At 53.0% G+C, this 70744-nt stretch overlaps 3 protein-coding genes and 1 pseudogene across 4 annotated transcripts; 3 read left to right on the top strand and 1 right to left on the bottom strand.

Moving 5' to 3' along the window:
* Nucleotides 1-129: 129 nt before the first annotated feature.
* LOC309603278 (olfactory receptor 14C36-like) lies at nucleotides 130-1095 on the top strand (the record flags this gene model as incomplete). Its single annotated transcript, XM_082338162.1, has 1 exon — nucleotides 130-1095. The coding sequence occupies one exon, from the start codon at nucleotides 130-132 to the stop codon at nucleotides 1093-1095; it is 966 nt and encodes a 321-aa protein (XP_082194288.1).
* A 15966-nt stretch (nucleotides 1096-17061) lies between these two features.
* Nucleotides 17062-17997, bottom strand: LOC309603277 (olfactory receptor 14J1-like; the record flags this gene model as incomplete). The annotated part of the gene is made up of 1 exon (XM_082338161.1): nucleotides 17062-17997. One exon carries the CDS (start codon nucleotides 17995-17997, stop codon nucleotides 17062-17064), a length of 936 nt encoding a protein of 311 aa, XP_082194287.1.
* Nucleotides 17998-28111: 10114 nt separating this feature from the next.
* LOC309603276 (olfactory receptor 14C36-like) lies at nucleotides 28112-29517 on the top strand (annotated as a pseudogene). The gene is made up of 2 exons: nucleotides 28112-28769; nucleotides 29193-29517. The product of its transcript is annotated as an olfactory receptor 14C36-like (transcript).
* A 6742-nt stretch (nucleotides 29518-36259) lies between these two features.
* Nucleotides 36260-64741, top strand: LOC309603297 (olfactory receptor 14J1-like; the record flags this gene model as incomplete). The annotated part of the gene is given in 3 exon segments (XM_082338179.1): nucleotides 36260-36739; nucleotides 36742-37095; nucleotides 64640-64741. Coding segments are annotated over 3 exon segments (936 nt in total).
* Nucleotides 64742-70744: the final 6003 nt, after the last annotated feature.

The following is a 70744-nucleotide window of genomic DNA, read 5'->3' as shown; positions in this document are numbered from 1 at the left end:
GCAAAGGGTGTCTGTGTGTGATAGGGGGAGGGTCTATGCGAGATGGCTTTGATTTTGCTCAGGGATGTCTGCCCTAACTCGTCGCTGTCTTTTTCTCTTATGCCAGGGCCCAATGCCCAGAGGCAGCAAATGTCCAATGGCAGCTCCATCACTGAGTTCCTCCTCCTGGCGTTCACAGACACACGGGAGCTGCAGCTCTTGCACTTCTGGCTCTTCCTGGCCATCTACCTGGCTGCCCTCCTGGGCAACGGCCTCATCATCACTGCTGTAGCCTGTGACCGCCGCCTCCACACCCCCATGTACTTCTTCCTCCTCAACCTCTCCCTCATAGACCTGGCCTCCATCTCCACCACTCTCCCCAACGCCATGGCCAATTCCCTGTGGGACACCAGGGCCATCTCCTACTCGGGATGTGCTGCCCAAGTCTTTGGATTTGTCTTTTTCATTTCAGCAGAGTTTTTTCTTCTCACTGTCATGGCCTATGACCGCTATGTGGCCATCTGCAAACCCCTGCACTACGGGACCCTCCTGGGCAGCAGAGCTTGTGTCCACATGGCAGCAGCTGCCTGGGGCAGTGGTTTCCTTTGTGCTGTGTTACAAACTGCCAATACATTTTCCCTACCCCTCTGCCAAGGCAATGTCCTGGACCAGTTCTTCTGTGAAATCTCCCAGATCCTCAAGCTCTCCTGCTCAGATGCCTACCTCAGGGAAATTGGGCTTCTTGTGGGTAGTGCCTGTGTAGTCTTTGGGTGTTTTGTTTTCCTTGTGGTGTCCTATGTGCAGATCTTCAGGGCCGTGCTGAGGATCCCCTCTGAGCAGGGACGGCACAAAGCTTTTTCCACGTGCCTCCCTCACCTGGTCGTGGTCTCCCTGTTTGTCATCACTGCCATATTTGCCTACCTGAAGCCCTCCTCAATGTCCTCCCCATCCCTGGATCTGATGCTGGCAATTCTTTACTCGGTGGTGCCTCCAGCAGTGAACCCCCTCATCTACAGCATAAGGAACCAGGATCTCAAGGATGCAATGTGGAAACTGATGACCTGGAGTTTTTCTGAAGAAATAAACTGTCCATTTTGTTATGCACGTCTCTCATAATGTAACTCATCATAGGCCCAGCCTGCCTTCTGTAGTTTGTGGTGGTGGAGCGTTTTTTGCTGTCTTTTCCTTGTGATAATATTTTACACAAACAAATGTCATTCTTTATGCCACTTCTGACTTGGTATCTACCTGTGTAGTGTTGCCCAGAGACTGTGTAAGTGAGAGTCATGTTCTCTCTGCTTTAAAAAATAATACAGGATCCTGCGGCCATTTGTTTGTCCAAGATCCTTCCTCTGAGAGCTCTCTGGAGCCGCAGTGGCAGTGCCTGTGCGCCGAAGCGGAGGGGAAAACAGTCCCATTACAGCAGCCCTGCCAGGGAACACCAGCTCTTGGTCTTTCCAGAGCTGCTCTCTTTTTACTTCCAGGCTCTCTTTCTGAGCCCCTCTGTTGGTGAAGGAAGGGTTGCTCTGGCAGCTTGGTCACAGTAATGCTGTGTGGCAGTCCTGAGATGGCAGGCAGGGACACACAATGGGCGCCTCTGTGACAGAGCTGGCCTCCATAGCAGCATTTCCATCATACAAGGGGACCTCCTGAGGGCAGTGCCTGAAGCTTAGGTCTTCTTTCAGAGTTGCTCTCAGGAACATGCCCAAGAAAGTGCCAGGAGAGGAAAACACCAGTGAACAGCTAAAGTGTGTGAGTGTGCAGGGTGGGGGCATGTGGCAGTGTCCTTGCACAGAGAGGCCTTCTGGAATAGATACAAAGGACCAGGAGAGCATGGTCTGCTCTGTGCCCGTGTTCTCTGGACACCCTGGGGAAGCTGCTCCAAGACAGCCATCACAGACCAACCAATAATAACCACCATTTCTAGCACTGGCCTCTCACCCCAGCTCAGACAGGTAGTTTGTCCCTCCACCGAGGGACACCACAGGACTGAGTCAGAAGTCTATGTTTGCACTGTACAGAGGTAAGATCGTGGAGCAGAACCTCCTGGGAACCATGTCGAAACATATGGAAGGCAGAGAGATGATTGGAGAACCAACATGGTTTCACCAAGGGCAAATCGTGCCTGACTAAACTAGTGTCCTTCTATGATGGAGCAACTGCATCAGTGGGCAAGCGGAGAGCTACAGATGTCATCTGCTAAGAATTCTGTAAGGCCTTTCATACAGTCTCCCCTACCATTCTTGCCACTAAACTGGAGAGGTATGGGTTTTAGGGATGGAGGGTTAGATGGATGAGGAATTGGCTGGATGGCCCCGTCCAAAGAGTTGCAGTGAATGCCTCAATGTCCAAGTGGAAACCAGTAACGAGTCGTGTCCCTCAAGGGTCCGTACTGGGACCAATGCTATTTAACATCTTCATCAATGACATAGTGGGATCGAGTGCACCCTCAGCAAGTTTGCAGAGGACACCAACCTGAGAGGTGCAGTTGATTCTCTAGAGGGAAGGGATGTAATTCAGAGAGGGACCTTGACAGGCTTGAGGAGTGGGCCCACGCAAACTTCATGAAGTTCAACAAGGTCAAGTGCATGGTTGTGTTGCATGCAGCTCTGCAGTCCTCAGCACAAGAGAGACATGGGCCTGTTAGAGTGGTTCCAGAGGAGGGCCTTGAAAATGATCTGCGGGCTGGAACATCTCTGCTACAAAGAAACGCTGCAAGAGCTGGGGTTGTTCAGCCTGGAGAAGAGAAGGCTCTGGGGAGGCCTTATTGCAGCCTTTCAATATATAAAGGGGGCTTATAAAAAAGATGGAGAGAGAATTTTGCCAGGGCCTGTAGTGACAAGACAAGAGGCAGTGGTTTTAAACGGAGTGTAGATTTAGGTTGGACATAATGAAGGGGTGTTTTACACTGAGGGTGCTGAGAGACTGGAACAGGTTTCCCCAAGAAGTTGTGGATGCCCCATCACTGGAAGTGTTCAAGGTCAGGTTAGGTGGGGCTTTAAGCTATCGGGCCTAGGGAAAGATGTCCATGCCTACAGCACAAGAGTTAGACTAGATGATCTCTAAGGGCCCCTTCCACCTTAAACTGTTTCATAATTCTGTGAGATGAGACAGAAGCATGCACATTATGTGCATGTGGTGAGATGAACCCGAGTGAGAACAAACGCCATTTCTAGGGGTGCCGCCAAGGCTTGCAGGATAGACTGTGTCTCAAGGTCACTTCACATTGAGAGTAACATTCCCTGGGAAACCACCTGAATGCCGCACTGGGATGTGTGCTTCCTTGAACTGAGGTCCCCGTGTCCATTCCTCATGCCTTGGGGCATCTCAGACAGGTACAGAATAGGGTGATAACACCGCAGGGCTGAGGTGCCTCCCAGACTCCAGGAGTGGCAACAGGAGGCCACAGAGACACTATGGCAGCCGGCTGAATATGAGCCAGCAAGGTGCCCAGGTGGCCAAGAAGGCCAGTAGCATCCTGGCGTGTATCAGAAATGGCGTGGCTCACCAAGCCACTTTCAGTCATTTATCAGCAGTCCTGGCTAACCAGGGAGGTCCCAGTTGACTGGAGGTTGGCAAATGTGACACCCATCGAGAAGAAGGGCCGGAAGCAGGACTCGGGAAACTACAGGCCTGTCAGCCTGACCTCGGTGCTGGGGAAGGTTATGGAGCAGATCATCTTGAGTGCCATCACATGGCACGTACAGGACAACCAGGCGATCGGGCCCGGTCAGCATGGGTTTGTGCAAGGCAGGTCCTGCTTGACTAACCTGATCTCCTTCTATGACAAGGTGATCCATTTAGTGGATGAGGGAAAGGCTGTGGATGTTGTCTGCCTGGGCTTTAGTAAGGCCTTTGACACCATTTCCCACAGCATTCTCCTGGAGAAACTGGCTGCTCATGGCTTGGGTGGGCGTAGTAATTGCTAAGTGAAAAACTGGCTGGATGGCCAGACCCAACGGGTTGTGGTGAATGGAGTTCAATGCAGTTGGCGCCCGGTCACAAGTGGTGTTCCCCAGGGCTCAGTACTGGGGCCGGTCCTGTTTAGTATCTTTATCAATGATGTGGAGGAGGGGATTGAGTGCACCATCAGTAAGTTTGGCGACGACACCAAGTTGGGTGGGAGTGTTGATCTGCTGGAGGATAGGAAGGCCCTACAGAGGGACCTGGACAGGCTGGATCGATGGGCCAAAGCCAGCTGTATGAGGTTCAACAAGGCTGGGTCCCGCACTTGGGTCACAACAACCCCAGGCAACACTGCAGGCTTGGGAAAGACTTACTGGAGAGCTGCCTGGGGGAAAAGGACCTAGGGGTGTTGGTCGACAATTGACTGAACATGAGCCGGCAGGGTGCCCAGGTGGCCAAGAAGCATCCTGGCTTGTATCAGAAATAGTGTGGCCTGCAGGACCAGGGAGGTGATAGTGCCCCTGTACTGGGCACTGGTGAGGCCACACCTTGAGTACTGTGTTCAGTTTTGGGCCCCTCACTACAAGAAGGACATTGAGATGCTGGAGTGTGTCCAAAGAAGGGCACCAGGGGAGGTTTAGGCTGGATATTAGGAACAATTTCTTCACTGAATGGGTTATCAAGCATTGGAACAGGCTGCCCAGGGAAGTGGTCGAGTTCCCATCCCTGGAGGTATTTAAAAGATGTGTAGATGTGGTGCCTGGGGACATGGTTTAGTGGTGGACTTGGTAGTGTTAGGTTTACAGTTGGACTCGATGATCTTAAAGGTCTTTTCCAACCTAAATGATTCTATGATAAAAGAGAGAGGCAGAAGTCGAGAGGTAAAATGTGCCCGTATAAATACAGTAGTTCTTCTGAGCAATGTTTCTCCATTTGAAATATTGGAAAGAAAATTTACTGTGCTAAGTGGCTGCATAAAAATATTAACATAGTAAAGAAAGCATAATCAGCTTGCTAGTACATACCCTCTGAGCTGTTAATAAAAAACCATGACAAAAAAATGGAAATTCATAGAAAAACTAGCAATGCTGGAAAGGAAGACTTTTTCAGCTATTGCATGGAGTTCTTTCCTGTGGAGGTTTCAAATTTGTCCTAAAATCTACGTTGAGGGCTTGCTGCAGTTATCCACACAGAGGTGGTCACTGCCTCCAGGATGCCCTGGGGAAGCTGAAGCACCCGTGTGGGAAATGCGCCCCAGGAGATATGGGAGCCCTTCTGGAGCATGAGCTGGGATGCAGGCAGAGTACCTCGGGGTGGGGGAGGGCATCACCTGCCGCCAGCACTGCTGGGGTGGCTGAGCAGGGACCTCTCCAGCACAGCAGCACATTGTGTCCCCTTGGCTGCTGGCTCTGAGGGCACTTCTGGCTGGCCAGCAGTGGGCAGACAGACACCTGGAGGTCTTGAAAGCCCTTACATTACTGTCCCCAACAAGATGAAAGATTTGGGGAGTTCAGGGCTAGCTGGGACTGGAAGATGGTAGGTTTGGGGGAGGGAAGAGGGGCTTGGCCAAAAGAAATGAAAGATTTTGGAGAGCTAAGATCCATTCAGGTAATTTTGATGCCTCTGCAACACTGACCGTGAAAACATTCATGGCAGGCCTTTACCCTATTTCTAACCAGCAACCTTAAGTCCTAAGCCTGCCCCTAAATGCTACCCCTCACCCTGCAAGGAATCCACTACTCCAATCCCTCACCTCAAAGTTTACCTCGAAACCAAAGTCCAAACACAGAACCCCTTACCCGTATTCTTACCCTATTGATCACCCCAATCCCTTGCCCATACCTCTAGCTTTAAAATGTTGGCTTTAACCCTAGCCCTCACCCCAGGCCTAAACAAAACCCTCATCCACAAGGGTAGCTCGTACCCTCAACACTAACCAGACACCCTCAGCAGAACACCAAACCTACCCTATAAACCTTTGCCTAATCCCCAGCCATGAAAGGTGAGCTGTAGTCCCTGAACCCTAACCTCAACACCTAAGCTCCAAAGCCGTTATTTCCCATGCTCTAATCCCCTCACCTTCAAGCCTTTCCTAACCCTAACTTAAGCTGTTTGGTCCCTTGGGGCAGGAGGGGGATCGTGAGGTCCCAGAACAGTCGCATGGCACTGGAAGAGGAATGTGAAGTGACCTGTATCTGATCAGCTCATAGGCCACAAGGAGGAGGTGGGTGGGAATGCTATGGTGAGGTCAGCTGTGCCTTAGGATCTGCTGGGCCAGCAGGAGGCACAAGGCCTTGAAGGTGGCTGTGAGGTCACTTCTGTCTCTGGAGTTGGTAGGGCAGCAGCAGGAACATGGCTGGGAACGGGACTGTGAGGTCACCTCTTTCTGCAGTAGCTGATAGGTCAGCCCTTGACTCATGGCTGGGATACGTGCTTTGAGGCTCACATCTGCCAGGGTCTCTGCCAGACCAGCAGAAGGCACGTGGTTGGCAAGTTGACTGTGGGAATCCCTAAGTACCTGGTAGGCCCATGCAGGAAGAGGGCTTGGATAGGGGTTGTCATGTCCTTTCCACCTGAGTACCCGATGGGACAGCAGTGCCCACATGATTTGGTTGTGCCTACTGGAGAAGCTGAAAGGCCAGCAGCAGGCACGTGGCTTGGAAGATCCCGGTGAGGTTCCTTCTGTCCAGTCAGCTGGTGCAGCAAGTCTTGCAGATCCCGTCTGTAGAAGGGTTATCCCATTTTGCTTCTGTGATCACTTTCAGTGTTTTCTTATAAAGGAAAAATTCAAGTAATCATTTCTAATGCCCCCAAAAGAGGGGGTTCACATGTGAATTTGTTGTTGCAGTTTTAGATAAAAGGAAGGACAAGCAGCTGGCCTAATCACCGGCACCAGGTGGGAGCTTCCTGCAGACTTCTCATTACAATCAAGTTTATCCTGCAACCCAGCAATATGCTCAGCACAACATGGCCTGAAGGCCAAGCTGAACGTGGAGCACAGCACAGGCCTGGGTCTCCTCAGATTTACCATTACATGGATTGCTAACGCCTTGATGTACAATGGTCTTCTGGTCAGGATCCCTGAACTGCCTGAGGAAGGCTGGGAAGAGGATGAGGTGTCCTCTAGGCAGCTGGAGAAAGGGACACAAATTTAGGCTCTAGTAATCACTGGGGACTTTGAAGACCATGGACCTCTGCTGGAAGGCCTTGCTTAGAAGGAAGGTGGAAGGTGATCCCTGACCCAACATGGGGGGATGCTCTCCTGGACTTGTTTTTCACAAGAAGACAAGGCAGGACTCGTGGAAGATGTGGAGGGTGTGAGTGAGTGGTAGGGTAGAAAACCCTGACGGAAGTCAGCAAGACAAATTGTAGCAGTGCTGAGCAGAGAGGAAGGATCACCTCCACCAACCCTTTGGCAGTGCTCTTCCCAACGCAGCCCAGGATGCCAGTGTCTGCCTTTGCTGCAAAGGTGCAAAGCCAGGAGAAGAGAAGAGAAAGCTTTGGGGAGACCTAATAACAGCCTTCCCACATCTTCTTGGGTACCAGCAAGAAAATGGAGCCAGGCTCTTCACTGTTGTGCATGATGGGAGGATGAGGGCCACTGGGCATCAGCTGAAACAAGGGAGGAAAATCCTTCTCCCCATCAAGACAATTCAAGCACTGAAGCAGATTTCCCAGAGAGCTTGTGTCATCTCCATCCTTGCAGCTTTTCAAGCCCAAAATGAATAAGCTCCTGAGCAACCTGCTCTGAGCCCGTCGCTGACCCTGCTGAGAGCAGGAGGTTGGCCTAGAGATCTCTTGAGGTCCCTTCCAGCAGGAATGATTCTGTGCTTCCATCCACAACAGCTCTTTCCTTTATGATGGGAGGGAAAGCACTCAGGTTCCCAGTAAGCATTGAAGTCAGACAGAAAGAGGCTTGGTCAGATGATCTGTGGCTTTCTTGTCCCACTCCAGGCATTGTTGCCCAGATGCGGGGCTGCTTGGCACGTACCCCTCAAAGACCCTGATTATTTCCTTTGCTTCAATTTTTCTTTCCTTTTCCCCTCTTTTCCCACTCACAATTTCGTCCCAGTACCCTCCCATGCAAGCAGCACATCTCTCTTTACCCTTTCCTCCCTGGCCCTACTTTGGCTTCCTGTGGACCCTCATTTGGTGATTCTGAGCTTGTCATCATGGGAACTCCTGCCTTGGTCAGCAATGCCATTAAACCAGTACCTCCTTCTATTAGCTGTAGTGTCCTGCAATTCCTCATGCTGTTATCTTGTCAGAGGCACCACTAAGCTGGTGGGCCATCTGTCCGTACACAGTAACAGCTGTGCCAACAGAGCTTCACTCCAGAGGCACCTTGAGAAACTCTGGGATATGGCAACACAAACCTCAGGAAGTTTTACAAGGAGAAGTTGCAAGTGCTTTTTTTGGGGCAGAATAAGCCCCAACATGAGGGCAGGCTGGGACCTGAACAGCTCCGGAGTGCCCCTGAGAAGAAGGGCCTGGGCACTAAGAGGAATGCCATAGGAGGCAGTGGTACCTGCTCACCATGAAGAAAGCCAGCCGCATAGAGGGCTGCATTAGTTGGAGCATGGGCACCCAGAGAAGGGAGTTATCATCATCCCCCTTGTCTCAGCACTGGTGTGGCCACATCTGGAGTAGTGTGTCTGGGTGTGGGGCTCCCTGGTCTGGAGGAATGGGGAGGACCTGGAGGGGTTCTAGAGGAGATCTGGCAGGATGGGGTTTGGGGCCTGTGTGGAGAGGCTGAGGGACTGGGGCTCTTTAGCCTGGTGAAGTGGAGGCTCAGGGCACTCTAGTAGTAGCCTGTAACTGCTTGAAGGGTGTTTTCAGAGATGATGGAGCTTTTGCTTGGTAGTGGCAAGAGAAGGAAGCCTCCACAAAGAGCAGCCTGGAAGGTTCAGACTGGATGTGAGAAAAAAAAAATGTCACTGAAAGGGTAGCCTTGTGGTACAAGAGGATACCTAGAGGGAGTCTGGATCAGCCCATGGCTTTGTGTTTCAAGGAATGGCCTGTGAAAGAGCCATCAGTGAAGGTATAGAAATGCCAGGGTGAGAGGTAGGTGGGAAAGCAAGAAGGATGTCAAGGGCCTGAAGGGAAAGAGGTGCAGGCATGGGACAGTGTAGGACAGCCTGCAGGAGATGTGGCCAAGGGCTCTAGCAAGGCTGAAAGGCCCAACAGGACTGCGGTCTTTGTCATCTTGCCTATAGCAGTTGCCTCTGCCACCAAGGCTGGTGAGATGGAACTTTAATTTGAGGGTCTTGGGATCTGTCTTCCCAGGGCCTGGGGGTCAGGGTTTGCCCTTTCTGCTTCATAAAACAAGCCAAAGGGTTTGCTCAGCATTACAGGCACCTGCACAGTGCCTTTGCCTATCTGCAATCATGGCCTCCAATTATCTGCTGTAACGAGTCCCTGGGGAGGCTTTGTCAGTAATGGTCCTCAGTGGGGCCCATTAATACTGCAAGGTACTTTGGGGTTTGCTTCTGACTTTGACTTCTTGAGCAGTTTGTTCAGTCTTCTCTCAGTATCTGAGGTTCATGGAATGAGCCCCAAATGCCCTAACGAGCTCTTTATCTTCCTGTGATTTTCTTCAAGTCTTCAAGACTTGTATCGCTAATTGGAGCTGTTTCATAGTGTAGTTAAGGAGGAAGATTTCAAAGTGCACCTAATAAGAATTATTTTTTCTTTTAAAAGGAATACTGTATTACCTTTTAGTTTAGAGAGGAGGTTATAGCAGCATTCTCCAGGAGTTGATGATCCAGAGTGTCCACTCAGGAGGTCTGGACAGGTAGGAAAAGCAGCCCCTTGAGGTCTGACACTGTATGGACAACCTTGCTCCTTCCCTCCCAAACCTCACCATTTCTGACATTGGCCCCCTGGGACTTGCATCACTGTTCCTTACATCAGACTTCTGCCCTGAAGTCTGCAGCTGGATGCTACAGGTCCTTTGCAGCATCTCCCACCTGCTCTCCTTCGAGAACTGGCTGCACACCGGCACAGAAGAATTTTTCCTATTTGCAATTAAAGAAAAGCAAAGCAGGATAAAGTTCCACAAACAATAAAACACACTCTGTAACCATATGCTCAGTCCAAGCTGCCTCTAAGGAGGTTGCCTTTCTACAAGAGATAATATGAGAAATGTTTTACATAGGTAGATACAAAAAGAGATATAACTAAAAAGTTGGCTGAAGAGACAATTAGACTACTGAAAGACAGGCCAAATTTACTCCCTGAAGCTCAAAGCAGCAGCATAGGGTAGGTAGGTAGATACAAAAAGATAGACATAAAGACAATTAAAGAGCTGGCTAGGGAGACAATTAAACTGTTGAAAGAGAAGTAAGCTTTTACTCCCTGGAGCTCAAAGCAACTGCAGAGGTGAGAGGTATCTGAATGAACAAAGAACAGGGGGAGGAGAAAACTGGAGAAAAATGGCAAGGGCCTTTGCCGAGGCAGTCGGCATCTGCAAAGATGACTTCAGAAATGGCCATTGTATCAGGACAGGTGCAAATATATGAAAGATTAGAGAAACTGAATAGACTGTGTCACAGGCAAAATGGTGGTAATGAAGTTGCAGGGGAAGATCGATGTTTCTTTTGAATATCCCTTTTGACTTGGGATGGGCAGAGGTCTCTTGTGAGTGAGGACAAGGCAATGTTGCACCCATCTTTGAAAGGGGCCCAAGGTGCGACCCTGGGAACCCCAGGCTGTACAAGCTCACTGTGGTGAGGAGTCTGCCATCAATTAGAGTCCTCTTGGGTGACTTCTCTGGGCACCTAAAAGAGATGAGGGTGCCCAAAAGCAGTCAGCATGGACTTACCAAGGGTAAATCCTACTTCAGCAAGGCAGTGGTGACGGTAAGGAAAGCTCTCAGGTTTCCTGTGACCCTGGAAGAAAGTCACATGTCGGTACAGTCAGAGCAGCTGCAGCTTGCTTGTCCTGCTCCAGGCTGTGTGGCTCAGATGCAGGGCTACTTGACAGGTATCCCCAAACAGCCCTGGTCACTTCCTTTGCTTCACCATTCATTTCCTTTTCATTAATTTCCCACCTCTCAAGTGCTACTCTTGAACCAGCCTTAGCCCCTCCCCTGCAAAAAGCCAACCCCTTTTCACCATTTCCCCACTGGCGCTGCCTTTCCTCACTTTGTACCCACCTTTGCTGTTTCTGAGATGGTTATCACAGTGCTTTCTACCTTGATTAGCAACTCCATTACACTAGTACTCTTTTCCTATCATCATTAGTGTCCTGCAGCTGCTTAAGTTATGGCCTTGTTAAAGGCACCATGACTCAGGATGGGCATCAGCACATGTACTTTCAGTGCTTGACTGCTGGAGGTTCAGTCCAGAGGGACCTCGACACCTCTGGGGATTTGGCCAACAGAAACCTGAAGGTTTGGAAGGAAAAGCTGCAGAACAACTGCATGCAGCAGCATGGGCAGTGACCATACCAGCTAGGGAGTGCCCTGAGGAGAAGGGCCTGCGAGTCATGATGGCTGCCATAGGAGCCCGTGGGCTTTGCATTTCAAAAGGAAAATGGAGAGACTGGAGGGGGTCCAGAGGAGGTCTGCCAAATGGAGTGAGGAGCCTAAAGCAGGAGGTGTGAGGAGAGTCTGAGGGAGCTGGGCCTCTCTAGCCTGCTGAAGTGGAGGCATGGGGCAACCTAATAAGAGCCTAAACCTACCTGGAGAGGTGACAGATCCAAGCTCTCTTTTTGCAGTGGCCACTGAAAGAGGCAACGGCCACAAACTGCCTCTTGGCAGGAAAATAGGGAAGATAAAATGGACTAGGATGAGTGTTTCTGTGATCTCCACCTTTGGAAGTCGTCTTTGCTCCACAAAGTGACAGCCAGCCTGGAGGCTGGACTAGAGTCCCCCTGTAGTCTCTTTCCCACCAACCATTTCAGGAGCCTGAGCCTTGACCATGTGCCCCAGGAGAAAAGCTTAAGGTGGAGGTGAGGGTCTCTACATCATGTGCTCACAGGACAATTTGGGTTGGAAGGGCGCTCAGGTGATCTGTAGTCCAATGCCCAGCTCCAAGCAGGGCCAGCTCTGAGGTCAGACCAGGTTCCTCAGTAAATGTCAGCATCCAGAGAGAGAGTTTAGACATGAAGCTGGCATCTAGGCCACCATTACAGAAATGGAGACGAGATCTTTGGCCAGCTCCCTGAACAGCTCCCATCAGTACGCCATGCCTTCTGAGATTCCTAGGAACATCCACCTTCTTGTCCAGAGGAGTGGCTTCCTTAGGCAAGTGTCCTGGCATATCTCCAGAGCATGGGGTGCTTTAGCTGGAAACAGAACTGAAAGCCTCTGACCTGGGTACTATCAACTTCATGGCTAAGGGAGAGGGAGATGGAGGGATCTCAGCATTTCCAGCTTCCTGCAGAAGATTTAAGGCCTCAGAGAAAGGAGGTGAAGACAACAGTTTTGGACTAGCATAGCCTCTAGATCATTTCACTTGTGAAGGCTCTGCTTCAATCGTTGGCACCCAGAAACCTCACCTGCTTTGCCTTTCTCTCCTCCCAAAACCTGACCAAACGACAGGAGGAAAGGCAGCAGAAAGGCCCTTAGGCCTCTGTGAATCAGCTGGGGTCTGGCACTTGGAGGGCTATGGTGCCATTCCATTGTACATCTCATAGAGAATCAAGCAGGGAAGTGAGTCTGCAATTCTGTATCAGTAAGGTCCATGGACAGGCAAGGCTGTGTCTATGGGTGTGTCTGGAGACCCGTACACCTCCAGCATAGATCCAGCTGGGGCTGAAACTCAGGCCTGGATTCGATGAGCTCCTGGGCCCATGGACAGAGATGCAGGTAGAGGCCCCAGGTGAGGCTGGTCATGGCCATGAAGGCCTATGGATGCTCTCAGGGCCCTGACATGGGATCCCATGGGATCCCACCTGCCCGTGCCCTCAACAGTTCTCACTCCCTGATGTGCAGGGTCTGCTCTCTGCACCTCTCCTTCCCCATTTCCCTGGGAATCTGGGAGACAACCATTTCTTGGTCACTACAGCCAAGGCTGACACTGCTCTTCACATTCCTGATGAGCCCTTCCTCTTTTGGAAGTATCAGGTCCAGGTTAGCAGAAGACTGGGTGGCTCAGAAGCTGAGCCACACACAGGCTGCTGTCTAACCTGTTGCCTGTCCCATAGAGAACCTCCATTTATCTTAGCTAACTTGAAATCCCACAGTGCATGTTCCACTTCTTATAATCCCTGTAGGTCTCTCCTCAAGACGCTCTATCTCCAGCAACCACAAAAGCCATGGGAGCTGTCCTTCCCCACCTCACCTCTTATTCCACTGATGTGGCAGCTCCGTGATGGCACACGGGGCTCCTGCTCTCTGTGCCCCAGGCTGTGGGCTTTGGTGCCCATTTGGGCTGCAGCACCTCAGATGTGGCACCAGGGCCAAGGGCAGACTTGTCACATGGAAACCTGGTCCCCAGAGGTGGGAGCCCGTGTGTGGCAAGGCTTGGCTTCCCAGCAGAGGCATGCTGGAGTGGGTGGCAGGTGGTGCCATAATGATGGATGAGGTTCCCCCACGGAGAGCAAAAGCTGCAGTCCCCAAGGGCAGAGAGCAAGAGGCCTGGGCCGTGCAGCCCTGGCAGGAGAGGGCTTTGCTGTGCCAGGTGACTCTGCAGCACCGTGGGGCCTGTGCCAGAGGTGGAGCTGAGCTGCAAGAAGGACAAGGTGCTACTGAGAAAGTCCCTGGGGGAGGGCAGCCTGTGACCCAGCCACACTGTGGACATCATGTTGGGGGCCAACTGGCCAGATGATAGCAGCTCTGCAGAGAAGGACCTTGGCGTCCCAAGAGAGAAGCAGCTGAGCAGGATGTGAATTGCACCCTTGCGGCAAAGGCCAACAGCGTCCTGGGCTGCATTAGGAAAAGCCTTGCTGGCAGATGGAGGGAGGTGACCCTTCGCCTCTTCTCAGTAACTGGGGAGGCCCCATCTGGAGTGCTGTGTCCAGTGCTGGGCTCCTCACTACAATAAAGTTGTTGACCTACAAACACAAGTCCAGCAAAGGGCCATAAAGCTGTTTTAAGGGACTGCAGCATCTTTCATAGGAGGAAATGCTGAGAGATGTGGGACTGTTCAGTCTTGAGAAGAAAACGCTCGGAGGGATCTTGTTAATGTGTATAAATACCTGATGAGAGGGCATGAAGACCAGGGAGCCAAACTCTTCTCAGTAGTTCCCAGTGACAAGACAAGGGGCGATGGACACAGCTAAAAACACATGAAATGCCATCTGACCCCAAGAAAGCACATTTTGACTGTGAGGGTGGTCCAACACTGTAATAGGTATCCCAGAGAGGTTGTGGAGTCTCCATCCATGGAGATATTCCCAACCCAGCTAGACAAGGTGCTCAGCAACCTGCTCTAGCTGACCCTGCCTCACTTGGAGGGTTGAACTACAGAATCTCCTGAGGTCCCTACCAAACTCAACATTTCCATGATTCTGTGATTACGAAGGAGAAAAGTAAGAGAGAAAGAAAGGAGCAACACCTAGCCTTGACCACAAATACAGTGGGATCCCATGGAGAGGACCTAAGCAGGAGCATGGGAGAAGTGTGAGAAGGAAGGAGCAGCAGAGATGTTCTGTAGTGACTGTTAGCGCCCTCCGCACCATCCGCCCTGCTCCTTGTGGTGTTGGGGAAGGTAGAAGAAGTGGGAACAATGGAGTAATTTGAGCCTGGGAGAAAGTGTGAGGGGAATGGTCTTTAATATTTTTGTCATTGCTTCTCACAATCTAAATATCTTCATAATTGGCAAAAGTGAATTTGATCTTCCCCAAGTCAATGGGTCTTTACCCATGATGGTATTCGGTAACTGATCTCCTTTACTTTATCTTGACCCATGAGTTATTCCATCTTATTTTCTCCCTTTGTCTTGTTGAGGCAGGGGAGTGAGTGAGCAGCTGGGTGGGTGTCTGGCTGCTGGCCAGGCTAACCCTCTACAGGACCACCACATCAGGACTGCTGCATCCAGCATGGGGCTTCCCAGCACAAGAAAGACCCTGACAGACTGGAGCAAGTCCTGCAGAGGCCAGAAGGGTGGCTGGGACCTGGAGCACATTCTGGACAAGGAGAAGCTGAGAGAGATGGGTTCTTTAGAAATCGTTCAGAACAAAACACAGGAGCAAGAACCCAGGCCAGTTGGTGGGATCTCACTCAGTGGAGATATTCAGTATTTGTTGAGACAAGACCATGAGCACCTGTTCAAGCTGCATCTGTCCGGGATCTGGCTTGGCTGAGAGACCAGCTGTGGCAAGAGCTATGGGGCTTGTGTGCAATAAATGTCAGTAGGAAACTGGCTCCCTTTTTCTTAATACTGGTGGTGGAGTTGGGTATCACTGAGCCCCGGAGGAGGATGGGGCTGACCATGCAGGAAACGTCCCTCTTCTCAGGGCTGGGGTGTACGGACAGAGATGGAAATGTCCGGTGTGTGGCACTGATCTGGGACAGTTTTCCCAGGGCAGCTTCCTGAGGATGTCCAGGGAACATGGCACAGACCAAGCCCCTCTCTTCTGCACCTTTGGAGCTGTGCTTCCTTCACCATGATGCCTGACTCTGCACTGTCAGCACCCTGCTGGGGGCCCCCACCCTGCACACTCACACAGCTTAGCTCTACACTGGTGCTTTCCTCTCCCAGGCACTTCCCAGCTCAGCCCAGCCCCTCCCCAGCTCTCCCCACCTCCCCTGCCCCCTCCCCAGCCCAGCAGAGCAGCCCAGTCTGGGCTGGCCCCACGGCAGTGCCCACCGCAGGGTGCTGCAGAGCTCTGGGCACTCACCCCACAGCCCCAGCCCCTCTGAAGGGCACAGCAGCTCCTGGGGGCAGAGCGGAGGGGGTTCAGGCTCCCCATCAGCCCCAGGGCTGGTGCTGGCTCCAAGGGCACAAGGAAGCAGAGGCCATGTACTCTCTGGCTCTCCTGAATTCATATTGTAGGTGATGCTCAATCCTGACTGAATTTGCCCCTCCTCTGCTCCCACCAGCCCCACTCCCCAGGACGGCATGAGAGTCCTGGGGCTTCTCAGGCAGCTCCTGCATCTCTCCACTCTCCCTTTCTTCTGCCTGCTGGGCTCCTACTGACTCCCATGGCAGAGTCCTTGTTTTGCATACCTCAATTTAATCATAGAATCATAGAATCGTTAAGGTGGGAAAGGACCTCAGAGATCATCGAGTCCAACCTCATAACCCAACTGCCTGGTCCACCTCTAAGCCCTGTCCCCAAGCACCACATCCACAGGATTTTTGAATACTTCCAGGGACCATGGTTGTACCACTTCCCTGGGCAGTCTGTTCCAATGCCTACCCACTCTCTCTGGGAAGAAATTTTTCCTAATATCTAATCTAAATCTCCCCTGGCACAACTTGAGCCCATTTCTTCTTGTCCTATCACTTGTTACCTGGGAGAAGAGACCGACCCCCACCTCACTACAACCTCCTTTCAGGTAGTTGTAGAGAGCAATACGGTCTCCCCTCAGCCTCCTCTTCTCCAGACTAAACAACCCCAGCTCCCTCAGCTGCTCCTCGTAAGACTTCTCCTCTAGACACTTCAACAGCTTCAATAGCTTCATGTTTTGCTTTTGGGGGAGTTCACATCTGAGGGCCATTCACCTTCTGAGCCTCCATTCATTGCAACCCCAGGGCATGTGGGGAGTCCCCATCCTCTCCTCTCCTCAACCCTCCAAATTCATTTCCAGAGAGTCTGGTATATGCCATCACTCCTGTCATACATGAAGAAACCTGAGGAGATAATGGGGAGATCATGGACCATCTCCCCTCCCATTGAACACCAAGAAGAGAGCTTTTAAATCCAGAATACTAGGTCCAGTGGAACCCAATAGTACCATGATCTTAACTCCCAAAACACTGAGAACACAAGGAGATCAGACTCTTCAAAAAAACAATTCCTTGGACATTTTCTTGGAAATACCTTTGGAGGAAGAGCGCAGCCTTCAGGCACTGGACCTGGGAGATTCCGTTTTATTGAAGAGCTGCTATTGGGCATGCCACATATCACACAGTGTTGTGCAAGAGTCAGACACAATAAGATCATGCCTCAAGACAAGTAGTATAAGCCCAGAAAATTATCTATAAGCAGGATTATCATGAGAGAAGAAAACAGACTCCTGGCCTAAGAAAGACTCTGGGAAATGTGCAGAGAAGGGAAGGCAGGTTATTGTCTGTGAAACAGCATCCATTGGGCCAGTTTCCATAGGACATCCTTGAGCTCCTGGTTCCTCATGCTGTAGATGAGGGGGTTCACTGCTGGAGGCACCACAGTGTACAGCACTGTCACCACTAGGTCCAGTGCTGGGGAGGAGATGGAGGGAGGCTTCAGGTAAGCAAACATGGCAGTGCTGACATAAAGGGAGACCACGGCCAGGTGAGGGAGGCACGTGGAAAAGGCTTTGTGCCGTCCCTGCTCAGAGGGGATCCTCAGCACGGCCCTGAAGATCTGCACATAGGACACCACAAGGAAAACAAAACACCCAAAGGCTAAACAGGCAGTAACCACAAGAAGCCCAACTTCCCTGAGGTAGGCATCTGAGCAGGAGAGCTTGAGGATCTGGGGGATTTCACAGAAGAACTGGTGCAGGACATTGCCTTGGCAGAGGGGTAGGGAAAATGTATTGGCAGTGTGCAAGAGGGCATTGAGAAACGCACTGCCCCAGGCAGCTGCTGCCATGTGGACACAAGCTCTGCCGCCCAGGAGGGTCCCATAGTGCAGGGGTTTGCAGATGGCCACATAGCGGTCGTAGGCCATGACAGTGAGAAGACAGTATTCTCCTACAATGAAGAAGAGAAAGAAAAAGACCTGTACAGCACATCCCAGGTAGGAGATGGCCCTGGTGTCCCACAGGGAATTGGCCATGGAGTTGGGGAGAGTGGTGGAGATGGAGGCAAGGTCGAGGAAGGACAGGTTGAGGAGGAAGAAGTACATGGGGGTGTGGAGGCGGTGGTCACAGGCTATGGCGGTGATGATGAGGCCATTGCCCAGGAGGGCAGCCATGTAGATGGCCAGGAAGAGCCAGAAGTGCAGGAGCTGCAGCTCCCATGTGTCTGCGAAAGCCAGGAGGAGGAACTTGTTCGTGGAGTTGCCATTGGACATCTGCTGCTTCTGGGCATGGAAACTGCCAAAGGAGAGAAAAGAGAAAGATTCAGACAAGCTTCTCTGAGAAAAAAATTTGATTCATTCATTGTGCGATACCTAAGGGCGCTTTTCTTTCCCGGGGGACTGTTACGCAGCTCCGAGGCTTCAGCTCTGGTTTGTGCTGGCTGAGTGTGTGTGCAGAGCCGTGCCCTCTCCCCAGGGGCTGCTGAAGGGTCAGCCCTGCTTTCCAGCAATGACCCATGGAGGCAGCAACAGCCCAGGGTGTTTGGAGGGAGGCTTCCTGGGGAGGAGTTCCCTGTGCTGCACTAGAGCGGAGGGCAAAAAGCCCAGAAGGAGGCTTTCTTCCCCAGAGGAAGGTGAGAGATGAGGTGCAGCAAATGTGTCTCGTCACAGAGGTTGCTCTGGAAAAGACACAGGCCAGTCCTGGGAGCAGAGGGGTGCTGTGCCAGGTGCAGAGTTCAAAACACCTCTCCTTTCCAGCACAGCTCTGCAGAGTATGAGGAAGAGGACAGGGCAAGGATGCTGATTGGCATGGGCAGATTGGGTGCTCTCAGACATCTCCAAGGTCCTACAGGAGAGCTGTGCCCTTCTGGAGGGATGCTCACAGCCCCGCAGGACTCCCTGTCCAGCAGAATCCGGTGTCTTAAGGTGCTGTCTGCTAAGGGAAGCAGTGTCTCATTGCCCAAGCACTGAGTGCAGTGTCTCGAGCCTGGCAAATGAAGAGAGGGCGTGGGCACCTTGGTCCCATGGAAACACCTCCAGGGCAGTGCCCTCCAGGTCAGGGCCAGAGCAGGCACTCCACACCCCCACCCCTTGCCCCACACCACCGCCGTTCCTGCCAGGGACCCCACGAGCAGGAAGAAGAGCAGCACAAGCAGGTGGAGGACCAAAGCAGAACTCTGTGACTCTCCTCCTAAGGGAAGCAAGGAGAGGAGAGGCGGACGGGCACTCAGGAAAGCCTTCTCCTTACCCAGCAGAGCACAGCAGCTGCCAGTTAGCAAAAGCCCAGGGCAGTCGCTCGCAGCCCCTTTGCCCTGCAGAGGGAAGCGGCCACGTGTCAGGAGAGATGCCCCTCTGCTGTGCCAGAGCTCTGGCTGCACAGGAGGCAACTCCTGCCCGGGACCACACAGCCTTGAGGGCAGAGGCTGTGCTGGGTGGGAGACGAGAGCAGGGGTCTTGCGCAGAGGCAGGTGTCTGCATTGGAGGGGATGACAGGGAGCTTCCCAACTTCTCCCTCCCATGGCATTTGGGGTTGGAGGTTCCTAGAGCTCTCTGCCCATGTCTCTGCTGCCTGGAGCTATCCCTGCCGGGAACTGTTGCTCTGCCCTCCAGTTTTTCCCTGTCAGGGATCACAGACCCCATCACCCACTCCTGTCTGCTCAGCTCTGACCTCAAGAAACCTCCCAGCTCCAGGCACTCTCCAGAGGTACTCCCCCCTTGCAGGCAGGAAGGAGCAGGTCAGAGAAACCCTGCTGAGGCCAGCAAAGGAGATGCTGGTGCTCTCTGGAGGGAGAGGATTGGATGCAAGCAGTTGCCTTGGCTCCTACCAGACCTCCTGATCTCTCAGGGTGGCAGCTCAGGACTCTCAGGCTCCCCCTCCAAACGCAGCAGCGCCTTTTCCCTTTTGTCCTGAGACAGCAGGAAACTGAAAGCACAGCCTCAGGAAAGCTCTTTAGCTTTCAGGGATCCCCTGCCTTGCTCTTCCTCTGCAAAAGTCCCCTCTGAAATGCCCTGGGCAGCTCTGGCTGCACACCCTGCCCTCACCCCTTCCCCCTGGTCTAACATGAGCCCCTGGGCTGGGAGGCCTCCTGACAGACCCTGCAGGCTGGAGCCTATGAACGCTTTCGGAGACCCTTCCCGCAACGGCAGCTGCATTGCCCTGCACCAAGAGACTTACCGTGGCAAGGGCTGCAAAGGTTTCTTCCCTTGCAGCTCCCCTCTCTCCTCCCACTCCGGGCTGCCTTTAATCGCGCCCTGCCCTACTCCTTTGCCCAGAGCCCTGCTGCGCTTGGCAGAGGAGTTGCTCCTTGGCAGAGCTGTCTCTCTGCACTGCTGCCTGCTTACCAGGAGCTCCCTCCACCCCAGGAGCCTGTCTCAGCCCCGGAGGAGGGGACCTGCCCAAGACGTCACTGTCTCTGCCCCCCACCCCACTTGGCGCTCCCTCCAGGGGTCCCTGGGGCTCTCCAGGAACCTGCTTGGGAAGAGACTGAAGGAATCACCACTGTTGCCTCTCTCACCTCTGCAGAGACATTCCTTTGCAGCAGTGCCCTTGCTGCTCTCTGAGACACAGTTAGGTCTGAGAATCCCCCTTCCTTGTTCCATCATGAGACAGGACACCTGGACACTGCCAGGGAGGCATCTCCTTTAGCCATGCTGAGGGAAGGCAATCAGCTTAGTCAGTGGAAGCATCTCATGCTGGATTTGTAGTGCTGGGGCTGGAAGGGACCTCAGCTCCCTCCCATGCCTGCCACAAACCCCCAGGAGGTGGGATTGCCCTTGCTTCAGTCATGGCATCTGTTAAAAATAGGCACCTGTACTCATTTTCTATGGTCCCGTGATCAGAGATGGAGACCAGGAGTTCACACACAAATGCCTGGTGACATTTGAGGTGCCAGATGTACTAAGGCTCCTTAGCCTCACTTTGGTTGAGGCGTGTGTCCCTTAGCATGTCATCTTGGATCCCAAGTAAGCACAGTGTGTTCTGCATGGCTGAATAAGTTTAGAGGTGAAGAAATGTTTGGCTGGTGTGGCTTGGAGGCACATGGTGAATTGCAAAGTAAGCAAAGAGAAAAGTAACCAAAATATAAAAAAATAAAGCAAAAGATAGGTATTATTGCACTTTACATATTTTAAAATTCTTTATGCCCTCCTCATCCCTGTAGATTTCTTTCAAAATATTTGTCCTTTTGGTGAGGCAGGAGGGATAGATTGGTTTGCGTTTGGGTTTGTCTTGGACCAGTTCTTCTTGAAGTTCCCCAGATCCTCAAGCTCTCCTGCTCACATTCCTACCACAGGGAAGTGGGGCTTGTCACGATTAGTGCCATTTATGCCATTCAATGTTTTGATTCCACTGTGTTGTCCTATGTGCAGATCTTCAGGGCCGTGCTGAGGATCCCCTCTGAGCTTGGACAGCACAAAGCCTTTTCCACGTGCTTCCCTCACCTGGCTGTGGTCTCCCTGGTTGTCAGCACTGGCGTGTTTGCCTACCTTAAGCTCCCCTCCATCTCCTCCACAGCTCTGGATCTGCTGATAGCTGTTGTTGACTCGATTGTACCTTCAACGCTGAACCCCCTCATCTACAGCCTGAGGAACCAGGAGCTCAAGGATGCCCTGAGGAAACTGACGACGTTTTTCAGCAGCCGTACACTGCCTACCTTTTTCTGTACATGACTCCCACTGTATGTCATGACAGGCCAAGCACCTTTCCTTCTTTATATTTTTTTTTTCCCACTTCTGATGATGTTATTTTTAAAGAAATGTCATTATTCATCCTCCTTTTACTTAAGTATCCACCCATCTTGTATGACCCAGAGTCTCTGTGTAAATGGGGAGCCAATCTCTTATTGTATTTAAGCAAAATAAATGAACCTGCAGCAAAATCTTTGTCTAAGATTCACTCTCAGCGTAGCAGGAATGAATGGGAAATGAAACCACCTTTCTGGCTGTAGCAGCCCGGGGCAGGCTGCTCTGTCCCTGGAGCAGCAGGAGCTCTCAAGGACCGCAAGGGCCAAGGCTCTTGTGCTGGCCTGGCGAGACGGGATGACCTTTCAGGGTCTCCTGGAGAGGAGACCAGGGGGCAAAGGGTACCAGTGACCTCCTTTTCCTTGTGCCATTGGTACCCCCCACTTCTGGGGCTGACCCCCCTCTGCCCTCCAGGAGCGGCTGTGCCCTTCAGAGGGCTGAGGTTGTGGGCTGAGTGCCCACAGCCCTGCAGCACCCTGCGGTGGGCACTGCCGTGGGGCCAGTGCAGGCTGGGCTGAGCTGGAGAGAGGGCAGGAGAGGGGGAGAGAGGGCAGGGCAAGGAGGAGAGGCTGGGGGGAGCTGGGCTGGGCTGGCAAGTGCCCAGGAGAGAAAATCATCAGTGTAGAGCTTGTACTGTGTGACCACGCAGACTGGGGACTCACACCAGGGAGGGTTGTGGTGCAGAGGCAGGGCTCGTGGATGGGAGCTGAGACATGCAGGTGCAGGAGAGAGGAGGAGGTCGCTCTGTGCCCTTGGTGGCATGGGCAGACCAGGAAGGTGGCCCAGGGCATTTGTCAGCCCCTGGCCTCTCTCATCGCCCATTTCCAACACTGGCAGCTCACCCCAGGTTTATGGGTGAATCTTGCTGCGAGGCCATCTCCATCCTCCTGCTGGTCTCAGTGCCTTTATGGGGGAATGGTGAGCCCTCCCCAGCCCCTCTCCTGGCCCAGACCCCAGCACAGCTGAGAGCAGGGCTGTCTGTGAAGCCTGACGTGGGACATGGCTGGGGCAGGGCAGGGGCTGTGTGCTGGGGGAGGCTGCAAAAGCAGGAGGGTCATGGGACTCCCTGGCCACAGCAGTAACTCACATCAGGTGCTGGGCTGCTTCACAGATGTCCCCAAGCAGCCCTGACTCTCTCCTTTGCTATCATTCCCCCAGCCAAAGTTCTTCTCCGTAACTGTCATAATAAACTCCAAAAAGAACTGCCTACCCTGTTAATCCTTTCCCCATTGGCCATGCATTTCTTGTTTTGCATCCTCTTTTGGTATTTCTGAGATGGCTGCTGTGATAGTTTCCACCTTGGGTAGCAACTCCATGAAGCGCATAAGTCTGCTTCATTACCTCTAGTGTCCTGCAATTCCCCATATTCTTTTGCTTCAGGCACTGGCCCCCAAGCCTTTAGTGCTGACACCTTAGAGTTTCAGTGCAGAGGGACCTTGACACTCTTGTGGATTTGGCCAACAGAAACGTCCTGGAGTTTTGCAAGGCAAAGGGGCAAGGTCTGCCCTGGGGGCAGAATAACCTCGTGCATCAGGACAGGCTGTGACATGAGCAGCTGAGGAGTGTCCTGAGGAGAATTGCCAGAGGAGTGCCTGTATTGGTTTTGCATGGCAAGGTTTTGATAGCGGGTGGGGCTACAGGGGTGGCTTCTGTGAGAAGATGCCAGAAGCTTCCCCCACATCCGACAGAGCCAGTGCCAGCCCACTCCAAGATGGACCCGCCGCTGGCCAAAGCTGAGCAAATCAGCGATGGTGGTAGTGCCTCTGTGATAACATATTTAAGAAGGGGGAAAATACTGCTGCACATCAGCAATATCCCTGACTTGTTTTTCCCTGATTGCAAGTAGGAGATCCAGGTGAGCATCACCTATGTGGGCCATCAGGCATCTGGGCTGAGAAGCTGGCCCCAAGAACCCACAGAAAGCTCTGGGTCTGTTTGCACCTTGCACTGTCCCCTTCCCATGAGTGTCAGGGTGACTGAAGTCCCCAAGGGTGATGTGGGGTCATTGAACTGGAATTGCTTGAATAAGACTTTGCCCTCTTCCTCACCTGCTTCCAGGTATTTACATCCTACCATGACGTCTCCCTAAGGGCCTGTCCTCTGACCCTCACCCAAACGGCTTTACCCAATCTGATTCCCATCCCATAGAGGACCTCCATACATCCAGGCAGCTCCTACGCAGAGGGCATCCCCTCCTGATCTTCCCCAGCTATCTCTTCTGAAGAGCCTGTATCCATCCATCGCAGCACCTCAAGCTTTCTGACTTGTCCCACCACACCTCAGCAGGTATTTACATCAATGTCACAGCTCTGTGACAGCACACAGGGCTCCATCCCCTCCTGTCTGTGCCCCAGGCTGAGGCCATTGGTGCACATTTGGGCTGCAGCCCCTCAGCTTGGTGCCACCAGGGCCAACCTCAGACTTGTCACAGATCTTGCACCCAAGATCCTGTGCAAGCCAAGGCTTTGCTTCAGAGCAGAGACATGCTGGTGTGGATGGCAGATGGCAATGTGAGGATGAAATGAGGGGCCCTCAAGGTGACCAAACCCTGTGCTCCCCAAGGCAAGAGAGAAACAGGTTTGGACTGGGCGGCCCTGGCAGGAGAGGGCTTTGCTGTCTGCAATGTCACTGCAGCCCAGAGAGGCTGTGGTGGAGGTGAAGCTGATCTCCAAGAAGAACAGGTTGCTGCTGAAAATATCCTTGACTATGGACATTGTGTGATCCAGGCACACTGTGAAAATCATTCACCTGTGTCTCGATTGTATCATCAAGGAGGTGAATAAAGGATGGGGGTAAGAAGAATCAGCAGCATATAACAGTGTTGGCATATGAGAGTTGTGATGTGCCTCGTATTCATGCACTGCCTGCATCTCCTGGATAGACATGGGACAGACCTTGTCTCCCTGCAGCGGTGCCATTCAGTCACGTGCTCATGCACCCCAAATCTATCTGAGATGCCCTGGGGTGTCTGTTATGTACCAGCCTGGGATGGGGACAGCTGTCCCGTGGGTCCTGCACTGCCCAGCCAGCTGGACGCTCCGGTTGTGCTGGGCAGCTTTGGCATCTGAGGTAGGACTACAGGCCTGCATTTGGCCATTAAGCTGAGCGGCTGCCCTGGACTAGCTTAGGCAATGTAGGGATGTCCATTGGAAACCTTTGGTTACACTTAGTGGAGATACAGCTGATGGAGAAGAGAAAGACAGACTGAGCTCCCCTGTGGCACGTGACTCCGTCTGGTCAGATGAACACCTCTGTCAGCTGCCCTAAGCATACTGAGGAGGGACAGCTTGGGTTGTCCTGTCATCGTTTTCTACCATTTCAGTTGGCCAAAGGGATTCCCCACCAGCCGCCAAGGCAATGCCCCCAGATGCCGCCCTGTCTCTCACAATTGCTCCATTAGAGCTTGGAGTTTCCTGCACATGTCCCGAACCACCTCTGGCAGCTCCAGTGTCACCAGGCGTTTGCATCGGAAAAGCTCACTCCTGGCCTCTATCCCCATCATTAACACAGCAGCTTAGAGAAGGAGCTCCCAGCTCTTTTGTGCAGCCGAGCTGAGGCAAGAGGCATCCCACCTCCTGTGGGTCTGTGGGGTGCACTGGAGAAGCTGAATGCCCCTCCGGCCTCAGGAATACTGATGAGAGCTGAGATGCCGACATTGACTTGGCTCAATCCCTGCCCTGCCCAGGTGGCAATGATCCCCTGCCTGTCACTGCCCACATGCCCTGCCTGACCATGGGAGAGGAACGGGGGTTTCCAGAGGGGAACGTTGACACCTCCCGTAGCTCCGCACACCCTGGCAGAGCAATTCCCACTGCAGGAATGAGTCTGTGCAGTGCTTAGGGAGGGAGAGTTGGTGGTGACTTCAGTCTGCTTCAAGTTCTGTTCCCCAGGAGAGACCCTGCTGCCTTTCAGGAGCTGTCAGCCCTGGAGGCCCAGGGACACCTGGAGGGCTCCGGGGGCAGGGGCTGGGGGTAGGAGGCAGAGAAAGTGCTGCCTTGGGCTGGGCCTCTGCTGCTGAGCTGGGCTGGGCTCCTGGGATGGAGGGAGCTCCTGGCAAGTGGGCAGCCCTGCAGAGAGACAGCTCTGCCCAGGAGCAGCTCCTCTGCAAAGCGCAGCAGGGCTGAGGGCACTGCCTGCACGCACCGAGGGGAGCGGAGCGAGGCAGAGAGAGGGTAAAGGCAGTCTGGGGTGCGAGGACACTGAGAGATCATTGTGGAAGAAATCTTCCCAGCCCTTGACACAGTAAGTCTCTGGCAGCAGGGTAAAGAAGCTGCAGTTCCTGGAGAGATCTCCAAAAGCTGGCACATCCCACAGCCTATGGGATCTTTCAGGAGGACTCTCACAACTTCTCTGGTGTGGAGGAGGAGGACATGCTCCAAAGCAGGGCTCCCCTGCCGCACCGTCAGAGGCACAGGGCATGACGGCTGCCTTCTTCCAGGAACGGATGAAGGGGTGTGAAGGTGGGTGTGCAGCCAGAGGTGCCCAGGGCCGCCCTTCCGAGCAGGGTCCCTGCACGCCAGGGGCTGTGTGCTGGGGCAGGGACTCTGTCACCTGCCAGGGTCAGCACTCAGCCTGCCCAGGGAGCTCCACATGGCGCTGTGGGGAGAAGCTGTGGGTAGAAGGAGCGATCCTCGGCAGGGCAGGGTCCTTCTGCTGTTGAGAGGGTGCTGTGTGGGTCAGGTTTGCTCTCAGCTCCAGCTCACTCCCATGCATTTCTGAGAGAACTTTTCAAGATGGAGTTCCTGTAAGGGAAGGTGTCTGTCTTTTGAGGTTTCTCCTCTTGGTTGGCTGGGTGGGCTACACATAGCACCAGCATCACCTTTCCAGTCTCATTGGGGTTTGTGGGACCTGCTCTTTAGCCCCTGCACACACAGAGAGGCTGCAGGGCAGAGCTGGGCACAGAGGGGCTGAGATGGGGTCTGTGAGCACTGGCAGGGAAGAGACGTGGGGCCAGAGCAACAGCTCGTGGCAGGGACAGCTGCAGGCAGTAGAGATGGGCAGGAAAGGAAGGACCTGCTAAGGGAAGCCCTGTTGCAGGGGAGATCTGGGCACCTCCCGGCCACCCCTGCAGTGCAGATGCCTTCCCTGAGCAACCCCTTCATCTCTCCTCTCCCACCCAGCACAGCCCTCGGCCCTCACGGCCATGGGGTCTGGGGTGGGAGTCACCTCTCTGTCCAGCAGAGCAGCAGAAGAGGCGAAGGGCATCCCTCGTGCCATGTCCCCATTTCCCACTGACCAGCAATCAGGCTGAGGGCAACTGTCCTGCATTATCACTGTCTGGGAGGTGGCGTGCACAGCTGGGTAAGGGTAACGCTGTCCTGAGGGTCCGCCTGCCTCCCCCCTTGCCTCTCTCAGCCAGACCCTCACTGTATTTTTCCTCATTTCTCCACCTGCCCATTTTAAAGTCATCTTTTTAGTGCTGTCAGACTCCCGGGGGATGGGAATTTCAGCTGCAGAGTCACACACTGATCTTGTTCGTCCATTCATGCAGGCATGTCGATGGGAACAAGCGTCCCAGCTTTCCTCTAATCTGTGGGGCTGTGGGCAAGGCAGCCTGTGGGGCTGGGGAAGGAGTCACTTTTCTCTTCATGAGATGCCAACATTAAGACAATTGGCTATCATCTCCTTAGGGTGTCCTTCCAAGCTGTGAGCTGCCTTCCAGCATGCAAACCTGTCCCATAGCACCTTTGTGTTCTCTGGAAGCCCCATGGAGAAATGCAGAGACTCTGTGGCTGAGGAAATGCTGTTGGGTTGGTGAAAGGAGGCATGAGTGTCCGGGGCTAGAAGTGGGGTGCTGAGACCGTGAGCAAGGCTGACATATTTAGTAGTCTGCACTGGATCCCTCTGCTCTCAGCAGTGTCTGGTTGCGTAACATAAGAATGTACTTGCCCTCCATCTCAGGAAGGTGCAAGCCCAAGGCAGCTGGGGACGAGACAGAGGGAGTGACCAGATGCCCTCACTGCACTGAGCCACAGGCAATCGTCTTGCCTCGCAGAGCTCACTCTGTTCTCCATGAGAGCAGCAGAAATGCAGAGGGTTTCTGACATCCCAGGACAATCCCTGGAGAGATGGGGGCAACGGTAAGAAACCCCAAGCCTCTCAAACTGCCTTCTGCTATGCCAGTTCCTTGGCACTGGCAGTGCAGATGCTGACAGGCCATTCTGTGTTAGGTGTGGTTTCATCTGGCAAAGTTGGACACCTGCACTTGCCCCTGCCCCCACCATTCCCATGACCCCACTGCTGCAGAGCAGGGCTGACTCCTCAGCAACCAGCGGGCAGGGGCCCTGCTCCTCATGGCACATTCTGCCAGCACCAACCAGAGCTCCAGTCACAGACCTGAGGAAGGTCTCCTGGAAAATGAAAAGGGGGTGTGTGCTGCAGGAGCAGAGTCTATGGGAAAGGGCTTTGATTTTGCTCAGAGAAGTCTCTGCTGGCTTACTGTATTTTCCTCCTTGAACAGTCCACATGCCAAAGTGAAAAAATGTCCAACGGCAGCTCCATCACCCAGTTCCTCCTCCTGGCATTCGCAGACATGTGAGAGCTGCAGCTCCTGACCTTCTGGCTCTTCCTGGCCATCTACCTGGCTGCCCTCCTGGGCAACAGACTCATCATCGCTGCCGTAGCCTGTGACCGCCGTCTCCACACCCCCATGTACTTCTTCCTCCTCAACCTCTCCCTCCTCGACCTGGCCTCCATCTCCAACACTCTCCCAAAATCCATGGCCAATTCCCTGTGGGACACCAGGGCCATTTCCTACCAAGGGTGTGCTGCCCAGATCTTTATGCTCGCCTTCTTGATCTCAGCAGAGTTTTCTCTCCTCACTGTCATGGCCTATGACCGCTACGTGGCCATCTGCAAACCCCTGCACTATGGGACCCTCCTGGGCAGCAGAGCTTGTGTCCACATGGCAGCAGCTACCTGGGGCACTGGGTTTCTCAGTGCTGTGCTGCACACTGCCAATATATATATTCCCTACCTCTCTGCCAAGGCAATGTCCTGGACCAGTTCTTCTGTGAAATCCCCCACATCCTCAAGCTCTCCTGCTCAGATGCCTACCTCAGGGAAGTGGGGCTTCTTGTGTTTAGTACTTTTGTCTTTTTGGGGTGTTTTGTTTTCCTTGTGGTGTCCTATGTGCAGATCTTCAGGGCTGTGCTGAGGATCACCTCTGAGCAGGGACGGCACAAAGCCTTTTCCACGTGTCTCCCTCACCTGGCCGTGGTCTCTCTGTTTCTGAGCACCGCCACATTTGCCTACCTGAAGCCCCCCTCCACCTCCTCCCCATCCCTGAATCGAGTGGTTGCTGCTCTGTACTCAGTGATGCCTCCAGCAGTGAACCCCCTCATCTACAGCCTGAGGAACCAGGAGCTCAAGGAAGCAATGTGGAAACTGATGACTGGATGTTCTCCAGGAGCTATAGAGTGTCCATCTTCTTCAACATATGACTCATAATGTAACTCATAACAGGCCCAGCCTTTCTTGATTAATTCTTGTTATCATTGTTGTTGGGTAAGTTTTTTCTTTTCTTCTTTTTTAACTTGTGATAATGTTGTCCACAAAGAAATGTGGACACCCCACTTCTACTTCATTCTCTTCCTCACTAGTCTGACCCACCGACTGTGTCAATAAGGAGCTATACTCCTTCTCTAATTAAACAAAATAAATGTACTTGCATTGACTTGTCTGTCTGAGACCCAAGCAACTAAAACTGAACCAAATATTCTTCCTCATAGGTGGAGAAAGGGCAATGGGGCCATCATGCACTCCCCCATATCTACGGAATGGGGAACATTCCCAGCCCTTAGGCAAATCTCTTCCCTCTCTCTCATGACCTGCATAGTGTTTGTGCTTGAGAAAACCCTCATCATCATGCACGTGGTGGCAAACCAGCATCCGCACACCCCCATGGGCTTCTTCTTGGGCCATTTGTCTTCCCTGGAGATCTTCCACAGACCCACCACCCTGCGCCAGCTGATGGCCAGCTGCATGACTGGGGACAGCACCATCTCTGCTCATCACGGTGCTAGTATTGTTTCCTGCACCTTTTGCATGCACTGAGTGTTTAGTACTGGTGACCACACCCTACGATCAGTACTGGGCTGTGTGCCACCCCCTGCTCTCTACAAGACTCATGAACCGGCAGGTCTGTCTCCAGAGGGCAGCTGCCCCTTCACTAGGGGCATTTCTGTCATCTACAGTCATAATGTCAGTCGTGTCCCAGATACAGTTGTGTGGTCCCAGGGGAGCGGACCACTTCTTCTGTGATTTCACCCCATTGCTGGAGCTCTCACGCAGTGACACTGTGACACTCGTGCTCTTTGCTCTCATAACCTGCTTTTTAGACCCCATCCTCCCCTTCCTGTTCACATGGTCATCCTGTGTGCATCAGAGATGCCTCCCCGGGGCAGCTCTCCCATCCAGCGTGGGCAGGCAGAAAGCCTTCTCCACCTGCTCCTCTCACCTCACTAGTGCCACTGTTTTCTATGACACCCTCGGCCTTGGGGGTGTGATGCCCAGAACAGCCCTCCTGAGACAGTTTGACAAAACCCTTTTTCTCCACCATCCTCACATCCCTCTTCAATCCCTTCATCTAAGCCTGTGGACTAGAAAGGTTGGGGGGCACTGAGAAAAATGCTCAGGGAAGCTGTGAGCTGCACAGAGAAACCATTGGAGCTGTGGGCCTGCAGGAAGAAATCACTTCTGGCTCTCTTCTGAGCCAGCCCAGAGGACCTGGACTGGTGTGTGCTGTGTCCTGGGCACTCCCCTGGAAGGGTGGGATATGAAGAAGGCTTTTGGTGTGGGAAGGAGCAGAGAGGTGCTGGTGGAGCTGGCTGGTGGAGCTGGCTGGTGTCATCATGAGACCTCTCTCAAACATCTTGGAAGGGGCAGAGAGATCAGGGAGGTTGCAAGGTCCTCAGAAAAGGCAAATATCAAAGCCATCCTCAAGAAGGGCAAGAAGGAGGACCGGGAGTGTTACAGGTTGGTCAGCTTCACCTCAGTCCCTGGGAAGGTGGCAGGGCAAATGCTCTTGCAGCTATCTCCATCACTTGAAGGAGAAGAAAAGGATTGCTGAACCCATGTGGGAGGGGAAAGAAGGGCATGCTGTGTACCTGGACTTTTGCAAGTCCTTGCATGTGGTTTCCCGTGGTCTCCCTAGAGCGGATTGTTGACATCTGGACTGAAGAAGTGGATGATGCGGTGGGTGGGAAGTTGGCTGGATGATCAGGAACAAATCTGTCAGTGGTACAAAGTCCTCCAAGGAGCCAGATACTAGCAGCATCCCTCAGGGATCAGCAAAATTTGTTTAAAAAGTCATGAAAAGCTGGAAATTAAGACTTTTTCAGCTATTACATAGATTTCTTTTTCTGAACTCCTTCCAGTACAGACTGGGACCAGTCCCAGTACAAACTGGATCCCTTTAACCTCTCTCAGTACAGAGTGGGCCCTGTCCCAGTACAAACTGGTTCCCTTTAATGCCCTGCAGCAGAGACTGGGCCCTGTCCCATTATAAAATGCATGCCCTGATCCCCTCCCAGTACAGACTGGGCCCCCCCTCCCAGTACAAAGAGGATCCCCTGAACTCCTTCCAGTACAGACTGGGACCAGTCCCAGTACAAACTGGAACCCTTTAACCCCTCTCAGTACAGACTGACCCCCCTCCAAGCAGAACCTGCGTCCATTTAACCACTCCTAGTAAAGACTGGGCCTTGTCACATTATAAACTGGATCCTGTTAACCCCTCATGGTACAGAATGGACCCTGTCCGAGTCCAAAGTGGTTCCCTTTAACCCCTCCCAGTACAGACTGGGCCCCATCCCAGTACAAACCTGATCACTTTACCTCTCCCAGTACAGACTGGGCCCCCTCCCAGTACAAAGTCGATCCCTCAAACACCTCCCAGTACAGAATGGGGCCTCTCCCAGTGCAAACTGGACACATTTAATACCTGCCAGTACAGACTGGGCCCTGTCCGAGTCCAAACTGGTTCCTTTTAACCCCTGCCAGTACAGACTGAGCCCCCTTCCAGTACAAACAGGATCCATTTAACGCCTCCCAGCATAGACTTTGCCCTGTCCCAGTAGAAACTGGATCCCTTGGTCCCCTTCCCAGCACAGACTGGGACTCATCCCAGTACAAACTGGATCCCTTTAACATTGCCGAGCTCAGACTGAGCCCTGTCCCAGTACAGACTGCATCCTTTTATCCTTTTCCATTACAGACTGGGCACGTCCTAGTACAAAATGGATCCCAGGATCCCTTCCCAGTACAGGCTGTGTCCCGTCACAGTCCAGCCTGGATCCCTTTAACTCCTGCCAGTACAGCCTGGGCCCCATCCCAGTACAAACTGGATCCCCTGGCCCCATCCCCATAGAGACTGGGCCCTGTCCCCGTACAAACTGGATCTCTCTAACCTTATAGACTGGGTCTCATCCCTGTACAGACCCCTAACTGCCCTCCAGACCCCTAAGAGCCCCCCTGGACCCCTAAGTGCAACCTTGGCACCCCTAAGTGCGTCCATTGGCCATACCCCTCCCTCCCTTCCCTCCACTATGCCATGCCCCATGTGTCCTCTGGCCCCAGCTGCAGCCCCGCTTCTTGACCTTCACCTTGCTGTGGGCCAGTCCCACCTCCCCCAGCACCTTCAGCCCTGGGCTGAGACTCCCCCTCACCTCATCCAGCCTTCCTTGGAGGGAAGCCTCTGCCCAGGTCTTCACCTGAGCTTGGGTGGGCTCAAGGCTTGTCCTCCTCAGGTGGTGCCAGGTGGCCATTAGATCTTTAGAAGGCCTCAAGCTCAACCTTGGGTGTTGACTGAGAAGACAACCACTCCAGTGGAGACATCAGAAATCCTGCGATAGCTTCAAGGTCAAATCCAAGAGGAAGAAGAGAGGTTGTAGGTGCTGGAGGTCATCTAGTCAAAGCCCACCTTGGAGTGGAGACCACCCCTGGAGATACCCAATGCACGAGTAGTGTCCCTCAGGGGTCCATACTGGGACCAGTAGTGTTTAATGTCTTTATCAAGGACATGAATAGTGCGACTGAGTGCAAGTTTTGAGATGCCACCAAGCTGAGCGGTGCACATAACACCCCCGAGGGACAGGTTGCCATCCAGAGGGACCTGGACAAGCTTGAGAAGTGGGCCCATGTGAACCTCATGAGGTTCAACAAGGCCAAGTGCAAGGTCCTGCACCTGTGTGGGGGCAACTCCCAGTATCAGTACAGGCTGGGGGATGAAGGGATTGAGAGCAGCCCTGAGGAGAAGGACTTGGGGGGACTGGTAGATGAAAAGCTGGACATGAGCCGGCAATGTGCTCTCTCAGCCCAGAAAGCCAACCGTATCCTGGGCTGCATCAAAAGAAGTGTGGCCAGCAGGTCGAGGGAGGGGATTCTGCCCCTCTACTCTGCTCTGGTGAGACCCTACATGGAGTCCTGCGTCCAGCTCTGGAGTCCTCAGCACAGGAAGGACATGGACCTGTTGGAGTGGGTCCAGAAGAGGGCCACAAAAATGATCCGAGGGATGGAACACCTCTGCTATGAGGAAAGGCTGAAAGAGCTCGGGGTGTTCAGCCTGGAGAAGAGAAGGCTGCAGTAGGAGGGTAGATTTAGATTGAACACAAGGAAAAATTTTTCACAATGAGGGAAGTGAAACACTTTAATGCGTTTCCCAGAGAGGTGGTAGATGCCCCATCTTTGGAAACATTCAAGGAGAGGCTAGATGGGGCTCTGAGCAACCTGATCTAGTTGTAGAAGTCCCTGCCCATTGCAGGGGGGTTTAACTAGATGACCTTTAAAGGTCCCTTCCCACCCAAACCATTCTATGATTCTATGATTCTATGATTCTATGAATGCTATGACCAGGATTAGAAGGGGCCCTGCCTCCAGCCAGGTGGAGGAAAGGGAAAACCGGGTTTACTGGACTGTGTGGATTCGATGGCCTGGAACATGAGACCCGCAGGATTATAAGGCTCTAATGGACACCGGTAAACACTGTACCCTCATGCCATCAAGCTATAAAGGGGCAGAACCCATCTGTGTTTCTGGAGTGACAGGGGGATGACCATGGGACTGTAGGAAAGGAGTGCAGGTGCCTATTTCTAACAGACGCCATGACAGAAGCAAGAGGAATCCCACCTCCTGGGAGTTTGTGGCAGGCATGGGAGGCAGCTGAGGTCCCTTCCAGCCCCACCACTACAAATCCAGCATGAGATGCCTCCACTGACTCAGCTGATTGCCTTCCCTCAGCATGGCTAAAGGAGATGCCTCCCTGGCAGTCTCCAGGTGTCCTGTCTCATGATGGGCCAAGGAAGGGGAATTCTCAGACCTAACTGTGTCCCAGAGAGCAGCAAGGCCACTGCTGCAAAGAAACGTCTCTGCAGAGGTGAGACAGGCAACAGCGGTGATTCCTTCAGTCTCTTCCCAAGCAGGTTCCTGGAGAGCCCCAGGGACCCCTGGAGGGAGTGCCGAGTGGGGTGGGGGCAGAGAAAGTGGCGTCTTGGGCAGGTCCCCTCCTCCGGGGCTGAGACAGGCTCCTGGGGTGGAGGGAGCTCCTGGTAAGCAGGCAGCAGTGCAGAGAGACAGCTCTGCCGAGGAGCAACTCCTCTGCCAAGCGCAGCAGGGCTCTGGGCAAAGGAGTAGGGCAGAGCGCGATTAAAGGCAGCCTGGAGTGGGAGGAGAGAGGGGAGCTGCAAGGGAAGAAACCTTTGCAGCCCTTGACACGGTGAGTCTCTTGGTGCAGGGCAATGCAGCTGCCCTTGCGGGAAGGGTCTCCGAAAGCGTTCATAGGCTCCAGGGTCTGTGAGGAGGCCTCCCAGCCCAGGGGCTCATGTTAGACCAGGGGGAAGGGGTGAGGGCAGGGTGTGCAGCCAGAGCTGCCCAGGGCATTTCAGAGGGGACTTCTGCAGAGGAAGAGCAAGGCAGGGGATCCCTGAAAGCTAAAGAGCTTTCCTGAGGCTGTGCTTTCAGTTTCCAGCTGTTTCAGGACAAAGGGGAAAAGGCGCTGCTGCGTTTGGAGAGGGAGCCTGAGAGTCCTGAGGTGCCACCCTGAGAGATCAGGAGGTCTGGTAGGAGGCAAGGCAACTGCTTGCATCCACTCCTCTCCCTCCAGAGAGCACCAGCATCTCCTTTGCTGTCCTCAGCAGGGTTTCTCTGACCTGCTCCTTCCTGCCTGCAAGCGGGGAGTACCTCTAGAGAGTGCCTGGAGCTGGGAGGTTTCTTGAGGTCAGAGCTGAGCAGACAGGAGTGGGTGATGGGGTCTGTGATCCCTGACAGGGAAAAACTGGAGGGCAGAGCAACAGTTCCCGGCAGGGATAGCTCCAGGCAGCAGAGACATGGGCCGAGAGCTCTAGGAACCTCCAACCCCAAATGCCATGGGAGGGAGAAGTTGGGAAGCTCCCTGTCATCCCCTCCAATGCAGACACCTGCCTCTGCGCAAGACCCCTGCTCTCGTCTCCCACCCAGCACAGCCTCTGCCCTCAAGGCTGTGTGGTCCCGGGCAGGAGTTGCCTCCTGTGCAGCCAGAGCTCTGGCACAGCAGAGGGGCATCTCTCCTGACACGTGGCCGCTTCCCTCTGCAGGGCAAAGGGGCTGCGAGCGACTGCCCTGGGCTTTTGCTAACTGGGAGGTGCTGTGCTCTGCTGGGTAAGGAGAAGGCTTTCCTGAGTGCCCGGCCGCCTCTCCTCTCCTTGCTTCCCTTGGGAGGAGAGTCACAGAGTTCTGCTTTGGTCCTCCACCTGCTTGTGCTGCTCTTCTTCCTGCTCGTGGGGTCCCTGGCAGGAACGGTGGTGGTGTGGGGCAAGGGGTGGGGGTGTGGCGTGCCTGCTCTGGCTCTGACCTGGAGGGCGCTGCCCTGGAGGTGTTTCCATGGGACCAAGGTGCCCAAGGCCTCTCTTCATTTTCCAGGCTCGGGACACTGCACTCAGTGCTTGGGCAATGAGACACTGCTTCCCTTAGCAGACAGCGCCTTAAGACACCGGATTCCGCTGCACAGGGAGTCCTGCGGGGCTGTGAGCATCCCTCCAGAAGGGCACAGCTCTCCTGTAGGACCTTGGAGATGTCTGAGAGCACCCGATCTGCCCATGCCAATCAGCATCCTTGTCCTGTCCTCTTCCTCACACTCTGCAGAGCTGTGCTGGAAAGGAGAGGTGTTTTGAACTCTGCACCTGGCACAGCACCCCTCTGCTCCCAGGACAGGCCAGTGTCTTTTGCAGAGCAACCTCTGGGTGCAGCCCTCCTGCAGCTGAGAGCGGTGCAAGCCCAGAGCAGCTGGGCACCAGGCTGATGGACAGAGCAGCCCTCCTGGATGGGAGCACTGACGGAGGTTTGCACTGAGGCAATGGGGCAATGGGGAATGTGACCCCTTCCAAGAACATTTCCCAAGTGGGATGGGGGTGTCTGAATACTAAAACACAGTGTAACGAGACCCTTTTGCTGCACCTCATCTCCCACCTTCCTCTGGGGAAGAAAGCGTCCTTCTGGGCTTTTTGCCCTCCGCTCTAGTGCAGCACAGGGAACCCCTCCCCAGGAAGCCTCCCTCCAAACACCCTGGGCTGTTGCTGCCTCCATGGGTCATTGCTGGAAAGCAGGGCTGACCCTTCAGGAGCCCCTGGGGAGAGGGCACGGCTCTGCACAGCACACTCAGCCAGCACAAACCAGAGCTGAAGCTTTGGAGCTGTGTAAGAGTCCCCCAGGAAAGAAAAGCACCTTTAGGTATTTCACAGTGAACGAATGAAATTTTGCTCAGAGAATCTTCTCTAAATTTTTTTGTTTTATGTCCTTTGGCAGTATCCATGCCCAGAAGCAGCAGATGTCCAACAGCAGCTCCATCACCCAGTTCCTCCTCCTGGCATTGGCAGACACACGGGAGCTGCAGCTCTTGCACTTCTGGCTCTTCCTGGCCATCTACCTGGCTGCCCTCCTGGGCAACGGACTCATCATCACCGCCGTAGCCTGTGACCACCGCCTCCACACCCCCATGTACTTCTTCCTCCTCAACCTCTCCCTCATAGACCTGGCCTCCATCTCCACCACTCTCCCCAAAGCCATGGCCAGTTCCCTGTGGGACACCAGGGCCATCTCCTACTTGGGATGTGCTGCACAGGTCTTTTTCTTTCTCTTCTTCATTGGCGGAGAATTCTGTCTTCTCACTGTCATGGCCTATGACCGCTATGTGGCCATCTGCAAACCCCTGCACTACGGGACCCTCCTGGGCAGCAGAGCTTGTGTCCACATGGCAGCAGCTGCCTGGGGCACTGGGTTTCTCAGTGCTGTGCTGCACACTGCCAATATATATATTCCCTACCTCTCTGCCAAGGCAATGTCCTGGACCAGTTCTTCTGTGAAATCCCCCAGATCCTCAAGCTCTCCTGCTCACATGCCTACCTCAGGGAAGTTGGGCTCCTTGTGGTTAGCGCGTCTTTAGCATTTGGGTGTTTTGTATTCATTGTAGTGTCCTATGTGCAGATCTTCAGGGCCGTGCTGAGGATCCCTTCTGAGCAGGGACAGCACAAAGCCTTTTCCACGTGCCTCCCTCACCTGGCTGTGGTTTCCCTTTTCCTCAGCACTGTAATGTTTGCCCACCTGAAGCCCCCCTCCATCTCCTCCTCATCCCTGGATCTGGTGGTGGCAGTGCTGTACACTGTGGTGCCTCCAGCAGTGAACCCTGTCATCTACAGCATGAGGAACAAAGATATCCAGGAGGCCCTGTGGAAACCATTTGAACACAGACTTCCGCAGCTTCAGTAATTGTTCATCATCCTCAGGAAAAGCTTGGATGTTCTTTTGATCTTATCTGTCCTGTTTTCTCTTTTTTTATTATACTTCTTATAGGACTTCCATGTAAATATTATTATTCGTACCCCCCTACCAGTGTTTTCCTCCCTGAAAGACTTCATGTGCATATGGAACCAGCCTCCCTGTGCAGGTAAACACAATAAAGAATGCAGCTGCAAATTATTTGTCTCTGCTCCCATCTCTTACATCTCCTCTGGAGCTGGGGGTGCAGCCCCAGCATCCAGGAGGGGCCAAGGAGCCACAGGTCCAGCTGCCACATGGAGGAGCAGGCACATGTGGATCTTGGGGCTGCCCCTTGCTGCCTCAGTGGACAGATTCTTTCTGCCACCTTCACACCACGGCTGCTGCTTCCCTAGAGCCATGGCCATGGACCACAGCAGGATCTGCCCTTTTCAGAGCAGCACTGCCAGCTCAGGGCGCTGTGGAGAGCACGGGGTGGGAACCAAGACAGGCTGGCCAGGCCAGCCTGGACATGCCCACCTGGGGAAAGGGATGTCCAGGGAGAAGAGCAAGGGAGCATTTCCATGCCTGCAGGGAGAAATCCATGAGAAAGAGAAACCTCTTTCTGCAGGCACCCACTCGGGGCAGGCTGCTCTGTGCCCTGACCAGGACTCTTGTTCTGGCCTGGGGAGAAGGGCTGGCACTGAGCTGGCAGAGGCAGTCTGTGCTGGGGAGCTCCTGGACCCCAGACCAGGAGCTCTTTGGCTTCACTAACCTCCATTTCCTCATGCCATGGTGAGCCTGCAGCCCTGGGCTGATGGGGAGGCTGACCCTTCTCTGCCCCCCAGGAGCTGCTGTGCCCTTCAGAGGGGCTGGGGCTGTGGGGTGAGTGCCCAGAGCTCTGCAGCACCCTGCGGTGGGCACTGCCGTGGGGCCAGCCCAGGCTGGGCTGCTCTGCTGGGCTGGGGAGGGGGCAGGGGAGGTGGGGAGAGCTGTCAAAGGTCTGGGCTGGGCTGGAAGGTGCCCAGGAGAGGACAGCACCAATGTTAGCTGAGCTGTGTGACCATGCACGGCAGGGACGTGCTCCAGTGGGTGTGTGGTGTAGAGCCCTGTCTCCTGGCAGGGAACTGAGACATGCAGGTGCAGGAGAGAGGAGGCTGGTCTGTGCCCTTGGTGGGTCTTGGTGGAGTTTGAACACATTTGGATCTCTGCAAGTCATAGAAATATCTTCTTTTATGCTGCAGGCCTGATTGGGATAGAAAGGCTTAGAAAATACCAATAAAAATGAAACAAAGAAGAAATGAGGAAAGATCTAAAACAAAGAAAATGTTTTAATACAATTTTCAGCTTTTTTTTTTTTTTTTTTTTTTAAGTCTTTGTGTTCATTTCCTCCTAGTTTAGCTTTGTTTTCTTGTAATGTACCAGTCTTTGGGGGATTTCATGAGCTTTTTTGTTTTAAATTACTATTTTGAAAGAATAAATGATTCTCAGAACCGGGGTGGCATGTAGCTGCAGGGATACGGATGTCTTACGTTACAGGGACACAGATGCCTGGTGCCAGTGCAGGTGTCCTCTGCCTGGCCTCTCTCAGCAGCTCCCGAGGGGCTCTGGTCTCCTGCAGGAGACCTCCTGTCCTGTGTGACAGTGGCCAGTCGCAGGGAAACGCCTCAGCTACACCGGGACCTCTACAAGAGTCACTCGAGATCCACGGGCAGACAGCTGAGCTCTGCCTGGGAAGGGGAAGAACTGCTTGAAACTTTCATCAGCTGAAATGATTGAAAACTTTTAATAAAATGATGGTGTCTTTCTGCCATGACGTGAAATGGGAATGTCTAGGAAGTATATTAATTGAGGGAGAAGAAATATTGACCTTCCCCTGTATTTGTGTCCTGGTTTCAGCTGGGATAGAGTTAATTTTCTTCCTAGTAGCTCCTAGAGTGCTGTGTTTTGGATTTAGGATGAGAATAATGTTGATAACACACTGATGTTTTAGTTGTTGCTAAAGGAGTGCTAACTTGTTGCCAAGTAGTGCTTACACCAGTCAGGGACTTTTCAACTTCCCACGCTCTGCCAGGTGCACAAGAAGCTGGGAGGGGGCACAGACTGGCCAAAGGGCTATTCCATACCATATGACGTCATGCTCAGCCTATACAGCTAGGGGAAGAAGAAGGAAGGGGGGGGTGTTCAGTGTGATGGTGTTTGTCTTCCCTAGTATCCGTTACGCGTGATGGAGCCCTGCTTTCCTGGGGATGGCTGAACTCCTGCCGGCCGATGGGAAGTAGTGAATGAATTCCTTGCTTTGCTCTGCTTGTGCGTGCGGCTTTTGCTTTCCCTATTAAACTGTCTTTATCTCAACCCACGAGTTTTCTCCCTTTTACTCTTCGGATTCTCTACCCCATCCCACCTTGGGGGAATGAGCGAGCGGCTGTGTGGTTCTTAGGTGCTGGTTGGGGTTAAACCATGACAGGGCTCTTCCTGGGGCAGGGTGATGTGGGATGTGCAGTGCTTAGTGAAGGACAAGAGTATGGCAGTGGCCGTCCTTCCCAGGGGCTGCAAGGAGACAATAAGGCCCCAGTGCCATGAGAGCAACCTGTCTCCTCGTAGACGTCGGTACCACAAACAGCTGCCATGGCCAAGGGGACAAAGACCTCAAGCACATGCAGGCAGGATCCAAGCTTTTTGGGAAGGAAAGGAGAGGGAGCTGCCCTTTATCGGAGAGGTCAGCAGGAACGCATGGAGCTCTGCCTTGGGATGGGTAATGAGCTAGCTGGGAGCTTATGGGTCAGGATTAGCAGGCAGACCAGCATCGCTGATGTTGTAGAGGGTGCCCGGTACAGAGCACCTGAGCAGGAAGCACCAGAGGAGGCCTTCTTCAGGCAACAGGCAGAAACCCCACATTCACAGGCCCTGGTCCTCATGAGTACTTGAACCACCCTGATATTTGCTGGAAGGACAACAGGGCAGGACACATGCAATCCAGGTGGTTTCTGGAGACCATCAACGATAACTTCCCAAGAATGCAGAGAATGGGCTTGGAAAGCCAAAGCCCACCTGAAGTTGCATCTGTGGAGGACTTTGAAGAACAAGAGCAGCTTCTACAGTGACATCAGCAGCAGAAGGAAGGCTGGGACAAAACACGGGCCTGCTGCTAAATGGGGCTGGGGCTGTAATGACAGAGGATGCAGAAAGGGCCAAGGCATCCAGTGCCTTCTTGGTGAGACCGGCCTTCAGGAATCCCAGGCCCCTGAGACCAGAGGGCAAGTCTGGTGGAGGAGGATCAGGTTAGGGAACCTTTAGAGAAACCAGATATAAACAAGGCCATGGGAGCTGACAAGATGTGCTCGTGAGGGCTTAGCAATGTGGCCAATGTCATTGTGAAGCCACTCTTGGTCACCTCTGAAAGGTCCCATGGCTTTTGGGTGAGACTTCTGAGGACTGGAAGAAAGCGTGTGTCAGTCCTGTCTTCAAGGAGGACGAGCAGGAGGAGCTGTGGAGCTGCTCAGCCAGGCTCCCATAACACCCTCCTAGACCAAGAATGGACTAGAGAAGGGGAAAGTGAGGGCAATGGCAAACTGGCTGACTTGCTGGGCTCACAGCTTTTGTGACCTGCAACACAAACTCCAGCGGGAGGCAAGTCACTAATGGTGTTCCCCTGGGTCCAATATTAGGGCCCATATTGTTTAATCTCTTACTGGTCTGGAGAATGAGAGCGAGGGCACCCTCAGGGAGTTAACAGATGACAGGATACTGGGAGGAGTGGCTGATAAACCAGAGGGTTGCACTGGGATTCCGAGGGACCTCAACAGGCTGGAGAAGTGGTTCAGAGGAGATCCTCATGAAGTTCCACAAAGGGAAATGCAAGGTCCTTTACGGAATAGGACCTGCAGGTCCCGGTGGACAAGAAGTGTGACATCAGACAGCAATGTGCCCTCATGGTGTAGAAGGCAATCAGCATCCTTGGCTGCATTAGGAGGGGCAGCAGGCAGAGGCAGGTGATCCTTCCCCCTCTCCTCAGCACTGGTGAGGCAATACCTGGAGTGCTGGGTCCAGTTCTGGGCTCCTCAGTGCAACGAAATTGAGAACTTGCAGACACGAGGCTGGCTCTGGGCCATGAAGATGACTGAGGACCAGAGCATCTTTCACATGAAGAGAGGCTGAAAGAGCTGGGACCGTTCAGCCTAGAGAAGAGAAGGCTCGGGGGGAATCTCATTAAAGTGTAAAAAAACCTGATGGGAGGGAGTGAAGAAGAGGGATCCAGACTCTTCTCAGTGGTACCCAGTGACAGAAAAAGAGATTAAACCCCATGAAATTCCATCTGAACACAAGACAACACTTGTTGAATGTGAGGGAGGTCAAACACTGGATCAGGTTTCCCAGAGAGTCTCCATCCTTGGAAATATTCTCAACCCAGCTGGACCCAATGGCTTTTGGCAACCTGCCCCAGCTGCCCCTGCTTTGAGCAAAGCTGTTGTGTAGGAATAAATGAGATAGTGTTTTACTTAGACGAGATGCAGCTGTGCCCTTCAGGCTTGTTACAAACAGGTTCACAGGAATGCAGCTGTGGCCTTGAGGCTTCTTACAAACAAGCCTGTGAAACTCAAAGGCAGAAAAATAAGGATGACATTGGATACATCCCTGAAACAGGAATTCGTGTGCACCAGCTTGAAGAACAAATAAGTAATGCTGAAGAGACGCGTGGACGCAAGACAGTAGCCAATGAAATGGCTTTTTCTTCCTCATGAACACTAGATCATATTATAAAAGGGATAGATTGTAAAAATAAAGTGTTATTATCATTGCCATTGCCATTGTCATTGTCGTTGTCGTCGTCTTCACATGTTTTCGCTTGTCTTCGTCTAAACTCATACGCAGAGTCTGTGATTAATTGCCACATTCCACCACCACGGGGAGATTCTAAGGCCATGACCACGGTGACGTTCTGATTGATTCCACCACCACAGGGAGGTTCTAAGGCGTGGGGTCACCACCACGGCGACCTTCTGATGGGTTTCACCACCACGGGGAGATTCTGATGTGTTCAACGACCACGGGGACGTTCTGCTGGGTTCCACCACCATGGGGAGTTTCTAAGGCGCAGGGCCACTGCCACGGGGGCATTCTGATTGGTTCCAGGGCCACGGGGAGGTTCTGATGGGTTCCACCACCACGGGGAGGTTCTGATGGGTTCCACCACCACGGGGACGTTCTCATGGGTTCCACAACCACGGGGAGCTTCGAAGGACCGGTAACCTTTTTAATCGACACGGGGGCACAAATCACTGCACTGAGTCGAACAGAAGCAGAATGATGCGGGATCTCGGTACCCTCGAGAAACGTGATTGTTTCAAATGCTCTGGGAAAAACACAGTCGGTACCTATGACCCCAGTGTCTCTATGGTTACCAGGGGAGGACGGCCCTGTAAATACTATGGTGGCCATAGGATCCTTTCAAATGAACCTCTTGGGCATAGACGTTTTAAAGGGCAGACAGTGGCGCGACGCCCAGGGAAACTCGTGGTCTTTCGGCGTCCCGCGGATCAGGCGGTTGGCCGAAGCCCCCGGCGCGGGGGTGCACCTCTTGCAAACGGCGCCTGCCCTCCCCCCTTCCAAACTGACAAATGCAAAACCCTACCCGCTACCGATGATAGGAGCAAGAGATGGAATCGCGCCAGTGCTGGAGGACTTAAAGGGGCAGGGGATTATAGTTCCCACCCGCTCCACCTTTAACTCCCCGGTATGGCCGGTCCAAAAACGAAAGGGCAAATGGAGGTTAACAGTAGGTTACCGGAGGCTCAATGCCAACACCAGCCCATTAACAGCCGCTGTGCCGAACATTGCCAAGCTCATAGCCGCCATTCAAGAGCAATCACACCCAATTATGGCAACGATTGATGTTAAAGACATGTTCTTTACGGTCCCCCTGCAGCCCCAGGACCAGGACCCCTTTGCTTTTACCTGGGCGGGGCAACAGTACACCTTTACAAGGCTCCCTCAGGGATACAAGCACTCCCCCACCTTAGCCCACCACACCCTAGCACAGGAGCTGGAAGCAATTCCCACAGGGGCGGGGGCGAAGATTTACCAATGCATAGCAAAATTCATGCTAAATGGACTGTTCCTTCCTTCTGACCCGAGAAGTGGGTTTGCTTCTACTTTTGTTTTTCAGGAGGGAGCAGCTGATGTGGACACACACCACCCGAAGATCAGGATGCACGTGTTATTCGTGGTTATACTAGTTTGGGAATGTAGCTATAAAAGCAGCGGAGGACTAATTCCTTCACCCTCCCCTGACCCGTTTGATCCCTTCAAGGACAATGAATTTGTACTGTTAGCCAAAGCTGTAAGCCGAGCTTTTACTTTCAGTCATTGCTGGGTTTGTGGGGGACCTCTGGGGCTGTCAAGTTGGCCTCGGGCGTCCACAGCCCTCACTCCAGCCCAAATTGTAATTATAGTGAAACCACGAATGATGCTTGGGGTGAGAGTGGAACATGGCCAGTTCAATTTCCTGCTGTGGGGCAATATTGTTGAAATCGTACTCAAAAGGGAGGGGTCTGTGTGGGAGAAAGCAAGTGCCAGTGGACACTTACGAACAAGTTGGTAAATGCAGATAGGGCTATCTCCATATGGGTGTGGCCTGATAATGCTGGACGCAGTCGAGGGTTCAGAGGGTACTGGGTAAATAAAATGTTAATTCTCCAACAATCTCGGGACCATGTCTACAAGGAAACCTGTGAATGGAAAACCAACTCCAGGGCCTGGTATTGCACCGGCCGGATGAATAATAACCCAACCGTCTTTTTTAGCCCCATGGACAATGCTAAAACAATGTATTTCCAGTTCCCCGGGGATGCAGCGGGACCATTTGCCAACGGGGCCACAGCTAAAAGGGGCCATTATTGGATTTGTGGACATACTGCCTAGAAACGACTGCCAGCGCATTGGTCCGGGGTCTGTTATGTGGAAATTGTCTGGCTTTTATTCTTCCTTCTTCCACAAACGGGTGGCTCTCAGTTGGGGATAAGAGTGTACGATAATCTGGAAGACGGAAAGATTGCCCGCCGCAAGCGAGCTGTTGAGGTGAACATAGGTGGAACACAAAAATGGGGGGAAAATGAGTGGCCTCCTGAAAGAATAATCCAACCTGATGGGCCTGCCACCTGGAACCCCAATGAACCGATATCAGGGGCAAGGGAACCAATCTATGATTTGAACCGTATAATCCGATTACAAGCGGTTTTAGAAATTGTTACCAATAAAACCGCCAATGCTATAGATCTTTTAACTCAACAGTCTCAACAAATGCGCACGGCAATCCTTCAGCACCGTATGGTTTTAGATTATTTACTGGCTGAAGAAGGAGGGGTATGTGGGAAATTAAATGTCTCTAGCTGTTGTTTAGAAATAGACGATGTAGGCGAAGTAGTCCTCCAATTAAGCAAAGACATTAGGAAAATAGCCCACATCCCCGTCCAGACCTGGAACGGTTGGAATGGTCATTTATGGTCCTGGCTGCCAGGGGCGCCCTGGGTGAAACAGTTGCTGTTATATTTGCTATGTGCATTTGCCACTTTCATGTTTTTACCCTGTATAATACCCTGTTTTGTTCAGCTAATACGACATGTGGTATCTAATACGCAGTTCATACCTACCACCTCACCCGAGGGCATAAAACAAATCCGTGCCGTTCACCGGGTAGAACCCACCACAATAACCATTGTTTAGACCTCAAACAAAAAACACACCAAAACAACAACAACAAACAAATTGCATATTCCTACCCATGTCATACTCACTAGTTGTTCTATACTGCTTATAATGGTGAACTACCTCGCCCAATGGATTTCTCAGGGTTGTTCTATAAAGTTGAACATTGTTAACTTAGAAAGATTAAGGAAAAAGAGTGTTTACATTGGACAATGTTCCTGTTTGTTTGCAAGTGAACACTCTTGCCATGTCCCATGTCACCTTTTTCCTCTACAGCTTCCCTTTTTCTCTGCTTCTCTCTCCACCTCTGCTCTGTCCTCTCTCTCTCTCTCTCTTTTTCCCTTCCCGCCTCTCCTACCACTGTGAAGACTGCAATGTCGAGCCACAGGGTGGTGTCGAGGACTAACCAGAATTGTCTCGACATTGCCGTTCTACCGCCATCTTCTGGGTCCGACATCCAGCCCCCGACGAAACCACCACAGCCCATGCAGAGACCAGGACACGAAAGGCGGGGCCATGGACTGCACGCATGCCTGCGCAGAGACCAGGGCGCGAAAAGCAGAAGCGCAAACTGCATGTACGCAGACCTGGTCTGCGCACGTGCATGGCCCTATAAAAGGACCGTGTGCGCCTTTTGAGGTCCTCTTTTTCTCTTCTCGTCCTTCACCGTGCACCTCCTTGGAAGCTGCTCCTGCGGACACAGAGGCTGGACCGACTGGACCTTTGATCGACGGGACAACGCCGGACTCGGAGTGGCGGTAGCTAGTTCCCCTAGGTGGCTCTTTTCTCACCCACCTGAGCACGCTCTTCCTCTTTTTCTCTCTCTCTCTCTTTCTTTTTTTTTTTCCCCCATCTCCCTACCCGGTCCTCACCCCTTCGTTCGCCAAAATAAAGTCACAAGGTTGTACGGCATTTGACCTCGTTTGCGTCTTAATCTCGTCCTTGGGATCGTATCGAAACCTCTCCCGACATTGGATCGGGACAGACGACAACCATGGTCACGTTCTGATGGGTTCCACCACCATGGGGAGGTTGTAATGCATGGGACCACCACGACGGAGACGTTCTAAATGGGTTCCACCGCAACCGGGAGGTTCTAAGTCACGCGGCCACCACCATGGTCACGTTCTGATGGGTTCCACCACCACGGGGACGTTCTGATGGCTTCCACCGCCACACGCAGCTTCCTAGGCATGGGGCTCTGATCGTGAAAATGTTCTGATGGGTTCCACCGCCACGGGGATGTTCGAAGGCGTGGGGCCACCACCATGGGGACGTTCTCATAGGTTCCACCTTCTCGGGCAGTTTCTAAGGCGCAGGGGAACCGCGACAGTGACCTTCTGATGTGTTCCACCACCATAGGGAGGTTCTAAGGCAACGGGACACCACCACGGTGACGTTCTCATGGGTTCCACCGCAACAGGGAGGATCGAAGGCATGGGACCACCACCATGGTCACGATCTGATGGGTTCCACCACCACGGGGAGGTTGTAAGGCATGGGACCACCACGACGGGGACGTTCTGATGGGTTCCACCAGCATAGGGAGGTTATAAGGCAATGGGACCACCACGACGGGGACGTTCTGATGGGTTCCACCGCAACCGGGAGGTTCCAAGTCACGCGTCCACCACCATGGTCACGTTCTGATGGGTTCCAGCGCCACGGGGAAGTTCTAAGGCGTGGGGTCGCCACCCTGGGGACGTTCTGATGGGTTCCACGTTCTTCGGCAGGTTCTAAGGTGCAGGGGATCCGCGACAGTGATGTTCTGATGGCTTCCACCACCATAGGGAGGTTCTAAGGCAACGGGCCACCACCACAGGGACGTTCTGATGGGTTCCACCACCACGGGGAGATTCTAAAGGTGAAGGGGAACCACCATGGTGATGTTCTCATGGGTTCCACCACCACGGGGAGATTCTAAGGCACGGGGGCACCACGACGGGGACGTTCTGATGGGTTTCACTACCACCAGGAGGTTGGAAGACGCAGGGGAACCACCACGGGGACGTTCTGATGGGTTCCACCACCAAGGGGAGGTTCGAAGGCGTGGGGCCACCGCCACGGAGACGTTCTGATGTATTTCTCTGCCACGGGGAGGTTCGAAGGGAAGGGGCCACCACGACAAAGACGTTTTGCCTTTTTCCACCACGACGGGGATGTTCTAAAGCCGTGGGAAATGCGCCACGGGGACGTTCTGATGGGTTCCACCACCACGGGGAGGTTCGAAGGCGTGGGGCCACTAGCACAGGGACCTTCTGATGGGTTCCACCACAACGGAAAGGTTATAAGCCACAGGGCCACCACATGGGGACATTCTGCTTGGTTCCACCACCACGGGGAGGTTCGAAGGAATGGGACCACCACCACGGTGACATTCTGATGGGGTCCACCACCGCAGGGTCATTCTAAGGCATGGGGACACCGCCACGGGGACGTTCTGATGGGTTCCACCGCCACACGGATGTTCCAAGGCATGGGGCTACGATCGTGGAAATGTTCTGATGGGTTCCACCTCCACGGGGAGGTTTGAAAGCAGGGGTCCACCAGCATGGCGATGTTCTGATGGTTTCCACCACCACGGGGAAGTTCTCAGGGCGCAGGGGAACCGCGACGGTGATGTTCTGAGGGTGTCCACCACCACGGGGACGTTCTGATGGCTTCCACCGCCACACGCAGCTTCCTAGGCATGGGGCTATGATCGTGAAAATGTTCTGATGGTTTTCACCGCCACGGGGATGTTCGAAGGCGTGGGGCCACCACCATGGGGACGTTCTCATAGGTTCCACCTTCTCGGGCAGTTTCTAAGGCGCAGGGGAACCGCGACAGTGACCTTCTGATGTGTTCCACCAGCATAGGGAGGTTCTAAGGCAACAAGCCACCACCACGGTGACGTTCTCATGGGTTCCACCGCAACAGGGAGGATCGAAGGCATGGGACCACCACCATGGTCACGTTCTGATGGGTTCCACCACCACGCGGAGGTTGTAAGGCATGGGACCACCACGACGGTGACATTCTGATGGGTTCCACTGCAACTGGGAGGTTCCAAGTCACGCGGCCACCACCATGGTCACGTTCTGATGGGTTCCACCGCCACGGGGAACTTCTAAGGCGTGGGGCCACCACGCTGGGGATGTTCTGATGGGTTCCACGTTCTTGGGCAGGTTCTTAGGTTCAGGGGATCAGCGACAGTGATGTTCTGATGGGTTCCAGCACCATAGGGAGGTTCTAAGGCAACGGGCCACCACCACAGGGACGTTCTGATGGGTTCCAGCACCATGGGGAGATTCTAAAGGCGCAGGGGAACCGAGACGGTGATGTTCTGATGGGTTCCACCACCACGGTGCCGAGGATTAACCAGAATTGTCTTGACATTGCCATTCTACCGCCATCTTCTGGGTCCGACATCCAGCCCCCGACGAAACCAACCACAGCCCATGCAGAGACCAGGACACGAAAGGCGGGGCCATGGACTGCACGCACACCTGCGCAGAGACCAGGGCGCGAAAAGCAGAAGCGCAAACTGCATGTACGCAGACCTGGTCTGCGCACGTGCATGGCCCTATAAAAGGACCGCGTGCGCCTTTTGAGGTCCTCTTTTTCTCTTCTCGTCCTTCACCGTGCACCTCCTTGGAAGCTGCTCCTGCGGACACAGAGGCTGGACCGACTGGACCTTTGATCGACGGGACAACGCTGGACTCGGAGTGGCGGTAGCTAGTTCCCCTACGTTGCTCTTTTCTCACCCGCCTGAGCACGCTCTTTCTATTTTTCTCTCTTTTTCTCTCTCTCTCTTTTTTTTCTTTTTCTCTTCCCCCCCCCCCCCCCCATCTCCCTACCCGGTCCTCACCCCTTTGTTTGCCAAAATAAAGTCACAAGGTTGTACGGCATTTGACCTCGTTTGCGTCTTAATCTCGTCCTTGGGATCGTATCGAAACCTCCCCCGACATTGGATCGGGACATTTTAATTGGCGTCACGGACAGGATCCCTTGAGACGAGAGTGTCATAGAACCTTACGGTGTGCTGAGCGAGTGTGTGTGAACGAGACGTACAAATAAGTACGAAGCGAGTGCGGAGCTCCGATCCGCGGTTCTGCTCTCCCGCGAGGGAAGCAGCCGGAGATGAATGAAGCGCAAGGAAGGAGTGGGTGTTGACCTTTGCACTGAAACGCGCGTAGCAGTTTGTGATTTGAGCTCCTGAGGGCGTATAGGGGAGACTTGAATTTTATAGTGTGACCCCCTCAGGATGATATCCCCTTTGTAGGCTCTGTTCTGTCCCGTAGTTTGTGATTTGAGCTCCTGAGGGCGTATAGGGGAAACTTGAATTGGTGGTGTGACCCCCTCAGGAGGATATCCCCTTTGTAGGCTCTGCTCTGTCTCATACTAGTTTATGGTCTGGCCTCCTGGAGGAGTATAGGGGAAGTTTGGATTGTACGGTGTGACTTCCTCAGGACGATATCCCCTTTGTAGGCTCGTCTTTGTCTTGTAGTAGTGTGCGGATTGGCCTCCTGGGAGCGTATACGGGAAACGTGGGGTTTTTTTTTAAGGTTTGACCCTCCCAGGATGAACTCCCCTTTGTAGGATATGGCCGCCCAAAAGGCAGGCGATTTTTGTGAGGAGACAGAGAAATTACATGAGTTTTTAGAAACGTACCGCTCTCGCCCCTCACCCCCGGGACGAGATTGGGCACGGGACCACTGGTTCCAACTGCAAAGTGTTATGGACCGAATAGCGGTTTTGCATAAAGAAGCTAGAGCGAAGAAGGGAAAAGGGAAGGCTGTTGTTTGTGCTGTGTTAGGAGCGTGTCTGGCAGCGGCGGTGGAGGACAAGAAACGAGCGCCCTGCCAAGCGGAGGCTGTGGCCGCTGCGTTGCAAGCGGCGATAGCGCCACTGCGAGAGCAACTACTACAGACCAAACGGGCGCTAGAGGAGGAGAAGCGCCAAAATATGATTTTGAAGGAGGAGCTGAGGGTTCAGCTCCTGAGGGAGGCAGACACCCTCGCTGAGGCGGAGGTAATGCTGGAGGAGAAAGGGGTACGCCAAATCTACCCCCAGAAAGACTTAAAGCAATTAAGGGAGACTGTGGATAACCCCCCCCATATGTGCCCGCTGGTAAAAACGGAATATATATATGAGGACGATAGCGACAACCGTCCCCAAGTTGTAACTAAAGAAATCCCTTTTACTGCCACCGAACTGGCTAAACTCCGAAAGGATTTTGCTAGGACGGCAAGGGAGTCCGAAACCGAATATGTGTGGAGGATATCCCTGTCGGGGGGGGGCGGGATCATGCTATCGGAAAAAGAAGCAGAGGGGTATTGGGGCCCCGGCGTCTTCCTCACCATGGGCGATCGCCGGGCCCCATGGTCTCTGACCCAGAGGGCAGCACATTGGGCGGGGGGGCTGAACCCATTAGAAAGGGGGGATCCCCTAGCTATAACTGGTTCGGTTGAGCAACTGCTAGAAAACGTACAAAAGGCAGCATGCCTGCAAATGATGTATGACCGGGAACTTAAGCCAAATTTAAGCTCTCCGATGTTGTTACCGGTAGACCCCGAGTGGCTGACACCGCTAATAAGAGGACTCCCCGATTCGTTAAAACCTATCGGGATCCAATTACAGGGGAGAATCTAAAATGTGCCTCGCGAAGAGCGAATTGCATCTGCCCTGGAGGGAACAGTAACCCCGGAACAGCGGCAGCGGGGGAGGAAGGTGTGGACCTGGGGGGAGATAGCTCAGGAACTGATAAACTATGGGAGGAAATACGGGCCAGTAGGCAGAACTTACCACAAGGTGGAAACTAGGGCCGTGCGGGCAGCGGAGCCGGCAAATAAACCGCTGGCTTTTTCGGGGACAAGCCCCGACCCAACAAAAAGGGAAAAACCCCTGCTCCGACAAGAATTGTGGCAGAAGGGACTGCAAAAGGGTGTGCCCCGAGACCTAATGGATGGGCTCCCCACCAAAAAATTAGAGCTCCTGGTGCGGAGGTGGTCCGGGCAAGGACCCTCTCCCAAACCAAACGCGCCCTCCGTGCCGGCACTGGATAAGGAGGAGGGGTTCAAGGGGGATGAAAGGGTGGCGGGAAACTAAGACCTCCGCCCCCTCAGGGTGAGGGGGGAGGCGGGGGGTGGATGTTTATTAGACAACTCACCTGCAACAATAAAGGGGACCTCCTCATTACTGTCGCAGTAGGGCCGAGGAAGAGGCCCATGACCTTTTTAATTGATACGGGGGCCCAAATCACAGCAATAAAACAAAGCGAGGCAGAACGGTGCGGCATCTCAACTCCTTCTAAGCGCCTGATAGTATTAAACGCCCTAGGGAAAACCCAATCTGTGCCCATGAGCCCGGTAACCTTATGGCTACCAGGAGATGAGAGTCCGGTGAACACCATGGCGGCCATAAGACCCTTTCAAATGAACCTCTTGGGCATAGACGTTTTAAAGGGCAGACAGTGGCGCGACATCCAAGGAAATTCGTGGTCTTTCGGCGTCCTGCAGATCAGGCGGCTGGCCGAAGCCCCCGGCGTGGGGGTGCGCCTGTTGCAAGCGGCTCCTGCCCTCCCCCCTTCCAAACTGACAAGCGTGAAACCCTACCCGCTACCGATAGGAGCAAGAGATGGAATCGTGCCAGTGCTGGAGGACTTAAAGGGGAGGGGGATTATAGTTCCCACCCACTCCCCCTTTAACTCCCCGGTATGGCCTGTCCGAAAACCAAACGGCAAGTGGAGGTTGACAGTAGATTACCGGAGGCTGAATGCCAACACAGGCCCATTAACAGCTGCCGTACCGAACATTGCCGAGCTTATAGCCGCCATTCAAGAGCAATCACACCCTATTATGGCGACTATTGACGTTAAAGACATGTTCTTTATGGTCCCCCTGCAGCCGCAGGACCAGGACCGCTTTGCTTTTACCTGGGCGGGGCAACAGTACACCTTCACACGGCTCCCTCAGGGATACAAGCACTCCCCCACCTTAGCCCACCATGCTCTAGCACAAGAGCTGGAAGCAATTCCCATAAGGGCGGGGGTGAAAGTTTACCAATATATAGACGATGTACTCATAGGGGGAAATCAGGTGGAAGAGGTTGGGGAAGTCCAGAAGGACATCATCACCCATCTAGAGAGCATAGGATTGACAATCCCACCTGAGAAAATACAAACCCCTTCAAGTGAGGTGAAATTTTTAGGAATTTGGTGGAAGGGAGGGATGACATGTATCCCACCAGACACCCTTTCCTCCCTCGACCAAATTAAGATACCAGAATCAAAAAAAGACTTACAGCATGCGTTAGGGCTGCTTGTGTTCTGGAGAAAGCATATCCCTGATTTCTCAATTATCGCGAGACCCCTATATGATTTACTACGGAAAAGGGCGCAATGGGAGTGGACCCCGGTCCACGATGAGGCGCTACGGCTGTTGGTGTTCGAGGCAAATGCATACCAAGCCCTGGGGCCTATCCACCCGACAGACCCGGTGCAGATCGAGTGGGGGTTTGCCGCAACCGGGCTGTCGATTCATTTGTGGCAATGGGGGCCGGCAGGGCCCATCCGGCCCATTGGCTTTTATTCTCGGAGTTTCAAGGATGCAGAAAAACGGTACACCGCGTGGGAAAAGGGGCTGTTTGTAGTCAGCCTGGCTTTACGAGAAGCAGAGCGCACCATTCGCCAGCAACCAATAGTGCTCAGAGGTCCTTTCAAAGTGATTAAACCAGTTTTAACTGGGACACCTCCCCCTGACGGGGTGGCACAAAGAGCTTCGGTGCGGAAATGGTACGCGCAAATAGAACATTATTGTGGTATTCTTGAAGTTTCTGGGGGCGCTGCCAAAAATTTAGTTATCCAAGAGGGAGTGGCCCCAGACCGGGAAGGTGACGTGCCCCCTTCTGCTGTGCAGGTAGCCCCCCCATTTTCAGAACAATTACAGAACGCTTGGTTCACTGATGCCTCTGCTAAACGAGAGGGCAGAACTTGGAAATACCGTGCTGTCGCCCTACAGATAAGGACCGACCAAAAAATAATTACCGAAGGAGAAGGCAGCGCTCAAGTAGGGGAATTAGTGGCCGTATGGAGTGTCTTTCAACATGAAGCCCAGTCTGCCTCTCCAATCTATATCTACACTGACTCCTTTGCTGTCTTTAAGGGGTGTACAGAGTGGCCCCCCCTTTTGGGAACAAAATGGGTGGGAGGTTAACAGAATACCTGTATGGCAAAAGGAAAAGTGGCAAGATATTTTAACCATTGCCAGACAGGGGAACTTTGCGGTAGGATGGGTAGCCTCCCATCAGGCGGGAGAAGATCCGTCCGGTCATTGGAACAATAGGGCTGATGAGCTGGCCCGCCTCGCCCCCTTGCAAAGTGATCCAGTAGCGGAGGATTGGGAGCGACTCCTGGAATGGTTGCACCTTAAGAGAGGGCACACTGGAGCCCAAGACCTCTACCGAGAGGCTCAGGCCAGAGGCTGGCCGGTTACCCGAGAAAATTGCAAAACTTGCAGTTTGGCCTGTGAGCAATGTCATATCCGCTTAGACAGGCACCCCCTGGAAGACAGTCCCCTACATTTGAGAGAGGGAAAAGGTTTGTGGGAGGCCTGGCAGGTTGATTACATTGGTCCGTTCCGCAAATCAGAAGGGAAGTGCTATGTATTAGTGGGTGTTGAAATAGTATCTGGCCTAGCACAGGCTAAAGCCTGCGCTAAGGCAACAGGGGAGAATACGGTGAAGGCCCTGAAAGAATGGTTTGGGACCTTCCCTAAACCGCAGTTGATACAATCTGACAATGGCACACACTTCACAGCCAAGATGGTCCAGGAATGGGCGGCTCGGGAGGGGATTTCATGGGTATTCCACACTCCATACTACCCCCAAGCAAATGGGATTGTGGAGAGAACAAACGGCTTGCTGAAGCGCTTCCTGAAACCACACAAACCGGGGTGGGCTGAGCGGGTAGGAGATGCAGTGACTAGCATCAATAGCCGTTGGGGAACAAACAGATGCCCAAAAATTACGGCGTTTTGCCCACTAGCCCCGACAATCATGCCCACCTCACCTGGCCCTGACCACTCCGTCAACCCATCCTGTTTCCCCGGACAACCCGTCTTAGTTGAACTCCCCACCGAGGGAGCAGTACCACTAACATTAGACACCCCAGTGAATAAATACACGTGGAAGGCAAAAGACGCTTGTGGAAAGATCCACAAAATTCATGCTAAATGGATTGTCCCTTCCTTCTGACCCGAGAAGCGAGTTTGCTTCTATTTTTGTTTTCCAGGAGGAAGCAGCTGACCTGGACACGCACCACCCGACGGAGACTAGACAGACGCCGATTGCTGCTTAATCAGGATGCGCGCGTTATTGGTGGCTGTACTAGTTTGGAAATGTACCTATAGCAGTGGCGGAGAGCTAATTCCTTCACCCTCCCCTGACCCGTTTGATCCCTTCAAGGACAATGAATTTGTATTATTAGCCAAAGCTATAAGCTGAGCTTTTAATTTAAGTCATTGCTGGGTTTGTGGGGGACCTCTGGGGCTGTCGAGTTGGCCGTGGACGTCCACACCCCTCACCCCAGCCCAAATTGTGAGTAATTATAGTGAAACCACGAATGACACTTGGGGTGATAGTGGAACATGGCCAGTTCAATTTCCTGCTGTGGGGCAATATTGTTGAAATCGTACTCAAAAGGGAGGGGTCTATGTGGGAGAAAGCAAGTGCCAGTGGACACTTACGAACAAGTTGGTAAATGCAGATAGGGCTATCTCCATATGGGCATGGCTTGATAGTGCCGGACGCAGTCGAGGGTTCAAAGGGTACTGGGCAAATAAAAATGAAACGTTAATTTTCCAACAATCTAGGGACCACGCTTACAAGCAAACCTGTGAATGGAAAAGCAGCTTTGGGGCCTGGTATTGCACCGGCCGGATGAATAATAACCCAACCGTCTTTTTTAGCCCTGTGGGCAACGACAAAACAATGTATTTCCAGTTCCCCGGGGATGCAGCGGGACCATTTGCCAACGGGGCCACAGCTAAAAGGGGCCATTATTGGATTTGTGGACATACTGCCTAGAAACGACTGCCAGCGCACTGGTCAGGGGTCTGTTATGTGGGAATTATCCGGCCTTTATTCTTCCTTCTTCCACAAACGGGTGGCTCTCAGTTGGGGATAAGAGTGTACGATAATCTGGAAGATGGAAAGATTGCCCGCCGCAAGCGAGCTGTTGAGGTGAACATAGGTGGAACACAAAAATGGGGGGAAAATGAGTGGCCTCCTGAAAGAATAATCCAACCTGATGGGCCTGCCACCTGGAACCCCAATGAACCGATATCAGGGGCAAGGGAACCAATCTATGATTTGAACCGTATAATCCGATTACAAGCGGTTTTAGAAATTGTTACCAATAAAACCGCCAATGCTATCTATCTTTTAACTCAACAGTCTCAACAAATGCGCATGGCAATCCTTCAGCACCGTATGGTTTTAGATTATTTACTGGCTGAAGAAGGAGGGGTATGTGGGAAATTAAATGTCTCTAGCTGTTGTTTAGAAATAGACGATGTAGGCGAAGTAGTCCTCCAATTAAGCAAAGACATTAGGAAAATAGCCCACGTCCCCGTCCAGACCTGGAACGGTTGGAATGGTCATTTATGGTCCTGGCTGCCGGGGGCGCCCTGGGTGAAACAGTTGCTGTTACATTTGCTATGTGCATTTGCCACTTTCATGTTTTTACCCTGTATAATACCCTGTTTTGTTCAGCTAATACGACATGTGGTATCTAATACGCAGTTCATACCTACCACCTCACCCGAGGGCATAAAACAAATCCGTGCCGTTCACCGGGTAGAACCCACCACAATAACCATTGTTTAGACCTCAAACAAAAAACACACCAAAACAACAACAACAAACAAATTGCATATTCCTACCCATGTCATACTCACTAGTTGTTCTATACTGCTTATAATGGTGAACTACCTCGCCCAATGGATTTCTCAGGGTTGTTCTATAAAGTTGAACATTGTTAACTTAGAAAGATTAAGGAAAAAGAGTGTTTACATTGGACAATGTTCCTGTTTGTTTGCAAGTGAACACTCTTACCATGTCCCATGTCACCTTTTTCCTCTACAGCTTCCCTTTTTCTCTGCTTCTCTCTCCACCTCTGCTCTGTCCTCTCTCTCTCTCTCTCTTTTTCCCTTCCCGCCTCTCCTACCACTGTGAAGACTGCAATGTCGAGCCACAGGGTGGTGTCGAGGACTAACCAGAATTGTCTCGACATTGCCGTTCTACCGCCATCTTCTGGGTCCGACATCCAGCCCCCGACGAAACCACCACAGCCCATGCAGAGACCAGGACACGAAAGGCGGGGCCATGGACTGCACGCATGCCTGCGCAGAGACCAGGGCGCGAAAAGCAGAAGCGCAAACTGCATGTACGCAGACCTGGTCTGCGCACGTGCATGGCCCTATAAAAGGACCGCGTGCGCCTTTTGAGGTCCTCTTTTTCTCTTCTTGTCCTTCACCGTGCACCTCCTTGGAAGCTGCTCCTGCGGACACAGAGGCTGGACCGACTGGACCTTTGATCGACGGGACAACGCCGGACTCGGAGTGGCGGTAGCTAGTTCCCCTAGGTGGCTCTTTTCTCACCCACCTGAGCACGCTCTTCCTCTTTTTCTCTCTCTCTCTCTTTCTTTTTTTTTTTCCCCCATCTCCCTACCCGGTCCTCACCCCTTCGTTCGCCAAAATAAAGTCACAAGGTTGTACGGCATTTGACCTCGTTTGCGTCTTAATCTCGTCCTTGGGATCGTATCGAAACCTCTCCCGACATTGGATCGGGACAGACGACAACCATGGTCACGTTCTGATGGGTTCCACCACCACGCGGAGGTTGTAAGGCATGGGACCACCACCACGGTGACGTTCTGATGGGTTCCACCGCAACCGGGAGGTTCTAAGTCACGCGGCCACCACCATGGCCACGTTCTGATGGGTTCCAGCGCCACGGGGAAGTTCTAAGGCATGGGGCCGCCACCCTGGGGACGTTCTGATGGATTCCACGTTCTTCGGCAGGTCCTAAGGTGCAGGGGATCCGCGACAGTGATGTTCTGATGGGTGCCAGCACCATAGGGAGGATCTAGGGCAACGGGCCACCACCACAGGGACGTTCTGATGGGTTCCACCACCACGGGGAGATTCTAAAGGTGCAGGGGAACCACCACGGTGATGTTCTGATGGTTTCCACCACCACGGGGAGGTTTTAAGGCACGGGGCCACCACGACGGTGACGTTCTGATGGGTTCCACCGCAACCGGGAGGTTCTAAGTCACGCGGCCACCACCATGGTCACGTTCTGATGGGTTCCAGCGCCACGGGGAAGTTCTAAGGCGTGGGGCCGCCACCCTGGGGACGTTCTGATGGGTTCCACGTTCTTCGGCAGGTTCTAAGGTGCAGGGGATCTGCGACAGTGATGTTCTGATGGGTGCCAGCACCATAGGGAGGTTCTAAGGCAACGGGACACCACCACGGTGACGTTCTCATGGGTTCCACCGCAACAGGGAGGATCGAAAGCATGGGACCACCACCATGGTCACGTTCTGATGGGTTGCACCACCACGGGGAGGTTGTAAGGCATGGGACCACCACGACGGTGACGTTCTGATGGGTTCCACCGCAACCGGGAGGTTCTAAGTCACGCGGCCACCACCATGGTCACGTTCTGATGGGTTCCACCGCCACGGGGAAGTTCTAAGGCGTGGGGCCGCCACCCTGGGGATGTTCTGATGGGTTCCACGTTCTTCGGCAGGTTCTAAGGTGCAGGGGATCTGCGACAGTGATGTTCTGATGGCTTCCAGCACCATAGGGACGTTCTAAGGACACGGGCCACCACCACAGGGACGTTCTGATGGGTTCCACCACCACGGGGAGATTCTAAAGGCGCAGGGGAACCACCACGGTGATGTTCTGATGGTTTCCACCACCACAGGGAGGTTGTAAGGCACGGGGCCACCACCACAGGGTCGTTGTGATGGGTTCCACCAGCATAGGGAGGTTCTAAGGCAACAGGACACCACCACGGTGACGTTCTCATGGGTTCCACCGCCACAGGGAGGATAGAAGGCATGGGACCAACATGATGGTCACGTTCTGATGGGTTCCACCACCACGGGGAGGTTGTAAGGCATGGGACCACCAAGACGGTGACGTTCTGATGGGTTCCACCGCAACAGGGAGGTTCTAAGTCACGCGGCCACCACCATGGTCACGTTCTGATGGGTTCCACCGCCACGGGGAAGTTCTAAGGCTTGGGGCCGCCACCCTGGGCACGTTCTGATGGGTTCCACATTCTTCGGCAGGTTCTAAGGTGCAGGGGATCTGCGACAGTGATGTTCTGATGGGTGCCAGCACCATAGGGAGGTTCTAAGGCAACGGGCCACCACCACAGGGACGTTCTGATGGGTTCCACCAGCACGGGGAGATTCTAAAGGCGCAGGGGAATCACCACGGTGATTTTCTGATGGTTTCCACCACCACGGGGAGGTTGTAAGGCACGGGGCCACCACGACGGGGACGTTCTGATGGGTTCCACCGCAACCGGGACGTTCTAAGTCACGCGGCCACCACCATGGTCACGTTCTGATGGGTTCCACCGCCACGGGGAAGTTCTAAGGCGTGGGGCCGCCACCCTGGGGATGTTCTGATGGGTTCCACGTTCTTCGGCAGGTTCTAAGGTGCAGGGGAACCGCGACAGTGATGTTCTGAGGGGTTCCACCACCACGGGGACGTTCTGATGGCTTCCACCGCCACACGCAGCTTCCTAGGCATGGGGCTATGATCGTGAAAATGTTCTGATGGGTTCCACCACCACGGGGAGTTTCTAAGGCACGGGGCCACCACGACGGGGACGTTCTGATGGGTTTCACTACCACCAGGAGGTTATAAGACGCAGGGGAACCACCACGGGGACGTTCTGATGGTTTCCACCACCACGGGGAGATTCTCAAGGCGCAGGGAAACCGCGACGGTGACGTTCTGATGGGTTCCACCACCACGGGGATGTTCAAAGGCACGGGGCCACTAGCACGGAGACGTTCTGATGGGTTCTACCAGCATGGGGAGGTTCTAAGGCATAGGACCACCGCCACGGGGACGTTCTGCTGTGTGCCACCACCACGAGGACGTTCAAAGGCACGGGGCCACCATGACGGGGACGTTGTGATGGATTTCACCACCACCGGGAGCTTGTAAGGCGCAGGGGAACCACCACGGTGATGTTCTGATGGGTTCCACTGCCACACGAAGGTTCCAAGGCATGGGGCTACGATCGTGGAAATGTTCTGATGGGTTCTACCCCCATAGGGAGGTTCGAAGGAATGGGACCGCTACCACGGTGACGTTCTGATGGGTTCCACCACCACAGGGACCTTCTAAGGCACGGGGCCTCCAGCACAGAGACGTTATGATGGGTTCCACCAACATTGGAAGGGTTTAGGACTTGCGGCCACTGCCACGGGGACGTTCTGATGGGTTCCACAACCATGGGGATGTTCAAAGACACGGGGACACAACCACGGCAATGTTCTGATGGGTTCCACCGCCACACGGAGGTTCCAAGGCATGGGGTTACAGTCGTGGAGATGTTCAGATAGGCTGCACCGCCACAGAGAGGTTCAAAGGCGTAAGCCACTACCGCGGGGACGTTCTGATGGCTTCCACCACCATGGGGAGGTTTTAAGCCACCGGGCCACCACCATGGGGACGTTCTGCTTGGTTCCACCACCACGGGGAGGTTTGAAAAAATCGGACCACCACAACGGTGATGTTCTGATGGATTCCCCACCGCAGGGTCATTCTAAGGCATGGGGACACCGCCACGGGGACGTTCTGATGGGTTCCACCACCACCGGGAGGGTCTAAGCCGTGGGACCACCGCCACGGGGACGTTCTGATGTGTTTCTCTGCCACGGGGAGGTTCGAAGGGATGGGGACACCACGACAAAGACGTTTTGCTTGTTTCCACCACGACAAGGATGTTCTAAAGGCGTGGGGCATCCGCCACAGGGACGTTCTGATGGGTTCCACCGCCATACGGAGGTTCCAAGGCATGGTGCTACAATCGTGGAGATGTTCTGATAGGTTCCATTGGCACGGGGAGGTTCGAAGGCGTGAGGCCACTCGTACGGGGACGTTCTGATGGGTTCCACCACCACGGGGATGTTGAAAGGTATGGGACCACCACGTTGGGGACGTTCTGATGGATTTCACCACCAACGGGAGGTTCTAAGACACAAGGGAACCACCACAGTGACGATCTGATGGGTTCCACCACCAAGGGGAGGTTGTAAAACGTGGGGCCACCGCAATGGGTACATTCTGATGGGTTCCACCACAACAGGGAGGTTGTAAGTCACGGGGCCACCACCATGGTCATGTTCTGATGGGGTCCACCGCCACAGGGAGCTTCTAAGGCGTGGGGCCGCCACCCTGGGGACGTTCTGATGACTTCCACCTTACCGGCAGGTTCTAAGGTGCAGGAGAACCACTATGGTGACGTTCTCATGGTTTCCACCACCATAGGGAGGTTCTAAGGCAATGGGCCATAACCACGGGGACGTTTTGATGGGTTTCACCACCACGGGGAGGGTCTACGACATGGGGCAACCGCCACGGGAACGTTATGCTGTGTTCCACCACCACGGAGAGGTTGGAACTCACGGGGCCAGAACGACAGTAACGTTCTGATGGGTTCCACCACCACGGGGAGCTTCTAAGGCGTGGGGCCTCCGCCACAGGGACATTCTGATGGGTTTCACTACCACGCAGAGGTTCGAAGGCAACGGGTCACCACCATAGCGATGTTGTGATGGGTTCCACCACCACGGGGATGTTGTAAGGACATGCGTCACCACCACGGGGACATTCTGATGGGTTCCACCGCTGCATGGAGGTTTCAAGCCATGGGGCTACAGTCGTGGAAAAGTTCTGATGGGTTCCGTCACCACAGGGATGTTCGAAGGCGTGGGGCCACTACACCGGGATGTTCTGATGGGTTCCACTACCCTAGGGAGGTTCTAAGGCAATGGGCCATCACCACGGGGACATTCTGATTGGTTCCACCACTATGGGGAGGGTCTAAGACATGGGGCCACCGCCACAGGGACATTCTGCTTTATTCCACCACCATGGGGAGGTTCGAAGGCATAAATGATGAGTAACTCCCAATTTTCTGGGATCATCACAGGGGAGGGTAATCCTGGCTGTAATGCCCCCATATTTTGCATTACAGCATTCACCGCTCGTAAATCATGCAACAATCGCCATTTTCCAGATCTTTTCGGGATGGTAAAAACGGGTGTGTTCCAAGGGCTTGTGGAAGGCACAATGTGACCTGCTTCTAACTGTTCTTTAACTAAATTTTGTAAAATATGCAGCCTCTCCTGTTTCAGCGGCCACTGGTCTACCCACACTGGTGTTGTCGTAGTCCAGGTGAGTTTTAAGATGGGCTGCTCAACCATGGCCGCTCCTAAAAATGCTGGGTTACAAGTTTGGCTCCCATTTGGGATAATATATCCCGACCTATACGAGCTACAGGCAAGTGCATTACATATGGCCTTGTGGTAACAGTGGCACCGTCTTCAAAATTGAATGCTATCAGTAATTTGCTAATCATCGTGCATTGTGCCCCCCCGACTCCCACAACACTGCTAGCTGCAGGTACCAGTGGCCAATGACGAGGCCATTTTGTGAGAGGGACAATAGCTACATCTGCCCCCGTGTCAATTAACATTGACAGTACTAAAGATTGTCCATTAGGATGTCTTCATGTTACCCTTTCTTCAGGTTTTCCCTTGGTAATATCTATTGCTAATAACACATTTGGTAATCCTGTGGATCCAAAACCTCCATGCCCACGTACAATTGAATGCACTTTAGGGACACACGCATGAAATGGTATTAATTGAGCTATTTTAGACTGTGCTGGTATTGTAAGTGGTGGCGTTAAGGTACATACCATAATCTTTATGGTTCCACAGAAATCCGCATCGATGAGTCCTGGTACTATAAATATACCTTTTCGTGATATTGAAGAACGGCCTATGAGCAGTGCACTCAACCCATGCCCTAGAGGTCCTTGTTGATCTGAATCAATTAATTTAACCTCAGACGTTGTTAAGGTTATGTCTACTGCTGTTGCCAGGTCCACTCCGGCGCTACCGGCTGTGGCGGCTGCGCAGCGGTCCAAGCACCCTGCACTTCTGTCTTCACGCTTGGGTGTGGCGCGCTCCGCGCCGTGTTTCCCGATTTTCGACACTCTTGGGTGTCGTGATTATCTTTTTTACAATTCGTACACCATTTTTCTTTCCAACCCTCAGTATTAATTGGACTCCTACATTCTTTTTTAAAATGGCCTAGTTTTCCACAATTAAAGCACTTCTTGTCCTTTTTTCCCCCTTGCTTTTTTGATACCAACGGCTTCACTGCTGCACCTACAGCTGCGGCCATAACCGTAGCCTTTTCTTGTTCTAACATTCGCTCAGCAGCCTCTCGCAACTGTCCTGTGCTGGATCCTCTTGGCAACACACTGAGTGCTCTTTTTGTTTTTTCATTAGCATTATCAAAAGCAAGCATATCTAAGAACTTTACTTTCATTCCCTCATCCATATCTGGATGAGCCATAATTGCAGCGTGCAAACGATCAATAAACTTGCCGTACGATTCAGTGGGTCCCTGCCTTACAGCGGTAAAAGCAGGTCTAATTTTCTCATCCTGCATCTTACTAAGAGCTTTATAAGCTAACTCCTGACTCAATTGCAATGCCTCGGTAGCAAACTGCGCTTGCCAACCAGGTCGCGTAAAAGGCCCTGCGCCCATTAACATTTGAGCCTGGATTCCGAATAACGGATCGCCTTGTTGTCGAGGTATTGAAGCTGCCCTATCACAGGCAGTTTGCCAATGTTGGAAAAATTGTAGTTGTTGCGATGGTGGTAATAGCATCTGGACAATCATTCTAGAATCATAAGGAGTTAATAACTGTGCTGAAAAAATGTGCTGTAATATAGATTGAGTACATGGTGATTTTAAACCATATTGAGTAACAGCGCTTTTCGCTTCTTTCAGTATTTTCCAGTCCAGTGCTTCCCATACGCCTCTCCCATTATTATCAACTACAACAGGAAAAGCCATGGGTAAAACCTGTCCCTCTATCATGGCATCTCGGATAACACCTTTCCATCGCATTGACGGATCCCCAACTCCTCCCACCAACATCCCTTGCCCGAATACCCGCCCACCCCCCAATGGTTGTTGTGGTGGCAAAGACGGAAAAGCACCAGTTTCCACCGGTGTCCTAGTTGGAGCAAAAACGTTGGGTGCTGACCGTCCTGGGTATAATGCGGACAGTGACGTTGGTGGGTTTTCTGGCGGGGCCGCCAATCGCGCTTCTAAAGTCTCTAGTCTTTTTATCAATTCCTGTAATTCAGCTTTCTCCTCTAGAACACCATCGTTTTCCTCCTCCTCTTCGCCACCTGGTGGCAAAGGAGGGTAAAGTGAGGTGGTCGCCACCGGTGAGGGGGGTCGATTTGGCGGATCAGCCTCATCGTAACTCGGAGGGTGGTCCGACTGTGGTACATCGGGCGATGGTGGAGTAGCCTCTGCAGTGTTTTCTTCTGGTGACTGCACTTCGGTGGTGGTGGGAGCTGCAGTTGCAGTCCCTGCTAGGATCCGGACCCCTCCTGCAACGCGGGCTGGGGTCGCTGCAGGGATTGTCGGACCCGAAAACAACATACTGGTTGCAGACGTTGGCCCGCCCCCTGGAGTCAAAGCCGCGAATGCCGATGCAGCGACTTGCCGCTCCTCCCCCATGCTTTTTAAAGTTTCATGAATCAGTCTCCACACAGTGGGGAATTTGCTCGTCTCTTTGGATCCTTTACTTATTTCTTCCCACAGTTCTGCCCCTATTTTCTCCCATGTCATAGCATCAGAGGCAACTCCAACCATGGGGATCAAATCCTTTCCTTTTGCCCAGAGCAATAACGCTTTCAGAGTAGACGAGTCATAACTTATACCTCTCGTTGAGAGGATATGTTGGAGGAGCTTAACCACCGCTGACTCTTCTTTTGTCATGGTAGCCCCCATCTCCTCCCCGGCCGCTCACCTGATCAGGGTGAGATTCCACCTTTCGCGCTAGCGTCTCCCGAGTGCTGGGGCAGCACTCACCTTCGGCCGGCTTCCGCCCCCTCCGTTCTCGGTTTCGTCAGAAAATCCAACTCCGATCTGAGGGTCCCTGTTCGGGCGCCACCTGCTGACGCGGAAGTCACGGACACAGCACACGATCAATATGATCAAGCAAAATGTCTCTTTATTACATACACAGCTTAGTTAATATAGTTTCTTGCCTTCCTAATCATGCATAAACTTATCGCTAATTGGTTAACTATGTTTGGCAATATGCTGTTCGTGCGCTACTAGCAATATTCTGATTCGTTCATAACAATAGTTCACACGCACCGCCCGCTTCTCCCATATCTTGTTTTCAACATTGCAAGCCAATAGTTTCTTCCTCTTAATCTGCTTGTTTCATGTCTTCCAAACCACAGTCGACCTTCGCAGCATCCTTGAATTCCTCTTGCGTTAAATGCAGATTAAGTCCACATAGTCTGAGTCTGGGTTCCTCACTACATGTCCTTGGCTTTTCAGATATCCCACACCCTGCCACCTCCTCCCCATTCCTAGATGTGGTGGTTGCCGTTGTCTACTCAGTGGTGCCTCCAGCAGTGAACCCCCTCATCTACAGCATGAGGAACCAGGAGCTCAAGGACGCACTGAAGAAGATGATTCAATCAGTAGTCTTGCAGCAGCAATAGCTACCCATGTCTCTTCACAAGAGATTTCCAGTTCATATCAGGATCCTCCTGTGCTTTGGGCATTTTATCTGTGATAACCATGTTTGTCCAAGAAAGTCTGCAGCCACTCCACTTCTCCGGAGACAAGACACCAGTCTGTCTGACCTAGAGGCCTTTGTACATGCATCTGGCACAACTGTACAGGTGGCCTCCTGTGTCACATCTCTGCAATAAAAGGGAATTTCCTCAGTGCAGATGTCTGGAGGTTGGGCTCTTCTTCCAAACCTGAGGTCAGGAAGAGGCTGAAGAGATTACTCCCACGAGGTCATGCTGCTGTGCTTGGGTCCTCCATGGGCACAGTTCCCTGGGATAAGGCACTCTGGGTGCAGGGACGTCCCTATGGAAGAGCAAAGGAGCAACTCTGTGCTTCCACGGGGGGATAAATGGCAGAGAGACTGATTTCTGCATGCACCAACTTGGGCAAGCTGCACTGTTAATGGGGCAGCAGGAGCAGCCTGAGGAGCCCCTGGGCCAGGAGTCTTGTGCTGGGGAGAGGGGCTGTCTTAGAGGGGCTTCTGTCAGTTGGCAATAAGGTTCTCTTGGAGACAATAGGAGACACTGGCCTCTGTCTCCTCAGGCTATGGCTGGACCTCAGCCCTGGGGCTAATGGGGAAGGCTGAGAACCCTCTCTGCCCCCCAGGACCTGCTGTGCCCTTCAGAGGGGGGTGGCTGTGGGGTGAGTTCCCAGAGCTCTGCAGCACCCTGTGGTGGACGCTACTGTGGGGTCAGCCCAGACTGGGCTGGGCTGGGGAGGGAGCAGGGGAGGTTCTGGAGAGCTGGGGAGGGGCTGGGCTGGGCTGGGAAGTGCCCGGGAGAGGAAAGCACCAGTGTAGAGCTAAGCTGGGTGGGGGCACCCAGCAGGGTGCTCTCAGTGCAAAGCCAGGCATCACGGTGAAGGAAGCAAGGCACTGAAGGTGCAGAAGAGGGGCTTGGTCTCTGCCATGGTCCCTGGACAGCCCAGGGAAGCTCTCTCATGGAAATCCTCCCACACACCGGCCATTTCCATTGCTGGCCATACACCTCAATCCTGAGAAGGGACCTTTGCTTCATGGTCACCTCTGTCCTCCTCCGGGGCTCTGTGGTTACCCAGCTCCACCACCTTTATTAAGAAAAAGGGAAGCAGTTTCCTACTGACACTTATTACACACAAGTCCCAGGGCTCTTGCCACAGATGGTCTCTCAGCCAAGCCCTTTCTCAAACAGCTCCAGCTCGTTCAGGTGCTCATGGCCTTGTCTCAGCAAATGTTGAGATCTCCATTGACTGAGATCCCACCACCTGGCCTGGGTCCTTGCTCCTGTGTTTGACTTGGAGAGATTTCTCAAAAATCCCCAGCTCTTTCAGCCTCTCCTTGTCCAGAGTGGGCTCCAGGCCCCAACCACATTTCTGGCCCCTGCAGGACTCACTCCAGTCTCTCAGGTTCTTTCTTGTACTGGAGAGCCCCATACTGGACACAGCATTCCTGATGCGGTCCTGTGGTGGGTTAGCCTTGGCCAGCATCCAGACACCCACCCAGCTACTCACTCACCCACCCTCCTCAAAATGATGGGGCGGGGGGACATGGGAAAATAAGATTAAAAAGGTCATGGGTCCAGATAAAGACAGAGAGATCACTTACCAATTTCCAATTTATTGTCAAAATAAATTTGGATAGTGAGAAACTATGATAAAAACATTGAAGACCATTCCCTACCCAACTTCTTTTTTCCCAGTGTCCTCGTTTTGGCTGGGATAGAGATAATTTTCTTCCTAGTAGCTGGTACAGTGCTGTGTTTTGGATTTACTATGAGAATAATGTTGATAACACACTGATGGTTTAGGTGTTGCTAAGTAGCGCTTACACCAGTCAAGGACTTTTCAACTTCCCATGCTCTGCCAGGTGCACAAGAAGATGGGAGGGGGCACAGCCAGGACAGCTGACCCAGACTGGCCAAGGGGCTATTCCATACCATTTGACATCATGGTCAGTACAGAAGCTGGGGGAAGTTGGCCAGGGGTGGGGGACCACTGCTCAGGGATGGGGTGGGGAGCAATTGCATCATGCAACACATGCTTTCTATATTATTATTATTATTATTATTATTATTATTATTACTACTACTACTACTACTACTACTACTATTTTATTTTATTTTATTTTATTTTATTTTATTTTATTTTATTTTATTTTATTTTATTTCAATTATTAAACTGTCTTTATCTCAACCCATGAGTTTTCTCCCTTTTACTCTTCTAATTCTCTCCCCCATCCCACTGCGGGGGGCAGTGAGCGAGTGGCTGTGTTGTGCTTAGTTGCTGGCTGGGGTTAAACCATGACACCAGGCTCAAATTACTGCTTAATTCCCAGTTCTTCCACTCACTCCGGCACTGAGAGGCACAAGCGGGATGGGAAATGGGGGTTACAGCCAGTACCTAGTGGTTCATCTCTGCTGCTCCTTCCTGATGACAGTTTCCCCCTTCTCAGCATGGGTCCTCTCCACAGGATTCCAAGGTATTTGTTGTCAAGGCTAGGTGTTGTTCCTTTCTTTCTCTCTTACTTTTCTCCTTTATACTTACAGAATAGTTGAGGTTGGAAGGGATCTCTGGAGATCATCTGGTCCAACCCCTCAGCTGAGGCAGGGTGAGCCAGAGCAGGTTGGTCAGCACCGTCTCTAGCTGGGTTTGGAATATCTCCATGAATGGAGACTCCACAGCCTGCTCTAGTGTTTGACCACCCTCACAATCTAAAAGTGCTTTCTTGATTTCAGACGGAAAATGTCCATCACCCCTTGTCTTGTCACTGGGAACTACTGAGAAGAGTTTGGCTCCTCGGTCTTCAGGCCCTCCCATCAGGTATTTATACACATTAACAAGATCCTTTTCTTCTCCAGACTGAACAGTCCCACATCTCTCAGCATTTCCTCCTATGAAAGATGCTGCAGTCCCTTAAAACAGCTTTGTCACCCTTTGCTGGACTTGCTTTCGTAGGTCAACAACTTTATTGTAGTGAGGAGCTCAGCACTGGACACAGCACTCCAGATGGGGCCTCCCCAGTGCTGACTGGAGGGGAAGGGTCACCTCCCTCCATCTGCCAGCAAGGCTTTTCCTAATGCAGCCCAGGAGGCTGTTGGCCTTTGCTGCAAGGGTGCAATGCAAGCTCATGCTCAGCTTGTTGTCCTCCAGGATCTCAAAGTCCTTCTCTGCAGAGGTGGTATCTAGCTGGTCCGCCACCAGCATGATGTCCACAGTGTGGCTGGGTCACAGGCTGCCCTCCCCCAGGGACTTTCTCAGCAGCACTTTGTCCTTCTTGCAACCCCCTCTCCTGCTTCTAACTGAGCCATCCAGTCTTCTGCTCACCTGGACCTGATACGCCCAAAAGAGGAAGGACTCGTCAGGGATGTGAAGAGCAGCGTCAGCCTTGGCTGTAGTGACAAAGAAATGGTTGTCTCCCAGATTCCCAGGGAAATGGGGAAGGAGAGGTGCAGAGAGCAGACCCTGCACATCAGGGAGTGAGAACTGTTGAGGGCACGGGCAGGTGGGATCCCATGGGATCCCATGTCAGGGCCCTGAGAGCATCCATAGGCCTTCATGGCCATGACCAGCCTCACCTGGGGCCTCTACCTGCATCTCTGTCCATGGGCCCAGGAGACCACTGAAGCCAGGCCTGAGTTTCAGCCCCAGCTGGATCTATGCTGGAGGTGTACAGGTCTCCAGACACAGCCATAGACACAGCCCTGCCTGTCCATGGACCTTACTGATACAGAATTGCAGACTCACTTCCCTGCTTGATTCTCTATGAGATGTGCAATGGAATGGCACTGTAGCCCTCCAAGTGCCAGACCCCAGCTGATTCACAGAGGCCTAAGGGCCTTTCTGCTGCCTTACCTCCTGTCGTTTGGTCAGGTTTTGGGAGGAGAGGAAGGCAAAGCAGGTGAGATTTCTGGGTGCCAATGACTGAAGCAGAGCCTTCACAAGTGAAATGATCTAGAGGCTATGCTAGTCCAAAACTGTTGTCTTCACCTCCTTTCTCAGAGGCCTTAAATCTTCTGCAGGAAGCTGGAAATGCTGAGATCCCTCCATCTCCCTCTCCCTTAGCAATGAAGTTGATAGTACCCAAGTCAGAGGCTTTGTTTCAATTCTGTTTCCAGCCTAAAGCACCCCATGCTCTGGAGATATGCCAGGACACTTGCCTAAGGAAGCCACTCCTCTGGACAAGAAGGTGGATGTTCCCAGGAATCTCAGGAGGCATGGCGTACTGATGGGAGCTGTTCAGGGAGCTGGCCAAAGATCTCGTCTGCATTTCTGTAATGGTGGCCTAGATGCCAGCTTCATGTCTAAACTCTCCCTCTGGATGCTGACATTTACTGAGGAACCTGGTCTGACCTCAGAGCTGGCCCTGCTTGGAGCTGGGCATTGGACTACAGATCACCTGAGCGCCCTTCCAACCTAAATTGTCCTGTGAGCACATGATGTAGAGGCCCTCACCTCCACCTTAATCTTTTCTCCTAGGGCACATGGTCAGTGCCCAGACTCCTGGAAGAGTTGGTGGGAAAGAGACTACAGGGGGACTCTAGTCCAGCCTCCAGGCTGGCTGCGACTTTGTGGAGCAAAGACGACTTCCAAAGGTGGAGATCACAGAAATGCTCATCCTAGTCCATTTTATCTTTCCTATTTTCCTGCCAAGAGGCACTTTGTGGCTGTTGCCTCTTTCATTGGCCACTGCAAAAAGAGAGCTTGGATCTGTCACCTCTCCAGGGGGGTGTAAGCTCTTATTAGGTTGCCCCATGCCTCCACTTCAGCAGGCTAGAGAGGCCCAGCTCCCTCAGACTCTCCTCACACCTCCTGCTTTAGGCTCCTCACTCCATCTTGGCAGACGTCCTCTGGGCCCTCTCCAGTCTCTCCATTTTCCTTTTGAAATGCAAAGCCCACGGGCTCCTATGGCAGCCATCATGACTCGCAGGCCCTTCTCCTCAGGGCACTCCCTAGCTGGTATGGTCACTGCCCATGCTGCTGCATGCAGTTGTTCTCCAGCTTTTCCTTCTAAACCTTCAGGTTTCTGTCAGCCAAATCCCCAGATGTGTCGAGGTTGCTCTGGACTGAACCTCCAGCAGTCAAGCACTGAAAGTACATGTGCTGATGTCCATCCTGAGGCACGGTGCCTTTAACAAGACCATAACTTAAGCAGCTGCAGGACACTAATGATGATAAGAAAAGAGTACTAGTGTAATGGAGTTGCTAATCAAGGGAGAAAGCACCGTGATAACCATCTCAGAAACAGCAAAGGTGGGTACAAAGTGAGGAAAGGCAGCGCCAGTGGGGAAATGGTGAAAAGGGGTTGGCTTTTTGCAGGGGAGGGGCTAAGGCTGGTTCAAGAGTAGCACTTGAGAGGTGGGAAATTAATGAAAAGGAAATGAATGGTGAAGCAAAGGAAGTGACCAGGGCTGTGTGGGGATACCTGTCAAGTAGCCCTGCATCTGAGCCACACAGCCTGGAGCAGGACAAGCAAGCTGCAGCTGCTCTGACTGTACTGACATGTGACTTTCTTCCAGGGTCACAGGAAACCTGAGAGCTTTCCTTACTGTCACCACTGCCTTACTGAAGTAGGATTTACCCTTGGTAAGTCCATGCTGACTGCTTTTGGGCACCCTCATCTCTTTTAGGTGCCCAGAGAAGTCACCCAAGAGGACTCTAATTGATGGCAGACTCCTCACCCCAGTGAGCGTGTACAGCCTGGGGTTCCCAGGGTCGCACCTTGGGCCCCTTTCAAAGATGGGTGCAACATTGCCTTGTCCTCACTCACAAGAGACCTCTGCCCATCCCAAGACAAAAGGGAGATTCAAAAGAAATAGCGATCTTCCCCTGTAACTCCATTACCACCATTTTGCCTGTGACACAGTCTATTCAGTTTCTCTAATCTTTCATATATTTGCACCTGTCCTGATACAATGGCCATTTCTGAAGACACCTTTGCAGATGCCGACTGCCTC

Source organism: Platalea leucorodia (genome assembly GCF_965183815.1).
Source record: "Platalea leucorodia genome assembly, contig: HAP1_HAP1_SCAFFOLD_46, whole genome shotgun sequence".
NCBI classification, from domain to species: domain Eukaryota; kingdom Metazoa; phylum Chordata; class Aves; order Pelecaniformes; family Threskiornithidae; genus Platalea; species Platalea leucorodia.
This window is presented reverse-complemented; position numbering and strand designations above follow the sequence as displayed.